The sequence below is a fragment of the Lactuca virosa genome, chromosome 1 (assembly GCF_052849685.1).
Source record: "Lactuca virosa cultivar CGN04683 chromosome 1, Lactuca_virosa_CGN04683_v6, whole genome shotgun sequence".
Lineage (NCBI taxonomy): Eukaryota > Viridiplantae > Streptophyta > Magnoliopsida > Asterales > Asteraceae > Lactuca > Lactuca virosa.
The window spans coordinates 188532287-188604375 of record NC_136426.1 but is presented as its reverse complement, the minus strand read 5'-3'; the positions used below and the strand labels follow the sequence as shown (position 1 = coordinate 188604375).

Genomic DNA, 72089 nt, shown 5'->3' with positions numbered 1-72089 from the left:
ACAAGAAACTATTAAACTCAATGGATACGCTAAAAGAGATATGAGACTTGCCTTTTGTGAGATCAATAATACCAAATTGGACCATTTTCTACAAAATAATTTTAGAACCGAAGAAAACCTGATTGCCCAAATATCTAATATCATTATTTAAGTCATAACCTGTTATATGCCGACAAAATTGAAAATTTCAGCCAAAACTCTGTTACATGCCATCAAAGTTGAAAAAAGATCCTTTAAAGCTAGATGAGGGTATTAATATAAAAAACCGTCTTTCACTTTTTGTTGGATGTTTTTTTTGATGACATGAACAATTATCAGTCAAAACATAATCCGTAAAAACCATCATAGCCAAATCATAGATTGCTTAATCAACAAAATAAAATACCACAGTCGTAGATTGCAATCCAGTTAGAACATCTTTTTCTTAAAGACCAAGAAATGGACAATTTATTAGAATCTTATCACGCTGATAAAAGTCATAACAAAGTGCAATAGATTGAATCGATAGTTTAAAATAAATATAAAAATAAAGCCTTATCAGAGATAGAAAAACTTGAGGACGAGACAAAAAAACACGTAACACTACAAAGTTGCAAACATCAAAAACATGATGCTAAAAATCAAGAAAAAAAATAAAAGAAAAATTTATACCTGGTTGTAAGATGAGCGTAGAGAACTCGTGTCAGATTCTTTGAAACATTTCGTCAAACACCTAAGGTGCCTGTTCTAATAACTCATCTTTTGAATGTAACATGACAAAAAATCCAATGTTACAGGAAAGTATAGGAAATGAACTAAACTAACATGTATTTAGATTATGCAAATCATTTTGAACAATCTTCCTTTAGAAATATACTTATTGTTGTTCCATACTTACATACAAAGTTTAATAAAAAATGTTAATTGTAATTATGCAATTTGATTCTACCATATAAATACAACCACATAGAAAATTTAAGAATCAAATAAAAACTTTGTTTATAATACCGTAAATCTGATATTCAAGGAAATAACATCATTCCTAATTTAGATTCTAACTTCTTAGCCTACTTTTGATATGGTTCATGTATTAATATTTAGAGAAACCGATAGGCAAGGATGTTGATACACTACTACAAAAGTGCTTAAAAAACCCAGTTAAATGCATCATATAACCCGGTTTTCAACCGGGTCTCATGTAGGGCGAGTCCTATGCGGAATTTTATAAAGAACCCGATTTGAAACCGGGTCTTATAAGGAAAAATAAAACACGGTTTGTATTAATAGAACCGAGTCGTATTACATTTAAACAATAAGCTGAAATACTTTTATGGACGAATAGAGCCTGGTTTCTAGATAAGGAACCGGGTCTTTTTTTATTTTTTTTTTATTTTTTAATATTATTTTATTATCTAATAGCTTACAATTGTTGTTAATTTCAAATTTAAGCCGCATACAGAGATCCTCAGTTCCTCATTCTAACATCTAACATAGCATATCAAACTTCATGAGTATTTGTTGCAAGTAACCAAAACTACTGCTCAAAATAGTGACCTCCTGTTACCCAACTATGATAATGCTTCAGCTCACTATCACTGCTGCTTTTCTTCTTTTTGGCTTATGCTAGCCAAACTTTGTTCTGTCCAACTTGTCCAAAAAAAAGGACCTGAGAACAACTTTTTAATATTAAGGCTAAAGACATAGACCTGTTAATTATCAACAATGTCCACAAATTCTTAATCGAATTCATAATCAAGTGGCTATGCTCAAAAGTTGGACCCAACATGTAAGTATGATGTTTAATTTGAATTATAAAAATAATTGAGAGAAGGAACTACCGTAAAATGATATCGAGACCTTTAGCTTTCATTTTGACATGTTCTTTGAATGTATCAAACTTTTATTGGCCACACTTGGCTGTTAAAAAGAAAGAAAGAATTTCATGAGAACCGCGTTAATATTTCATCCAATCAACTCCCAAGTCCTACAAAAATAATATTGATTTATAATCTTTTTGAAATAAGATTATGTGTAAAATACATAAGAGTTGATGATAACACTCATTCATTATTATGTCAGGACCCGGATCAACCAAAGAAACGTAGGGTTGAATCAAATCCCTCAAACATAACAAGGTATCTAATCCTACAACAGTGGCTCAAGGACATGATCCAAAAATGACCTAACTCAAGATATAAATGTTATCTTAACTAATACCATTATGGATCAAAGGTAGGAATTAACACTTTCCATGAAAGAGAATTTGTGGATTCCAGTGATTCCTGCATAACAAGAAAACCAAACATATAAAACACAAACTCATGATAAAAACGAAAAAATAAATTTACAAAAAATGAAAAAAAATACTATTTTTTTGGCCTGCTATTGCTTATACAAGGAAATCAAAAGTGCATTTAAGTTGCCATCAAGCTTTTAATTGAACATTTTCTCACCCCTCATGGAATGAAGATATCAACTCACCAATGAAGTTTAATGCTAAGAAAATGCATTTGTATCATACTACGTCAACTTACATAATTAAGTCATTGTTGAGATGTGACAGTGTTAAGATGACAAGATAATGCATATAGTCTTTGTCAATTCCATACGAAGCATATTCATTCTCGATCTGCAATCATAATTTTCACCTTAGAGCACATGAGCTCAAATAAGATAGAGCTACATCCTACATCACGAGGTTGTAAACACAACACATTATTTTCTATTGAAAAGTATAATCAACATATAAAACTTCACTCATCAAATAAGAAGAGCTTCCAAAATATCAATTCACAAAGTTCTATTGGCAAAGCTAAACAAAATCTTACCAAAAATCAATACCACTTTATAAATATAGAGAATCAATATACTGCAATTTCACATTTATCACACTGTCCAACTATGAAAATAACAAATTAAAATTCATGGTACATAAAAAAAACTATAGATCACCATCTCAATTCAATTTCCAGGATCACAATTATACAATCTAAATACAAATATCTTTGATTGAAGGATACTAAGCGGACTAATCCAAAATTTGTAACATTCAAATTTGGGAAATCAATTTTTAAGCTAAAAATGAACATACATCAGCAATAAAAGAATAGTAACTAAACCTTTCTGGAAGATTAGATGTTAAGTTGCAAGGTATCCTTTTCGGTGATCCTCGGAAGAGTTTGATCGTTCATAATTATAGACCAAAGTGGAAGGGAAAGCAGTGACGAATGTAGTGGTCCAGCAGCAAAGAGGTAGTGAAAATGGAAAAGATTCGGTACATCTTTTAAGGAAACATCTCCTTTTCCAAGTGACTAGAAACAAATCAACGCAAAACATGTTAACATCAAGCTAAAAAAAATACCCACCAAGAACAAATTACACCTAATATCTGTAAATCCAAAAATAAGCAGTGTACAAAGAGACATTAGAACATGTAATAAGTGTTACCGTGGGCCGGCCATTGTCATATATTGGAACTCTTCAAATCGGAATCAGCCATCAACGTAAATAGATCTGAATCCAAATTCCAAACACACCCAAAACGAAGTTTAGAAAGTATAAGAAACAGAGAAAGAGCACAAACCTGAATGAAAATGTTGAAAACGATGACAGTGTAGACGGAGGCGGACGAAGACTCCGCTGTGTAAACTCAACCTAGAGATAGGGTATCATTTTGGGGAAAGTTAAGTATTTAATTTATTTACAAATTTCGAATGTAAATTTGTAGTTCGTGAATGACAGAGGAGCGGGAAATTTTGGGAGAATGGAGGGAAATAAAAATTTAAGAAATGAAATGGGCGGAAAGTGAAAACATTTGACCTTGCTTTTTCAAGTAGAATAAAATAAATCCTAAAAAGATCTTTACATAAATCCCGGTTTCTTTCGGATAAACGGGTCATATATTTTTTTATATTAGAAAGCCCGGTTTCTACAAGATATAACCCGGTTTGTTTTACAACCGGGTCCTATAATATGGGTCCTATGTGCCGTTTTGTAATAGTGATATTAAGTGTGGTATATTGTTGTTACCGATAAAAAAACTAAGTTGTAGTTTACATTAAAGTTCTTTTTTCATGGTAAATATGTTGCTATAATTTGTAAAAAAAAATCACATAGCTATTTCAGTTTATAGAGGTTGTTGAGGATCGAGTCCAAGTTAATAGGTTAAGAATTTAATATGAAAAGTTGTACATTGTTGTTTTGTTTGACTTAATCTAGACTGAATGATGTAATGTGTTAAGCCAAAAAAACCTTATGTAATGTTTTTTGAGATTTCAAAAATAGAAACATAATTTTGTTAGTCATAGAAAACAATCTTCAAAAGGTTGTATTTACTGTACAGAAACATATATAAATTAGAATAGTTATAGTTTAACCCTTTATGGATTAAATTGTTTATAAAATTCATCCCATTAATAGTGAATAAAAGATAAATTAAAAGACATTTACAACACAAAAAAATCACAACATGTTGCTGTTAAAAATGGTATAACAATGTACTTTAAACATACATTCCTAAAAATAGTATAATATGAAGTCATTATATTCGACAATAAAGTCAGAAACAATAGCCAAGTTGAGAATCATGCTAAAAGAATCATTTAGCCTTCGGATAAAAATGTAAGTATCATGCTAAAAGAATCATTTTAGTATAAGTGTCATCTCAATATCTATTGTTGAGTTGCTTTTCCATCCCAATGCTTTTATAGTTTCCTAAGTCGAATTACCCTTTTTCCCTTACGTTTCCTTACTTAAAGGTTTCCTGCATCTAATTTGCTATCAAATTAAAATAAATCACATAAATTTAGGAGTTTATTGATACCTTCAAAAGGTAAATTCGAATCTTCCTTCTTTATTCTATCACAAATAAAATTACCTTTCTGCCCCTAAACCTTCAAATCATACTTAACATTAAAAAAAATCCTTCCAACAATATCAATGATCTTTAGTTATGATTTCAATTTAAAGTTAGAAATGTTGTAATTCAACCATCATATTAGGATATTAATTTACATTCAAACACTAAAAAAAATATATCTTTATTAATTAAACGAAAGAAGATACTGACCTTCTAGTGCACAACAACGAAGGTTTGAAGCAGATAATGATGATGGAAGTTATAAACAATAAGAATGATGTTGTAGGAGAAGGTTTGAAGCAAAGCAACGATTGAGAATAAGTGTGAGCCGCAGATTCAAGGATGAATCGTATATGTATGTCATAATTTGAATCTGATTTTTAGTATTAATGTTTCATAATAAAAATGGATTTTATATTAATGGTTTACTAATATAAATAAATTTATATTAATGGTTGATATTTAATGCCTTAATTCAAAATGTTTTTTGTAATATGTTTTTAATGTTGACCATTTTAAAACCTTTATAACCGGAATATCAAGATTTAATATATAGGAAATTTTTATTAGAACTAAATACATTCCATTTCAATGGATTTAAGTTAATTTTGTTTGACAATTAGAAAGCTTTTATTGGAATTAAATACATTTCATTTGGAGAAGATGATGTCATCAATTTGATCTAAGGGTGGAAAACATAGGATTGAAATACAATCAATGGCCCAGATTATTTTAATATATATTAAAGATAACAAAATTATTGATATGTTTATTTAATGAGTTTTTTAAAAAAGAAAAAACTGAACAAGTTTGAATTTTGAAGCCAAAAACTATAAATAAGGGAGTTAAAAACTGAACAGGTTTGAATTTTGAAGTCAAAAGATGGAGATGCTTTCTTCAGTTTGTAGAGATTTGTCTGAAGCCAAAACACAGGTGTGATAATTGGAGATGCAAGGAAGAGGCAATACGCAAATTCTAAGAATACATGAGCAAAAAGGAACCAACTTATGGTGCTACATTCTATTATGAACACACAAAGCATCAATTGAAGCACAACCATTGAGATGAGGACGAAGAGGATTAGGGAATTATGGTTTAAGTGAAAAAAATAGAGGAGAAAGATGGGGCGGCTATTCATGTTTTTGACAAGATTTATGGAGAAACTGATACCTAATATATAAATAGAATGATATGCTTCAATTGATAACATAATTGTTGATTTTAAAGATTCTATAATTAAATGTAATTGTGCTCGAATTGTGAAATATATTTTAGAAAGTATGATAGATTCTATAATTAAAGATTTTATAATTAAATGTAATTGTTATTGAAATGTAATTGCTAAATTTAAAGATTCTATAATTAAATGTTTGAATTCTATTTGGAGAAGATGATGTCAGCAATTTGATCTAAAGGTGGAAATCATATGATTGAAATACAATCAAGGGCCATGATTGCTTCATTGGTGAATTAAGGGTTCTCTTTTAATAATATTTAGAGATACTATTAGCTACATTGTTTGTAGAGACAAAACTTAACTTACATTTTGTATATATTTATAATGAGGAGAGAACCTAAGGGTACTGGTAATGAGGGTGGGGATGAGGTATTTTTTCAATTTATTTCTGATGAGATTTAATTTTCATTAATAGAATTCCTAATTTAATTTATTTTATTTTTTGTGAGATTTAATTGTCATTAATAAAATTCCTAATTTATTTAATTTTACTTTTGTTCATATTTAATCTTCAGGAATAAGTATGGGTGCCCGTGAACCAGATCCCAAGCTGTTAGCAATAGAAACAGAGTTCATGTTGGAGTAATTAGCAGAAGACATTTTTTTGTTTTGAAAGGATTTTTGAACAAGTGATATTAAAATGAAATTTTTAAAGAAAAACTTATGGAAGGTTTATAAACGCTAACCAAAAGTTTTCGACAAAAATTTCAAAGTAAATCACACAAGCTCTGAATTTTTTTGTTTAAGAATTTTTTTTTTTTAATTTTTTAATTTTTTTTTTAAGGATTTTGAACAAGTGATATTAAAATGAAATTTTTTAAAGAAAAGCTTATGGAAGGTTTATAAACGCTAACCAAAAGTTTTCGACAAAAATTTCAAGGTAAATCACACAAACTCTGATACCAATTGTTGAAAATACACGATCTGATTACCACGAATAAAGGCTCGGATACCAATTACTGGGTGACAGATATATATATTTAAGGTATTTAAGATGCAGAAAAAAATAAGAAGTGCGGAATAAATATAAACTGGAAAGCTATAAATGACTGAAAGCTATAAATGAAATAAATGACAGTATTTAAATGACGTAAAGCTGTAATAAAATATATAAATATATAAATATATATAAAGTCCGTTCGTCAATAAATTGACTGAACTGGTTTAAAATTGGACTGGATCTTAATAGACTGTGTCTCTATTTGTTCAAAGTTCAATCCGGTAAGTAACAATAAGTTCTTTTTATGTAACAATGAATTGTTTACAAAACGATACAAAATACACGGGTAATGTTTTTTGTATGTGGGTATGGGGTTTTTTAAGGTGATTTGATGAGGTTGAAGTGGGTATTTGGAGGGTGGTAGAAGGTGGAATAAGGTTGTAGTTTTGGTGGTATAATGTAACAAAGAGGGTGATGTTGAAAGAGCTTTGGGTGGTTATGAATATAGATTTTCGTAGTAAATCTCTCTGGATAGCCAATTCTCTCTCGCGTCTCTCTGGGCTTTGCAGTGGTCAAAAAAATCGAGGAAAATTCCTGGATGTAGGTAAGGTCCTGAATAATTTGCGTTGCGAATCTCTCCTGTATTATCTTGTTGAGTTGTGCTCGGTGAATTATTTCTTAACTTGCAAATTCTGAAGTCGAAAATCAGCAAGGTGATGATGGTTGTGGTAATTTGAAAGGGTTTTTTTGGAGGAGGTTTAAGGAGGGTATTTGGAGGGTGTTTGGAGAGTATTTTGAGGTTGGCTATGTGTTTATTCTTCTGGATATGAGAGAGTAACAGGAGATATATTACAAGGAAACACAAAACACACTTACACTTCCACTCTCCCTCAAAACTCACATATACATACATATATATATATATATGCAAAAATGAATCAAACAACTCTTCCACTTGTGTTTGTTTATGAAAAAGAAATAGCTTGGTGGATGTAATAGTTGGTAGCACACATGGTGTTGGGTTCTTTTTGCTTTGTTCATTTCTTTCCATTATATATATATATATATATATATATATATATATATATATATATATATGTATATTATATATATATATATATATATATATATATATATATATATATATATACATACATATATATATTGTTGAAACTGTTTAGTCGCACAGCTAAATTTTCTCGTCTATGCGTTTTCTGTCATTCACGTGTTTTCGTATATTCCGTTTGATCACGCATTAATGCAACCTGAAATAACTGATAATATTTGTTAGATAACATAAAAAACAGTTCGTCTTATTTCAGTGATGATCACATACAAAAACATTTTTCAACAATTTCCCCCTATGTGATCATTGATGAAATAAGGATAGATATAATCACATTAACAGTTTTAATCTTGAAGATTTGGGATAAAAGTTTTGTCAATGAGAAGATATATATAAAACCATTGTAATCGTTTTGAAAGTTTGTGACTTGGTTTAACATATCTTATGTAAAAGATTTTCATAAATTTGTTTTCGAATTAAAGTCTCGGGTTCGGTTATCAAAGGGTAGTCATATATGTATCTAAAGAAATTTCCTTAGATTTTATAGCATTATTAATGACGACAAGTGGTCTAACAGGTCGATTCAGATGAACGCTCATAGGTATAGCTTACACTTCACTTGGGTGTTTGGTTGTTCTGGCAGCAGAACAAGTTAATGATCACTAAAAATGAGTGATATCTCTCTCTGACGACTCACACTCATATCGGAGGTGTTCAGCTATGCTTTTCCTGTAAAGTCACTTAGTCGCATTATTAGATAATCAATCACATAAGACTGGTTTCGGCATTACTCAGCGGGTTTCTTCATTCATGCCATTAAAGTTCACTCTCTCTCCGTCGGGAAATACATGTAGAGGGGTTTAGCAATTTTCATAGTGCAGTTTGCAACTAAGATTCTTCAGTGATGAAGGCTACAGTATCCCGGGAAATCCATTGTTGTTGCAGCTTCTTCTTTGATAGTATCCTGTTTGTTGATCAATATCGATTTATTGTAAAAAGATATTTTGTTTTAGCATTGAGAATTTGGTACATTTGAGACCTTTTTAAGAGTATTTGACTTGAGTGATTGAGATATCTTCTTTTGTGAAAAATGGTTAAAACAAATCACGGAAGTTTATGATTTTTGTTTTGAAATAACCATTTGGTTGAAAGTTTGTTTGAAAATACCAAATATAGAATATATTTTTTTTTGTTTTGTTTGGTATATCTTTATTGAATCCATTTGTTTTCTTGTTGATTTGTTTTTGAGGATTAGATGTTGATAGATATTTGTTTCTCCTTTGGTTTTCTTGTAAGGATATGTCGTTGTTTACTTGATGGATCATGGGATCGCAAGTCTTCATTTTTGGTTGGCTTTTATCTAGGTAGGGATAGGTGGCATAAAAGACAGTTTGTCTAGTATGTAAGAAATGAATGTATCGTCCCTGGTCATTTTGATATCTAAGCAAAAATGAGACCGTGACAAAGTATAATTGGGTATACCTTATAAGCAATAGTGACACACCTAAGCTCACAAGAAATGATTTCCACAATGATTTAGATCGACGAGGCAAAAATTCTCACATGGGTTTTTGTTTTCATCTGAACCTCGTAACCTTATGTCCCTTGATTGTTTAAAATCGTCAATAATGAAATAAAATCGAAGGAAATAAAGTTATATACATTATGAAAAGTAGGATATTTGAACCTTCACTCCAATTGAGAATCAATATGACTTAAAATCTACATCGAGCATAAGCATCTGAAAATTAAGTCAAGAGAAGATTAATCACAAGGTTCTATAAAAGCTTATTATGGCAAGTCTTTTATTAATTTTTTTGAAGATTTGTTTTTCTGAATGTTTTTTGGAAATATTGGTTATTTGAATGTTTTTGGTAATTTTTAAAAGGAAAGCAATTTTCAATTGTTTTTGAATTTTCCTTTTGAATGAAAGTAAACACACTTTTGTACAAACAAAAAGTAAAAGTTTAAGGATAGATGTTATCTGGATTTAACATTCCTAGACGGCCTAGGAAGTATTGAAACTTTGTTTCATCGAGAGCCTTAGTGAAGACATTGGCAATTTGATCTTCGATGTTGATGAAGTGCAATTCGATATGACCCTTTTGAATGTTGTCTTTGATGAAATGATATCGAATGTCGATATGCTTTGTCATGGAATGGTGAACGGGATTGTGAGAAATGGCAATTGCACTGGTTGAGTCACAAAATATGGGAATTTGTGAAATTCTGAAGCCATAGTCTCGCAGTTGAGTTTGCATCCATATGACTTGCGAACAACAGCTGGCGGCAGCGACGTATTCAGCTTCTGCTGTTGATGTGGATACACAAGTCTGTTTCTTTGAAGTCCAACTCACTAGTCTACCTCCTAGGAATTGACAGCTACCAGATGTACTCTTTCTATCTAACTTGCATCCTCCATAGTCTGAGTCGGTGAAAGCGTTCAACTGAAAATCGGATTTAGCTGGATACCAAAGGCCAAGTTTGGGAGTGCCTTTTAGGTATTTGAAGATGCGTTTCACAGCAACTACATGGGATTCCATAGGATTTGCTTGGTATCTGGCACAGACACATGTAGAAAACATGATGTCAGGTCTGCTGGCAGTGAGGTATAAGAGTGATCCGATCATTCCACGATATCTTTTCTGATCAACAGGTTTGCCATTTAAGTCTGCATCGATTTTGTATCCAAAAGCCATTGGGGTTTTTGCGGTATTGGATTTGTCCATTGAAAAGCGAGTGAGTAGGTTTTTGACATAATTCTCTTGGTTGATGAAAATGCCATCAGTTGACTGTTTGATTTGAAGTCCGAGAAAAGTAGTCATCTCCCCAATCATGCTCATTTCAAATTTGCTCTTTATTAGATCTGCAAACTTAATACTCAAAGATTCATCAGTAGAACCGAAAATAATGTCATCAACATATATTTGTACGATTAAAAGATGTTTATTATAGATATTACGAAAGAGGGTTTGATCGATTGAACCTCTTTTAAAACCTGATTCTTCGAGAAAGGTTGTCAATGTGGCATACCAGGCTCGGGGTGCTTGTTTCAAGCCATAGACAGCTTTCTGCAATTTGAAGCTGTGATCAGGAAATTTGGGATCTTCGAAACCTGGTGGTTGTTGGATGTATACATCGCGATCTAACTCTCCATGTAGGAATGCACATTTAACATCCATTTGGAATACTTTGAAGTTCTTATGTGCAGCATATGCAAGAAAGATGCGAATTGCTTCAATTCTGGCAACTGGAGCATATGTTTCATCGTAGTCGATTCCTTCTTGTTGTGAATATCCTTTGACTACGAGACGTGCCTTGTTTCGACAAACGATTCCTTGATCGTCATTTTTGTTTCTGAATACCCATCTTGAACCTATAACAGAAACATCGGGTGGGGTAGGGACAAGATTCCATACGTCATTTCTTTCAAATTCTTCTAGCTCTTCTTGCATAGCTTTTACCCAGTCTGGATCTTTGAGAGCAGAATGTATGGTTTTGGGTTCAGTCATGGATAAGAAGGCTCCAAATAAACAATCATTAGAAGTTGCGGATCTAGTTTGGATGCCTGAGTTTGGATCTCCGATGATTTGGTCAGTTGGGTGGTTTCTGGTCCATTTTATTAAGCGATTCTCTTCCGCTATAATAATTGGAATTTCAGTATCCCATTGTTCTTCTCCGGGAGTTTCATCTTGGAATAGGTTTGAAGGTTCCCCCATAAATGATGCATCGGGATTGTTTTTGATATTTGGGGATGTGGTATTTAAAGGAGGATTTGGTGTTTGTTCCAATGAAGAAGTATGTGTAGGTGGTTCCCCCTCGAATTGATCTGCATCATTTCGGTTTGTTTGTGGAGTTCCTTCAGTGGTTGTTCCTGTAGAATCAATAGAAGTAGTTAGAAGTTCAGAATTGTAAGCGGTTTTGGGTTGTTCAAAAAGTAAATCAAGATCGATTTCAATATCTCTGTCAGGAGAAGGTGTTTGTTGAATTGGATTTTGAAAAATATTATCGATCATTTTTGAACCAAAATGTTCACGATCCAATTTCCTGACATAAAATTCATCGAAATGAACATCGGTACTTTCTTCAATTACTCTGGTACGTTTGTTCAGTACTCGATAAGCAGCTGAAGAAAATGAGTAACCAAGGAAAATTCCTTCGTCCGACCTTGATTCAAATTTTGAGAGGTGGTCTTTATTGTTCTTTATGAAGCATCGACAACCAAAAATATGGAAAAATTTGATGTTTGGTTTTCGGTTGTTAATGACTTCATATAGTGTTTTATGAAGATGTTTATGGATTAAGGAACGATTTTGAGTGTAGCAAGCTGTGGCTATTGCTTCTGACCAGAAGTATTGTGGCAGATCAGCGAAGATAAGCATTGATCTTGCAGCTTCACATAGAGTTCTGTTCCTTCTTTCGACAACTCCGTTCTGTTGTGGAGTGTATGGGGCTGAGAAGTTATGTTCAATTCCTTTGTCTTTAAGAAATGAATCTAGAGTCTTGTGTTTGAACTCTAAACCATTATCACTTCGGATTCTTCGAACAGGTCGTTTGAGCTTCAGTTCGATTTGTTTTATGAAGTTGATCATCTCTTCAGGTGCTTCTGATTTTAGTCTTAAGAAGAAGCAAGTAAAGCGCGAGAAGCCATCAACGACAACAAGAATGTACTTCTTCCCTTGTATGGTTTGGGTTTTGGCAGGGCCACAAAGGTCTATGTGCAGCAATTCTAGTGGTTCGGATACACTAGATTCTGAGATGCTTTAGTGAGTGGATTTGGAAAGTTTTCCCTTTTCACATGCAGCACACAGAGTCTCATTATCAAGCTTCAGAAGTGGCAGTCCTCTAACAAGATCATCGCCGATCAGTTTGTTGATGTACCCAAAGTTTAGATGGGAAAGGCGGCGGTGCCATAACCAACTGATATCTGCTGGGTCTTTTGATAGCAGACATATATCGGGTTTACCATAGATAAGATCCATGTCAAGTGGATACATATTTCCGGCACGGTAAGAATCAACAATGATTTCTTTCGTTTTGGCGTCCATGATCAAGCTTCTTTGTTTGGTGAATATGACTTCAAGATTGTTATCACACAGTTGAGAAACACTGATGAGGTTGTGTTTCAGGTCATCGACATAGGCAACTTTCTTTATGGTGAAGTTACCATTTGTTATGTTTCCATAACCCTTGATTTTTGCCGTCATGTTGTTGCCGAAGGTAACGTCTTGATTGGTTTGGGTGGGTTTGAAGTCACGAAGGTAGTTTCGGTTTCCTGTCATATGCTTGGAGCAGCCACTATCAATATACCATGTATCATCCTTGGGTTCTCCAGCATTAGATACCTGCAATTTAGACAGAAGATTTAGGTACCCAAATCTGAATGGGTCATGGTTTGTTAGTTGTTTTTATTTTGGGTTTTTTGTTTACTGAACTTCTTGTAGCATTTGACTTCATATTGCTATAAGAGTTTGGTTTATAAGGATGGAATGGTTGAGGTTTGATTTTATTTATCAAATTTTCCCAAAAAGTGATTTGTTTCTGAAAATTCGTTGGTTGATAAAATCTGTGATTTGGTGAATGATATCCTAGATGTGAATTTTTTTTTGAAAAGTTCTCTTCATATCTGGGATGTGATTGGCGGTTATGAAAGGCTTTTTGAAGATGATGCTTTGAAACTTTCTGATTTGGTCGTTTTTGAAAGTTCCTTGAATTTTTAAAGGTGATCTCTTGAAAGCGGTTTTCAAAAGGTTTTTGAAAAGGTTTTGGTTTTTGTTTGGAAACCTGTTTTTGAGGTATGACGTATGGTTTAACAGGTTTCTTTGGTTTGTTTTCAAAAGCCTTTGGTTTGTTAAGTGGGGTTATGGTTGCTTCATTGGTATGTTTGATTTGGTTTGTTGAAGAACTAGCAGAGTTTGTTTCAGATTTTACAACTCTTTTGATAGACTTTTTGGAAACAGTGAAAGCAGTGTCATCTGGGCTACAATTGATAACTGTTTCGTCATCTGAATCTTCCTCATTAGTAGATGTGAAAAGATCTGGAAGAGTGGATTCAGAGTTTTCACAAATTGTCATGTTTTCTTGTTTAGCTAGTTCATTTTCAAAGGATTCTCTTCCAATTCCTGGTCTGTAATTCGTATCAATTTTGCCAGTTCCTAAGGTGTTTGCTTTGGTGAAAACATCATCACTTAGTTTTCTAGCAATTTTGATAGAATTCATATTCCATATCAATCTTTTGTTTTCAGATTCAAGAAAATTGGTTTGGTTTAAAGAATCAGTCAGTTTTTCATTTAAAGTTTTGTATTCTTCAGTTGATTCTTGAAAGTTTTGTTTCAACTGAAGGATTTCCGTTTCTAAAACATCTTTTGTTTCAGAGGAAATGACTGACTGATTTTTTTGTTCCAAATCCTTTTTCTGAATTAGGGTTTGATTTAATTGTTCCAAGACGTGATTATAATCTTCTGATTTTCTTTCAACGTCTCTTTCCAATTTGTTCTTTATCCTTGTTGATTCTCCAAATTTGAGTTGCAAGGTTTGTAACTCAGATTTGCAGATATCGGAATTGATCATTGTGTCATGATATTTTTTGAGATCAGCTTCTAGACTTTTCTCAATCTTGGTTATATGGGACTCAAAAATTGATTTCGAAAGACCAAGTTCAGAGATCATAGACCATACCTGTTCTATGACATTTGGAGCTCTTGAAGGTCTATCAACACCAACTACGAAACAGAAGTCTGATTGTGTTGGTTCATTGTCAGCTTCGTCTTCAGAAGTTGGCCAGTATTCCACGTTTCGTTCATGGATTGCCATCAATGCTCTTTGCTTATCTTGATTTTCCTGTTTCTTTAATTCATCGGCTTTTTGAGCGTAGTATGCTGAGTCTTTGACTTTGGTTTTGTTTTTGGCTCGGCATTCTCTAGCATAGTGATTAGTTCCTTTGCAGTTGTGACAAATGATCACTTCTTCATCACTGTCATCCTTTTGACTTTTAATCGGAAGTCTTTCAGGAGCTTGAGTTTGGATTTGTTGGGAAGATTGGGAAGGGTTCTGTTGGAATCCAAAATTTTGGTTGTTTTGAAAGCCATTGTTTTGATTAGTGTAACCTTGATTTTGGAATCCTCTGTTTTGGTTTTGAAAACTGTTGTTTTGGTTATTGTTATGATGACTTGAGTTGGGATTGTTTTGAAATCCCTGGTTTTGAAAACCTTGGTTTGAATTGTTTTGGAAGGAAGGTCTTTGAAAATTTTGTCCAAAATAAGGTCTTGGTTGAAAACCTGAGTTGTTTTGAACAGGTTGAGGTCTTGGTTGAAATCCAGAATTATTTTGTCCAAATGATGGTCGGTTTTGAAAATTTGGTTTGAAGTTCGATTGACCGTGATTTGGAATAAATCTCTGGAGGTTTGTGTTTGCTACCAAAGCACACAGTTGTTGGTAGTCTGCTTCATCATTTAAATCAGATTGATCAAAAGAATTGTTCAAAAAGGGTTGGTTTTGAAAAGATGTCTGATCAAAATGATTGAAGTTTTGTTCATTAAAAGTTGTTTGGTTTTGAGAAGATGTGGAAACGAGAGCAAGTGGTCCTCCAAAAGCTGTAGTGGTTGGTGGGTCAATCGAGGATTCATACGATTGAAGTTCTCCATACAAATTGTATAAAGTTTCAGTATGAATGGCTGGATTTACCTGAATGATGAGTTTAACCATCTTCCAGCTTTCGTAAAGATTGTTTAGAAACTTGAGATTTATCTCGTGTTGTGTCTTTTTGATGCCCAAATTGTTCATTTTTACCATGATAAAATTGAACCTGTCATGAGCATCATGGATGGTTTCTGATGAAAGCATCTTCAAATTATCAAATTCATTTAAAACAGATGTTATTTTGTTTCCAATAATTCTTTGATTTCCACAAAAACGATTTTTTAAATTTTCCCAGATTTGATTTGCAGTCAACAGTATTATGTCATCCATTTGATACTGTGGGGAATTCCAGACACAAGTTCCTTTTTGGCTTGGAGGTGCAGCCTTTTTTCGGTTTCAGCAAGAGTTGCTTGATTTGTAGCAAGAGTAGCCATATTTTCTGGAGTAACATATGTTCCTTCTACACAATTCCAGACATCTTCACTTATGGTGTAAAGATGAAGATTCATACGGCCAACCCACGAATTATACTCTTCAGGAATAAGTATGGGTGCCCGTGAACCAGATCCCAAGCTGTTAGCAATAGAAACAGAGTTCATGTTGGAGTAATTAGCAGAAGACATTTTGTTTTGAAAGGATTTTTGAACAATTGATATTAAAATGAAATTTTTAAAGAAAAACTTATGGAAGGTTTATAAACGCTAACCAAAAGTTTTCGACAAAAATTTCAAAGTAAATCACACAAGCTCTGAATTTTTTTGTTTAAGATTTTATAATTTTTTTTAAGGATTTTGAACAAGTGATATTAAAATGAAATTTTTAAAGAAAAGCTTATGGAAGGTTTATAAACACTAACCAAAAGTTTTCGACAAAAATTTCAAGGTAAATCACACAAGCTCTGATACCAATTGTTGAAAATACACGATCTGATTACCACGAATAAAGGCTCGGATACCAGTTACTGGGTGACAGATATATATATTTAAGGTATTTAAGATGCAAAAAAGAAATAAGAAGTGCGGAATAAATATAAACTGGAAAGCTATAAATGACTGAAAACTATAAATGAAATAAATGACAGTATTTAAATGACGTAAAGCTGTAATAAAATATATAAATATATAAATATATATAAAGTCCGTTCGTCAATAAATTGACTGAGCTGGTTTAGAATTGGACTGGATCTTAATAGACTGTGTCTCTATTTGTTCAAAGTTCAATCCGGTAAGTAACAATAAGTTCTTTTTATGTAACAATGAATTGTTTACAAAACGATACAAAATACACGGGTAATGTTTTTTGTATGTGGGTATGGGGTTTTTTAAGGTGATTTGATGAGGTTGAAGTGGGTATTTGGAGGGTGGTAGAAGGTGGAATAAGGTTGTAGTTTTGGTGGTATAATGTAACAAAGAGGGTGATGTTGAAAGAGCTTTGGGTGGTTATGAATATAGATTTTCGTAGTAAATCTCTCTGGATAGCCAATTCTCTCTCGCGTCTCTCTGGGGTTTGCAGTGGTCAAAAAAATCGAGGAAAATTCCTGGATGTAGGTAAGGTCCTGAATAATTTGCGTTGCGAATCTCTCCCGTATTATCTTGTTGAGTTGTGCTCGGTGAATTATTTCTTAACTTGCAAATTCTAAAGTCGAAAATCAGCAAGGTGATGATGGTTGTGGTAATTTGAAAGGGTTTTTTGGAGGAGGTTTAAGGAGGGTATTTGGAGGGTGTTTGGAGAGTATTTTGAGGTTGGCTATGTGTTTTTTTTTTCTGGATATGAGAGAGTAATAGGAGATATATTACAAGGAAACACAAAACACACTTACACTTCCACTCTCCCTCAAAACTCACGTATACATACATATATATATGCAAAAATGAATCAAACAACTCTTCAACTTGTGTTTGTTTATGAAAAAGAAATAGCTTGGTGGATGTAATAGTTGGTAGCACACATGGTGTTGGGTTCTTTTTGCTTTGTTCATTTCTTTCCATTATATATATATATATATATATATATATATATATATATATATATATATATATATATATATATTATATGTATATATACATATAATATATATATATATATATATATACACATGTATATACATGTATATATATATATATATATATGTATATATATATACATATATATATACATGTATATACATGTGTATATATATATATATATATATATATATATATATATATATATATGTGTATATACATATATATATATATATATATATATATATATATATATATATATACATGTGTATACATGTGTATATATATATATATGTGTATATACATATATATATAATATATATATATATATATATATATATATATATATATATATATATATATATATATATATATATATATATATATATATATATATATATATATATATATATATATATATATATATATATATATACACATGTATATACATATGTATATATATATATATATATATATATATATATATATATATATATAATATACATACATATATATATTGTTGAAACTGTTTAGTCGCACAGCTAAATTTTCTCGTCTATGTGTTTTCTGTCATTCACGTGTTTTCGTATATTCCGTTTGATCACGCATTAATGCAACCTGAAATAACTGATAATATTTGTTAGATAACATAAAAAACAGTTCGTCTTATTTCAGTGATGATCACATACAAAAACAGTTTTCAACAAATGTAATGTACGTGTTATAAATTTAGTGGACAAAAATAAAAAGGGTTGACAAAGATGATATCAACAAATCATCCAATGGGTGGAAACTATAGGATTGAAATGCAATCAATGGTTTTGATTTCTTCAGTTTTGAATTAAGGGTTCTCTTTTAATAATATTTAGATATTTATCTTTTATAGAAAAATACATTTTGCTATACCTAATTTGCATATGTTTCAGGGAGTTATTCGCGAAGTATGTAGTTGGCGCATAAGTTAAGGCGTTGGCATTTGAAAAAAAGAGCACATGTTCTAAACCTGCTAACAACTCTGTTGTTTGTCATTTCGTTCCATCTTTTTTTAATAAAATTGATGAAAACTCCATGCATTCCAAGTCAACTAAGAACAACACATATGAATGTCAACTCAAGGACAACCACAACCTTTTGTTCCTTCTTTTTTTAATAGGAACGCTGTAAACTCCACATATGTCGTGCCACATCAGCCATTGAGTAGCATACATGCCAAGTAGCTAAGAACACCACATATACATGCCAACTCAAGGACAACCACCACCTTTTGTTCCTTCTTTTTATTTAATAGAAACGCTGAAAACTCCACGTATGTAGTGCAATATCAGCCATTGAGTCCCAACATACATGCCAAGTTAACTAAGAACATCAAATGTTAGGGGTGTGTATGAGAAGGTTTGGTTCGGTCGAGAACCATAATCATTACAATCGGTTAATGTATTTTGGTAGCCATTGGGTATCATTATTAAGTTAATAATGGTTTCGGTTACCAGTTTTTCTGTAAAGTCAGTTGTGGTCATTGGTTAATATTGATTAGCCATAAAAGTTGGAATTTACATAAAAATAAACACAAGTTGAAAACCATGTCTCCTTTTTTACAACTAAAATTTAATCACCAAGTGCAATTTTTAGCCTGTTTTACCACTAAAATCCAACCCTAAAAATAAATAGTGTTGAAGTGTATTAATGTGTATTGTGCTTTGGCGATGATACTGCATTGTTTTTTTTTTCAGTGTTTCCAAAATTAATAAACCATTTATAACATTTAATTAGTTTTAGTGCCAACCTTTACATTTTGTCATATTAATCAATTCAAGTTATAATTAATAATTTTTATATTATATATATTATTTATCTTATAGTCGATGCGGTTAATATAGGATCGGTATTCCTACAAAACTGAAACCAAACCACTAGATAAGTCCAAATTGGGGTGTATTTCTTGACAATAACATGATTGTTACTTTTGAAAAGTTGATGTTTAAGATGTCTTTTAAAATTGAACTATTAGGTGAACCCGGGCTTCGCCCAAGACGTTTTTTTAAGAACAAAACCAAAAATCGATGTTTTCTTTAAAAATCTGCATAATATATAGATCATTTATCTAACTTATGGCAAAGGTGCAAGATAGCAAACTAAATAAATACGAATGTATAATAGAAAAACCGGACCAAAAGTGTCAAGCTCAGCAAAATCTTAGGACCAATCATGTAAGGAAACCATAAAATGTATAACACTCAGGGACCAAAACGGACAATGAGATAAACATTTGTGGTCAAAACGTGAAGAAACAAACGTCACTATTCATATGACATCGTAATTTAAATATGTATATAAATAGCAAATCACTAAAAAGGAATATATTGAGATAAATTAGAAAATGGGGTGTATACTTTTGGATTTTTGTAGCATTACTTTCCAGGAATTTTCGTTGTCATATATATATCTAGTCGAAAAGGGAAAAAAGAAAAAGAAGCAACACCTGAGGCGGCAAAAGAAAACCATCACATCCTCGTCTCCTCTCTAGTCGTCTCCCTTCCTTCGTCGTTATTTCGCCGTTGCCCGGCCGACTTAATGCCGTTCGGTCAGTGGTTTTCAGTCATCATCTTTCTCAGCCTCTTCACTGCTGATTCATCCTCTATCATCCATCGCTGCTTCAGATCTCCTTGTTGTCCTGCAGGTAGGTAATTATGAGGGTGCAGTCTTACAACTTAGTTTCACATGTTCTTTGACAATTTCATCTTATAAATCACATCATAAACACCTGTTTATTTCATTAACATGTGCTATAGAATAGCCTTGAACACAAAAATCAATATCTTTAAACACACATATACACATTATGCAGTATATAGCTCCAAAACCAACTCAAAACTGGGAGGTGCATATGTATTGTATTTTAATCACTTGAAGTTTTATTTTGAAGAATTAAAAGCTATTGTTATTATTGAGGTGTAAATTATTTGATGAGATTTAAGTTGCATTTTTTGAATATTAAAAATTTGGATTTTATGTACAGGTATTATGTACTGATCCTGACATTGAACCACTTAAGAGTTTCAGAGCTTACCGAGATACACAAAATCCTTGGATCTTCATCTTCTTCTTCACCAACCCATAACTCATAATGGTTGTTCTCTCTGAACTCCTCTCAGAAGGATCTTCAACTTCTTCATCAACCCAGGTTCATAGTTCTTCAACTCATGATCAAAGATACGATGTATTTTTAAGTATTAAAGGTGTTGACACTCGTCATAGTTTCACTAATCACCTTCATAAGGCCCTCATTGATGCTGGTGTCAATACCTTCTTGGATGATGAAGAGATTGAAACATGGGAAGATCTTAAACCGGAACTGGAGAGTGCAATTAAGGCATCTCAGGCTTCTATTATCGTGTTGTCTAAAAATTATGCTTCTTCAACATGGTGCCTCGATGAATTGGTGTTGATCCTTGAGCAACGTATGACATCCAACCATATTGTCATCCCAATCTTTTATCATGTGTAGCCCACCCATGTCAGGAAGCAACAAAGTAGCTTTGGAGATGCAATGGCTAAGCATAAACAGAAAATGGATGAAGAGATAGATGAAAATAAAAAAATTCAATGGACTCAAAAGATAGACCGCTGGAATAAAGCACTTATAGAAGTTTCTAATTTAAAAGGGAAAGGACGTCAATGGAAGGTAATCACTTTCTTACCCATATTTCCATAAGCCTTCAATTTTGTTTGATTAAGGCATAAAATGTCAATATCGTCTTCTCCCTTTGCATTTCAATAAGTTTTCTCAGTATCATCAAATAGTTATTCATTTCATTTATTAGGACAAGAAGATGCAAAAAATTGAATCTAAGTTTCCTGTTATGTGATCTCATAATCAATTCATATCAAATAGATTAACCTTTATGATAAGTTGAAATAAACTTGTTGAATAAGGAATTGTATTCTGAAAATCATACGTAAGTAAGGATTACAAGAATATATATAGTAAATACATTTACATTAATACCCCCTCTAGAATATATATATATATATATATATATATATATATATATATATATATATATATATATATATTCTAGAGGGGGTATTAATGTAAATGTATTTACTATATATATTGTCTAATATTCCCTCGCAAGCTAAGGTCGGGGAGCAACCTTTAGCTTGGACCGTAAGAACTGAAAACGCTGCGACGGTAAATGTTTGGTAAACACATCCGCTATCTGGTCATCCATGGAAATAAATCGAACCAAGAGTTGCTTTTGAGCAACGGTTTCTCGAACAAAGTGGAAGTCCACCTCAACATGTTTGGTGCGAGCATGAAAGACAGGATTAGCAGATAAGTATGTTGCGCCAAGATTATCACACCACAAAATAGGAACAGAGTGAGACGAGACTTGAAGTTCATGTAGAAGAGCCTGGAGCCATGTGAGTTCAGCAACTGTATTGTCTAAGGCTTTGTACTCGGATTCTGTTGATGACCGCGAGACGGTTTTCTGTTTTTTAGTAGACCAAGAAACAAGGTTAGAGCCAAGATATATGACATATCCCCCGGTGGATCGGCGGTCATCTGGGCAACTAGCCCAATCTGAATCAGAGAAGGCAGTCAAGGAGTTAAACGTGGAATCTGTGTAAGCATGGAGAACGGTGTCGGAGTTTTGTTGAAACAGAAGACCACATGTTACTGTGCCGCGTACATACCTTAAGATTCTTTTAACCGCAGACCAATGGTTTTGAGTCGGAGAGTGCATATACTGACAGACTTTGTTCACTGCAAAAGTAATGTCCGGGCGTGAAAGAGTGACATATTGTAAAGTGCCAACGATTTGATGATATTTAATCGGATCTTCAAATGGTGGATTGTCGCCCAGAGCAAGATTGGCAGTGGTAGTAATTTGCGATGGCACAGGTGGACGTCAAGTATAAATTTCTTTTGAGACAAAATAATGTCAGATCCACATTTAACAATCTCAACCCCCAAAAAATAAGACAGATCTCCTAAGTCTTGTAGAGCAAATGTTTGACTGAGATTTGCAACAACACGGTCAACAGCAGTGGTGTTGTTCCCTGTTAAGATAATGTTGTCAACATAAACAAGCATATACAAAAGAACACTGTTATTAGTGTAGATAAAAAGCGACGGATCTGTTTTTGAGCCTCAAAAGCCGATAGCATGAAGAGCAGTAGACAACCGTTGGAGCAGTAGACAACCGTTGGAACCAAGCTCGGGGGGCTTGCTTAAGTCCATACAGAGACTTATGAAGAAGACAAACGTGATTGGGTTTCGTTGGATCAACAAAACTCGGTGGTTGTTGTAAATAGACCGTCTCAGTGAGATTTCCATGTAAAAATTCATTCTGAACATCAAGTTGTGGTAAAGGTCAATTATGTCTTATCGCCAAAGATAGAACAACCCAAATAGTAGTCGATTTTACAACTGGACTGAAAGTGTCATGATAGTCAAGACCATGTTGTTGACGAAAACCTTTAGCAACCAAACGTGCTTTGTAGCGCACAATAGCCCCGGTATGATCGCACTTGAGTTTGTAAACCCATTTACATTCAACGAGATTCATAACTGGGACACGAGAAACTAAGGACCAAGTATTGTTCCGCAGAAGAGCAGAATACTCTTCTGCCATGGCCTGACGCCATTGAGGCAATTTGTTAGCAATAGTAAAGGTGGCGGGTTCAATGTAAGGAGAGGAAGTATGAGTGTGATAGGAGGTGGGATCATATGGTTTGTTAGGCTTAGGATTAGGACAAAGGCTGGAGGGTCGAACGTGGTTGAGATTGGGTAGCTTTTGGTTGGGGAATGGCAGTTTGATGGAGAGAGGTGACAAGTTGAGATGTGGTGGTTCGCGGGCGTAGGTGATAAGTATGAAGGAGAGGGGGACATTGTGGAGATTGGGGGAAGGAGGAGATGTAGGCAGAGTAGTAGGTAATATGGGTGATGGTGTAATGGGTATATTTGAGGGATCAGGAATAGGATAGGACGATGTATATGGGTTAGACGAAGAAGGTTCGGGTGGAATTGGGGGGTTGATGTTGTATGGAAAGGATTGTTTATGAAACCGAGCATGACGTACTATATAAACTCGTTCAGAGAGAGGATCAAAGCATCGGTAACCATGATGGGATGTGCTATATCCAAGAAACACACATGGGAGAGAGCGAAAATCCATTTTATGCTTGTTGTACGGACAAAGGTGTGAAAAGCATTGACAACCGAACACCCTAAGAACTGAATATGGGCCAATCAATTTTACTTATATATAGGCTTAGGTTATTCTATTCAAAGTAATTATTGTGTTATTGCATGCATAAATATGAGCCAATCAATTTTACTTATTTTAAGAAAGTGATTAATATATATTATTGAATTAAATATAATTGAAAAATATCATCTTAATTAATTACAATGGTAATTTAGTCAAATAATATAGATTTACTAAAGGTAAATTGCATTTTTTAAGGGATCATAGATTCTATTAATTTTAAAAATCCGATTTTACGAATTATAATTCTTTTAATTCGGACATTTTGACAGAATATGTTTATGAGTATATTCAAAAATAAAAATATTCTTGAACCATATCTTGAACCTATTTCTTGATCATGAATTTAAAAACTTCTTGTAGAATAACAAATTCTTGAACAATCAATTGAAGAATAAAAACAAAAAATACATTATTTCTTATAGAATACGGGTAGCAATGGTTAAGAATTACATTTATTGTTAAAGAATAAAACTAAAAATACTTTCAAAACGGGAAAGAAAACATCAAAATCTAACAACAACTAATACATTCTAAAAGAATAATGTGGTCCGTTTCAATTTTTTGGTCCGTTCTTCAAGCATCAACTATTGTGATTCCAACAGAATTGGAATTCGTGATTGCATTCCAACATAATTGGAATTCATGATTCCATTCCAATAGAATTGGAATCTCAACAATATTATCCATTGAATCATCTACATAAACATACTTGATACGTTTTCATAATTCAACCTTGTCAAGATCCTGCACTATCCATATAAATGAATTGTTAAATCAGAAAGAAAAAAAACATAAATTGAAATATGAATCAATTCATAAAATGCAGCCAAAAAGCTGCTCATTCTGATATGTATATTAGTCCCAAATAAAATTAAACCACTAAACGATGTCATCTGTGAATTAGAAATAAAAAAATCAAGTCCCTAGCTTTCAACAATTAAACCAAAACCAAAGCTATACATAAAAAACTTATACCCAATCACACACAAAGGAAATATTAAAACCACACACAAAAAGAAAAAAAATCGAATCACTTCTGTGTTTCCTCTTCTTCTTCTACGCTTTCTATCAAACGATCAAACCAAACACAAATTCTTCCCTTTGATTTCTATCAAACATTCAAACAAAAACAAAAAGGGAAAAGAACCTGTTAACGAACGGAAGCAACACCTCATCCTTCCTTCTCATCGGTTTCCCAGCAAGCCAAACACACCACCTGTTACTGACTTTGTTCACCCCTCATTCCTATCAAAAAATTAAATCTAAACACCCCCTACAGTTTCTTCTTCCTTTTTCGTGTGGGATTGTCGAACGGGTCAGAAAAAGAAGAAACAAGGAGGAGTCACCGGAGCAACCCCTCGCGTCCACCGCTGTTGACAGTAGCCACCACTGATCACTACATTGCTGCCTGCTTCTGTTCGTCTTTCCTTACTGATCAGATGAAGACGAAGATGAAGACAAAGGATCGATGATCCTTTTCCCCCATTTAACGTGGCACCGACTTTGGTTACAGAACTGGAGAAACGAATTGGGATGCAACTCGAATCCTAATGGGGGTTTTTCAAAGTGACGTCGGTGGTAATTAAAAGGGGATAAATTAGGTTAAAATCAACTAGCATAATTATAGGAAAGTATTTGGGGAAGTTGTTTATAAAATTACCTAATGTAACGTCCCAAATTTCAAGTCCAAAAATTTCTTTTAAAAACATTACTAATTCATAGCGTTAAGTGATTCAAACATACAAAAAAGGTTTATACGACAAATCATAGTTTCATTTCCAAAACACTTGTTTAATTATCAGAGTAAACATCCCAAGCTTACTTGCCATGGTGTGTGCACTGCAACCCTCCCTAGCTCCTCTTCTGAAAACTGAATACCTGAAACCAAAACTGAAAACCGTAAGCACGAAGCTTAGTGAGTTCCCCAACCTACCGCATACCATACATATCTACTGATCCATACATGCAATACATAATACTGAGCACATAACCACATACTGGGCTCCCGCCCGCTGCATTGGGACTCGCCCGCTATCAGACCCCGTCCTCCACCAGGCCCCGCCTGGCTTCGAGCCCCGCTCGGTGTACAAATCTGTTTTCCTTAGGCCCCGCCTGTCTCCGGGCCCCGCCCGCTAACATATACTAGCATACAATCATATCACAACACATAACTAACATACTCTACTGGATTACTGTACTAAGGCCTCGCCTATCTTGGGCCTCGCCCCTGTCCTACTACTGATGAATCATGGAACCCAGTCCATGCTCCTACTGATAGTGAGATACGGGCCCAGCCCACACTCACTCTTTTTCTACTTAGGCCTCGCCCCTGCTCTACTGCTAATGAGGTATGGAACACCGTCCACACTATGCTATTGGTGAGATACGGGACCTCGCCCACACTCACCTCCCTACCAGGCACATACATGTATCACACAAACAACAAGTATAACTATCATACGAACCATTCCTTGGGCACCCGCCCGCTAACATTGGACCTTAGTCCCGAATGTCATACTAGCATACTGTGCCTAGGGCTAACCCCCGGGTCTTCCTACTCATAACTACATGGCCGGCATTGTGGCCGTAGACCCATTCACACAAAGGGAAACTCACCTGTACTGCTGAACTTTACTGATAACCCTATGGCTGCTGTCCGACAACTCTCCGAGCTACTAATATCAATATAACACTGAGCTCCAATATCAATATAACACTTAGCTCCCCGAGCTAGTAATATCAATATAACACTTAGCTCCAAACTGAACTCTAGAAGTCAAACTAAGTCAACTCTGGTCAAAGTCAAAGTCCTGGTCAAAGTCAACCTTCCAGTTGACTCGACTCGCCGAGTCAACTTATAGACTCATCGAGTTCTTAAACTCAGAAACTCTCAAAATACGACTCAACTCGCCGAGTCACCCCAAGACTCGTCGAGTTCAACGATCTCTGAGTCCCGTCCTGACCAACTCGCTGAGTCACCACTCAACTCACTGATCTGCGTCTTAACCAGAAAAGGTTGAGGTTCTGCGACCAGACTCGTCGAGTCCAAGAACAGACTCACCGAGTCTAAGGCAATCTTCAACAAACTCGCCGAGTTGTTCTTCCAACTCGCTGAGTCCATGCTCATGTTTATAAAACTCGCCGAGTACACCCATGTGACTCGTCGAGTCTCTTCAGCTCTCAATCCATACAGTGGCTTTTCGAGCCATGCAGGGGCTCCAATCCATAGATCCACTCTTCTACAGTCTATCCCTCACGTAAAGTGACAAACTTTACGTGAAACCAAGGAGCTATAGGCCCAAAACACTCTAGGGATAGGGTTTATGACAATGGGGCTTCGCCAACAACTTATTGACATAAGCTTTATGACCTTCTGGACCATCACAAGTCTAGATCTGAGGTAGCAACCTCAGATCTAGGCCTCTAACTCGACATAGATCTCAATCATGCCCAAAATGCCCCAAATCTCAAACATAAGATAGATCTAATTGCAATAAAGCCAAATCAACATCTTATTACCTCAAGGATGACCTTCCCACTGAAGAATAATCCAAATCTCTGCAAAGCCCCTTGCTCCAAGCTTCTTGACCTTCAATATCTCTTCACAAAACCCCCTTATCTAGGTCCCAATTTGCTTCCAAGGGCTCTCACTCACGATTTAGGGTTTATGGATCTCAAAAGGGGAGTAAAGAGGCTGGGGAAGGGATGTAATGTTCTTTAAATATGGCACAACCCCCGAGATTAGGGTTTTTCTCGTCCAGACCAGACTCGCCGAGTCCACTAGCCGACTCGCCGAGTCGGTCACTTACTCAATGCCTCGGATCCCGCTCCGACTCGTCAAGCTCCTCCCTGGACTCGACGAGTTGACTCTTGACTTAGAGCTTTTCCTTTCTTTTCTTGGTCTTTCTGATTCTGGGTGTTACACCTAATTACCCTTATTTATTTATTTATATTTTAAATTTTGATTGATCCATATTTATTCATACAATAACACAATAATTACTTTAAATACCTGAACCTATATATATATATATATATATATATATATATATATATATATATATATATATATATATATATATATATATATATATATATATATATATATATATACACACACACACATTTACATTAACACCCCCTCTAAAATAAAAACTATATATATTTATCCTCTATAACTATCGTCTAACAAGTTGACATGTGCGTTAGGACAAAGAAAATGGCCAATTTATACCTTGGTTAATTTTGTATTGATTTTTGCGTTTCTTATATATATATATATATATATATATATATATATATATATATATATATATATATATATATATATATATATATATATATATATATATATATATATTTATTATTATTATTAAATATGGTTATTATTGTGGGCCCCACCCTCCCCACCGTCCACTGTTTTCATGTAATCCTCCACCTCAACCACATCAACCACCAACGTGGAACGAAAATAAAAAGCTAAATCCCTAAACTAAAACAAAAACCAAAATCTAATACAATAACCCATCAATGAAGATTCACAAACAATGAACCAAATCAATAAATTTGAAGATTCAGAAATTTTTTTTTTTGAAGACTTACAAACAGTAAACCGAATCAATAATTTGAAGAATATGTTATAAAATTGAAGACTCACAAACAATAAACCAAATAAAATTTTTGAATATCCTGTAAATAATTTGAAGAGTCACAAACAATAATTCACCACTATTCTATGACTTGAACTAAAGTTTAAGAATAAATAATTGTCATTTGTACAACAACCTTCCTTGTTTCGTTGTAAATCCCGCTAATAGTTTTTTGTTTGTATTTAAGATATGATATTCTAAATAAATAGATCAACTATAGTTTCTTTGTAAATTGCTTACAAGGAAACTCTAATTATCGACAGAATAGCTCCCAATTATAGTTTTCATCGGTCAATATTTGGGGTTGCCACTTTGTTTGAAGCTCCCGTTTTGTACTAGATCTCAAAGTTAAAACTTATGAGTTTGCACAAACACTTTTCGTCTACCTGGATAATTGGTCGAAATATGTAATTGCATGTGAGTTTTTCATCCGCACCACCCCAACTCTAAAACTGGAGGTGTCAGTTTCCAAAATAAGCATTTGAGCTAAATTAGGCATTGCTAGTATAGATATTGTGGTCATATTTCTCAAATGCTGCTAGTCTTTCTTATCTGAATTTCTGTTCTTGCCCATTCTAGCATACGAATATTGGGGTGGTGCTTAGCACATTAATCCGCAAACGAAATTAGTGGATGATTCAATAACAATAAACCAAATCAAAATTTGAAGATCTAGACTAGGAAAATGAAGATGATCTAACAAAATTGTGTTTTGTTTCACCTACAAAAATCTGTCTTCTTCTCCACCTCTATGATTTCTTTTTCCCATCACACCAGAAATCCAAAAAAAAACTCTTCTCTCATCTCACCTGCAACGTCTCCATCTCCAAATCCTCAAAAAGCCATGTCCTGAGGATGAAAAAAGTTGTAGGTGGATGAATGGGGAGGAATCATTGGTAGGGTTATCGTGATGAAGATGGTGGGGGTTAAACGGGGAGGAGAGACACTTTTCTAGGCGAAAGGTGGGGATAAGGTCTTTTTTGGTTCGACGGCGACGGCGGCGACGACGACGACGACGGGTCAAAGTAGTCATTTCAAAGGGATTGATCGAAATAACAGTCATGGTATGAAAGTGAGGGACCAAAACCACAACGGACACCTGGCAAAGGATGTTTGTTGCAAAAATTGAAACCTTTTGGACCTAATCCAAAGAAATAAACATAACAGAGGGGGACTTTTGCAATCTTCTCTAATAAAAACAATAACTTCTTATACGTGTAAGTAGTAGAGGATAACATAGATTTATATCCATACACATGCAAAACCACATTGATTGTTAAGTTTGATGGTCTTGTAGAAACATAGTGAAGTTAGGTGGCCAATTTGTGAAATATTGTAACACATTGGTAGCTTTGGTCTTATCATACATAACTATTATGACCTTACACATTAGATGCCTTTATTGTTAGAAGTGCAAATACGATATGGTTTTGATGTGAACAACATAATTACTAACAATAGTATGGTATAATTTTTATTTGATCTTTTGATAAATTAAATCTCCAAATTTGGTTTGTTAGGTTGTAGATTGTGTATTGAAGTTCTTATTAAATCAAGTTTCAGGCTAGAGACAGAGTTCATTGAAGAAATCGTGAAGGGCATCCAACGTAGATTACATATACACTTAAGGAGTGCCCAACCGCTATTTATTGGGATGGACTATCATATTAATTTCCTCACTTCATGGTTGAAAGATGGATCTTCACATACGGCAGACATACTTACTATTTATGGTATAGGAGGGATCGGGAAGACATCTTTGGCCAAACATGTGTATGGGCTATATTCTCGTGAATTCCACACAAGCAGCTTTATTGAAGATATCACAAGGAAGTGTGATGGGAAGTTTAATGGGTTGCTTAATTTACAAGAACAACTGTGCAATGACATTTCAAAAACAAGCTCAATTAGATTTCATGATGTGTCAATATACACCACAAAGATAGAGAATGCACTAGCCCGTAAAAGGTTCTTTCTAGTCCTTGATGATATCACCACTCTTGATCAGTTGGATGCATTACTTGGAAACAAAGGTTTTCATCCTTGAAGCAAAGTTATAATAACAACGAAGGACTCATGGTTGACGGAGAGTTGTGCACTTTTCAAAACAAACATTAAACCCAAGCATGCAATGGATTTCGTTAAAGGCTTAGATGAGATTAAATCCCAACATCTTTTGTGTTTTCATGCATTCATGTGCAACTATCCCAAGGCAGGTTATGAGGATGTGTGAGATAAGCTTGTGAAGTATTGTCAAGGACATCCATTAGATATTAAAGTTTTGGGTAAGTCTCTACATAATCGAGATGTAGCTTACTGGCAAGGGTGCATAGAAGGTCTGACGAAAGAAATAGAAGAAACAAATGCTCGCATAAATAATGTCTTGAGAATGAGCTTTGATTCTTTGCCATCTAACAATGATAAGGAGTTGTTTAAGCACATTTCTTGTTTTTTTGTTGGAATAGATAAAGATGTTAGTGAAACAATATTAAACGCATGTGATATAAACACAAGATCTAGGATCACGGATCTCATTGACAAATGCCTCCTTAGCATAGGATTGAATAACGAATTGAAGATGCATCAGTTGATTCAAGAGATGGGAAGATGGGGAGTACGACAAGAATCACTTGAGAAGCCATGGAAGCGAAGTCGGTTATGGTGTCATGAGGAGTCATATAGAGTGTTAAAACGAAAAAAGGTAAGAGGCCATGTATGCTTGTTAGTATTGTGCATGTCCAAAGTATTTTGTATTGTCTGACTTTTTTGTTTGCAATGCATTTCTTCTTACTTCTTAGGGAAAGGAAAATGTTCTAGGACTTGCCCTTGACATGCTCATGCTTGAGAAAGAGAAGGGTGCATCATTTCAGCTGAAAACAGATGCATTTAGTAACATGGATAATTTGATGTTACTACAACTCAATTATGTGCACATGAATGGGTCTTATGAGAACTTTCCCAAGGAATTAAGAGGCTTGTGTATGCAGGGTTTCCTTTAAAGTCTATATCTTTAGACTTACCGATGATGAATTTGGTTGCTCTTGACATGTCATATAGCAATATTGAATCATTTGTCGGTTGTGATAGTAATCCACAACAGCGTGAGAAGAGGCAAAAAGTAACTTATCTTCATTCCTTATTCTTCCATGTTCAGTTGATGAAATTCACTACTATTCTAACTTATTTCCATTTTTTTTTGCAGTTGGATGGATCGTGCTTAAAAGACAAAAAGCTGCTTGGATCATTGAAGATTCTTAATTTAAGTTTCTGTAAACAACTTCGTAGTCTTGGTGAATTTGACCAACTTCCTGCACTTGAGAGATTAATAGTTAGAAATTGCATTGATTTGGTTGAGGTTTGTGAATCAATTGAGAAATGTGTTGACCTTGTTTTCATCGATCTCAGCTACTGCAGGAAGATTGAAAAACTTCCAAGAAACATAAGCATGTTGAAGAGTCTTAAAACAATGTTGCTATATGGTTGTAGTCTTGGTGAATCTCGAATCCAGATTAGGGATATGGATTCACTGGAAATGTGCACAGTTAACAACATTGGCATAAACAGAAGAACCTCTTTCTCTGCCTTTGTGGGTGCTATACCACATGATTTGAAGTCCTTTGCAATTTCTTTACCGGTGTCTTTAGTAAGGTTGTCACTTGCAAAGAACAAGTTGTCCAATGAATCCTTTCCCATGGACTTCAGCTGCCTTATCATGTTAAAGGAATTATATTTAGATGGAAATCCTATCAATTCCATGCCCAGTTGTGTGAGAACCCTTCCTAGACTTGAGATAATTAGTATGGAGAATTGTACAAAATTGAAGTCAGTTGAGTATCCTCCACGTACTCTAAAAGCGTTGTTGTTCGATTCTGATGATCTGCTTAATGTAGAAAAAGTTGTATTTGATCTTGAAATGTCCCCACTCGAGCTACCATTTACCTTGATAACTGTTGAACTTTGGCTGTATGAAATTGAAGGAATTGTGAAAGTCCAACAAATAATGGGTGTTGAGGAAAAGGTATTACGTAGATTGGGCTGGACTAATTTAGACTTTCTTAACGAAAGGCATGTGGGAACTAATTCTTCATCAGAATCTGGAATCCAGGTTTTGTTCAGTTAATTGTCTGTCTTTCTATGAATATGCATAATATAATTGTTATGGTGATTAATTAAGGTGGTTGTATTTGGCAGAGGATGATTTATGAATTTGGAATATTCAGCATAATGTATGAGGCGGAGGAGATGCCAAGTTGGTTTAGGCATAGAAGCATGGGGCCATCATTATCGTTTATCATCCCATCATCATCATCATCATCATCATCATCATCATCATCGTCTCCAAACAACCTTACAGGACTTAACTTCTGTTCTCTTCACACAAAGAAACCTCCAGATGAAAGCTTTCCATTTGGATCTGGTGAGGTCCCTCTATGGCCAATGATGACACTTAATAATATAACCAAGAACCGCATGTGGATATACCAACGTCACTCGGACAGATTTGTGGGAGGTGGAAAGTGTACGTGGAAAGTGGTGTTAAGTCATTGGATGTTTGGGAGGAATGAGATGGAAGGTGGTGACCACATTACTGTTACTGTTACGGAGGGGTATTATGAAGTTAAAGGAGTGTGGGGTGAGTCTTGTGTATGATGACGGAGAAGAAGAAGAAGAAGATGCATTGGGATATTACAAGTCATGGAATCACATAATTGGTGGAGATCTCTCTCATTTTCAAACAACAACAGGACAATACATCCTAAACTACAATCATTTTTTTCTGCCTTACATTAAATTGTATCCCTATCACCGTAAATTCATTACGGACGGCCCGACTATCAAGGTAGATGTCATTTTTATTAAATATATTCTTATTGTCATGTCTCATGTATAATGATTTCATCCTTGACCCAACTTTTTTAATAGATGGATCATAACTTAAATCTTTTAAGCAAATGGAACTTATGACCCAAATATAAAAACCAAAGTTGTACTTTTAATTTTTAAATGAATGAAACCAGTATTGATCCGGTCTAAATGGGTCAATTTGTTATGTCAGTTGACTATGTCTTGATATGCTGGACCATATAAATATATTTATGGTCAATACTACTTGTGTTCAGAACGAAAGAAAAGGTCCTGGTTTAGAGCTTTATCTCAAAGGAATCCTGGCATAATTGGCAGCACACGTGAGGTATACTTTTTCACACCCAAACCTTTCTATCATCCCAGAATAAAAATGCACACACAACCAAATATGTTATCATCATATCTCTATATACTTATTTAACTTTTACTTTTCCTTTATTGATCATAGGGTAAGGGGGAATCTTCAAGGTATCATTCTTCACCTGAAACTGCTTGAGAAAGAGAGGCTGCATGCATGTAACTGAACTACTTTAAATCAATCAAGTGAAACCCAATGAGTTATATCCTAATTTTCCATAAGAATTAAGATGGTTTGCTGGTTGTCGCATTTGGTGACCATATGTAAAATGTTATGGGCTTCTGTTTTCATAGTCTTTTTTTTTATTTTTTTTTTCATTGATTGTGTAAGTGAAAACAATAGTTAATGTTAGTATATTAGTATTTAAATGTATGTTTGTATGTTATCTCTCGACCCTTTGTATATCCGGCCCATTCTTTGCAATTTGTATTATATATATGTGTATAATGAGAAGGGTAAAGAGACTGGAAGATAACTTGATTTCGGTTAATACACATGTGAGGAATATGATATAAGTCGCAGTGTTGTTTTGATTGCTTTATTTATTCAGTATTTTGTTGATTTGGTTTATGTGATTGAAGAAAAGACTAAAACATAATTGCAGAGTTGCCATGATTCTCATGATTTTTGCATTGCGGTAGGCATCTTTGTCATCCGCCATGAAATCCCACCTTCAATTACCGCCCAACCTCAGTGTTCAGTTGCCTTGAATATACAAGTCACCTTAAACTATATATATTTGAGTTCACAAGGTATTGATTTTGTTTGTGTTTCATCTTTAATTCAGTATGTGTTTGACTGCACGAGAAGGCAAAGATATTTAGTATCATAAAATTGTGGTATGGCTATTAAATTTATGCTCATATTGAGAACTTATTAATTTGCTTCTTAGATGCCCTTGGATGAGACGTTCAACAGTAATTGGATGTATATCTATGGTACATGAAGAACTTGAATATACTTTGTGGGTTGGTAACTGTTTGAAACTTTCAATATTGGCAACACGAAGTACCTTCATCTCATTTCTTTTCTGAATAATTAAACACAAAATTTGTAAAAACTATTTATTTGTATTCATAAAAGGGGATTTTCAAATGATCTAAGAATGAAAGTAACACTACTAGAAAAAGGAGGGATTTCCTACGAATATTTCCGAGGAAAAGGATTTTCTCGGTATTACCTACGAATTACTGAGGAAAATCTAAGGAATAACCATAAACGCGCTTTCCTCGGAAATCCCTCGAAGTTCCTACACTTTTCTTAGGATATTTATAAATATATAACTTTCCTCGGTGTTTCCTTAGTAATATTTTTTTTAACAATTTTTTTACTGCAACAAAAAAATCATATCAAGTTTATGTAGAGAACACACTCATTGTTCCTACACTTTTCCTATGGAGGTTGTACAAACTACACTTTCCTCGGTATTCCCTCGGTATTTCCTACACTTTTCCTAGTATCTTTATAAATACCCAACTTTCCTCGGTATTTCCTTGGTAATATTTTTTTTAACAATTTTTTTCTTGTAACAAAATAAATCATATCGAGTTTGAGTAGAGAATATAGTCATTGTTCCTACACTTTTCCTACGAATGTTATACTTACTATACTTTCCTCCATATTTCCGAGGAATTTCCTAGCTAGGAACAAGCTTATAAATGATCAATTTCCGAGGAATTTCCTAGCTAGGAACAAATTAAACCATCACTGTTACTACACTTCACTACTAGAAAGGATGTTTCCTCATTTTCCAAGGGATTTCCTAGGAACATTATCCATTTTTTTAAAATTGGAGATTGAAACGTCTATTTTTTCGTATGCATTTCCTAGAAATTTGTGACGAATAATGTATTTCCTAGGAAATCCATCGGAAGTTCTCACATTTTTCCTAGCGATTTCCTATGAACAAAATGAATTTTCAAATTTTAAAAGTTGAAACATATATTTTTTCGTTCAATATTTTGTACAACTTCATTATATATGAATTGTTTTTAATTTACCAAGTTATGCATGATATATACATACATAAATATGCACACCACCATAACACATTACTCAAAACATTTGTTTATCATTATATATTCTATGTAGTGTATGTGTACATATGTATATGGATAATACATATTTTGATAAGATAAAAGTATTTCATGTATAACAAAGTTGCACAAAGTATGGAATGAATAAAAAATAATAAGAATGAAAAAATGAGTTTGATTCCTAGGAAATCCCTTAGAACTTCCTATGTATTTCCCACAAATTTGTGACGATTAATGTATTTCCTCGGAAATCCATCAGAAGTTTCCACATATTTCCTAAGGATTTTCTAGGAACAGAATCCATTTTCTAATATTAAAATATGAAACATTAATTTTTTCGTTAAATATATTGTACAACTTCATTATACATGAATTGTTTTTTGTTTACCAAGTTATGCATGATATATACATACGTAAGTGTGCACACAACCATAACACATCACTCAAAACATTTGTTTATCACTATACATTCTATATAGTGCATGTGTATATACGTATGTGCATAATACAAATTTTGGTAAGATAAAAGTATTTCATGTATAATAAAGTTGCACAAAGTATGGAACGTATAAAAAGTAACGTTTGAACCTATAGGAATGTAAAAATGAGTTTGATTCCTAGGAAATCCCTTGGAACTTCCTATGCATTTACTATAAATTTGTGACGATTATTGTCTTTCCTCGGAAATCCATAGGAAGTTCCCACATATTTCCTAAGGATTTCCTAGGAACATAATCCATTTTCTAATATTAAAATATGAAACATTTATTTTTTTGTTCAATATTTTGGTACAACTTCATTATACATGAAATGTGTGTAGTTACCAAGTTATTCATGATATATGCATGCGTAAGTGTGCACACCACCATAACACATTACTCAAAACATTTCTTTATCATTATACATTCTATATAGTGCATGTGTATATATGTATGTGCATAATAAATATTTTGGTAAGATAAAAGTATTTCATGTATAACAAAGTTGCACAAAGTATGGAACGAATAAAAAATAACGTTTGAACCTATAAGAATGTAAAAATGAGTTTGATTCCTAGGAAATCCCTTGGAACTTCCTATGCATTTCCTATAAATTTGTGAAGATTATTGTATTTCCTCGGAAATCCATAGGAAGTTCCCACATATTTCCTAAGGATTTCTTAGGAACATAATCCATTTTCTAATATTAAAATATGAAACATTTATTTTTTCCTTCAATATTTTGTACAACTTCATTATACATGAATTGATTTAGTTTACCAAGTTATGCATGATATATACATACGTAACTGTACACACCACCATAACACATTACTCAAAACATTTTTTATCATTATACATTCTATATAGTGCATGTGTATATATGTATGTCCGTAATACATATTTTGGTAAGATAAAAGTATTTCATGTATAACCGTAACTTTTTTTAGTTTTTCGACCGGAGCTATACTCAACGCCTTTTAGTTAAACCTCTTCTTCCCCAAATCGTCTTTTGAAGGTAAAACCATAACTTTCTTTATTTTTTCGAAACCTTTAAATTTAAGTGGTTATACTTGAAAATTAGATTTAGGTTTGTGTTATTATGTGTTTAAGTGTTAGTTCTTAGATTTTAGGTTGAATTTTGCCCTGGATGGTGTGATTTCTTCGACTACAGTTGAAGCATATTAACCATATGTATCAGAAACGAAAGTGTAGTTGCAACACAAGATAAACACTTAAAATGTTAACAATTGCTTTATAAAAATGATAAAAGTAATTTATTATTGTTGACTACAATTGAAACAACTTGACCATATGTATCAGAAAACAAAACTATAGTTTCAACATTTCTTTTACTTTGATATCCATGTACAATTGTCCTTTCTAAAATTTGTCTTAATTAAAAGAGGCGAGGACTCATCCACAAAGAATAAGTCCATGTCCATCCTTTAACAAAGAAAGGTTTTGTTATAGTTATTAATTAATATAATATATTATATAAAGCAAATGGATGGTAGTGGCGGTCATTTGATCCCATCCATACGGTTGAGGTTTGTTAGTAAAATTGAGTTACTTTTAAATTAAAAGGGCTAAAAGGGTAATTCCATTTTAGGATGATCGTGTTCTCTTCTCTTTTATTTAGAAAAACTCATTAAAATTCCTTCTAAATTCATCAAAAATCCTCTAAAATTTTTCTACCCACTTTCCAGATTTGGTTTTGTAACATCTGTTTTTGTTTTTTGATTTGGTTCTGTTTCTGTTTGTTTGGTTTGGACAAATTTCCAGATTTGTTGTCCTGTGTAATCTGTCATAACTGTCATGTTTTAAGTTTTTTGTTGTTTAATTATTTAATTGATGCATTAGAGTTCATCTTTCTAGACCTGTAGTGACAAAAAACTGACATATATACCCTTGAGAACATGTAATTCTACTCAATTTTCTGTTTTTGGTTGTTGCTTGGTGTGCCAAAATCCCAAATCATCACCAAGGGCAAAATCGTCAAATTCATAAACAAAACAATTTTGCATCAGACCTGTACATACCAATAACCCATAAAAAAAACAATTATTTATTCTAATGTAATGGCAGCTGCGTTCGAACTCTAACCCATAAAAAAACATATACGCCATTCAATCACTACTAGAAACATTACCCTTCTCAAATGCTTCCCATGCATGAATGTTCAGTTGCTTGAACTCCAATGCTTGTCCACTTACTCTATTCTGGTTATCCCCCTGCAATTCAACAACATATAATAATATTAATTTTTGAGAAAATATTTATAAAAAATAAATAAATAAATAAAGATAAATCAATAAAGGTTATTACTCACAACATAGAACTTCTCATTTGGATCCATATCTGGAAGCGGATCCTCACGCATGGATCGAGTTTTCGGATCATAATGTGCAGAGTTTACATCAAGATTCAGAAGGTATTTTGCTGTATCTTCTCGAATTCGCAGATTCCTGAACATAGGGGTAAAAAAGGAATTACAAATGTAAAATCTTGGATGACAAAAAGTTTCTAAATTTTTTTATTGACTCACCTAACAGTACCCGTGCTACCACCACCTGTAGTCCTGACACGTTTTTCCACTTTGCAAAATCCATCTGCTTACTCTCATCAACTTTGGCTTCATCAACTTTTAATGCATCTTCATTATCTTCATCATCACTAACAGCTTCTTCCACATTTTGAGTGTTACCCTTTTCCTCTAACTTCTTAAGTTGTTGATCTTTCAAGAATTTCTTTCTAGCTTCATCACGAGCTTCATATCGTTCAATCACATGAGCATAAGATGCTGCATCATACCCATTCCACCTGTCTCTTTTCCATCATAATCAAGCTCAAAAGTCACTATTTTAGCTTACGTGGCTTCTCCATGCATGTCTTGGTTGTGTGTCTCATAGCTCCACAGCTTAAAACAATTAATAAATTTAGCAATCAAGTTATAAAAACTAGAAAAGTAAAATAAAATTTGCTTACTTTTCGCATGCACCCTTTCTGTACTTATCAGCTTGGTATATTTTTGCTCCTCTGTGATACCATGACTTTGTGTAATTGGGATCTGACTTCCATTTCTTTTGATGTTTTAAACTCTTCAGGACACAAAAAAGATGGTTTTACTTTTAGTTATATGGTGACCTGATTCATGAGAATGCAAGAAAAAGAAAATGGAAAAAGGCGTACAGGTCTCTCTGCATTGACATATACTGAGGAATATGTGGATTAATTTCTTTTCCATCTTCATCAACTTCTGCAGGAGTTTTTCGGGCTTCTTCAAGTTCCATCTGTTTCCTGTGGTCCTCCCTGGATTTGAAAGCCACTGCAATCAAAATGAAGATGGTGTGATTGGTGAGAAACTTATTTTCAAGTTAAAACTTATTTTCAAGTTAAAACAGACTCTTAATTTAGATTACATAATGGTAACTATTTTAGGAGTTTTACATGATGAAGTTCTGATTTTCTTGTGAACCAGTGAACATTAATCGTGTTCCCACTTCTATCCGAAGTGAATCCTACATGTAGCCGTTGTAACAGGGGCAATTTAGTCTTTTAACTTATTAGATAATAAAGTGAAATTGATTACTATCACATACCTGATGAATATCTCCCATGAAATGAGAAAGAAAGAGCAGCGCTTCTGTGAGATTATCTGCAAATATATAATAATGTTTTTCATCTTCAAAGTTGAAAAAATCTAGAAGCAAAGAATCAGATGAAGAAATTTGTGAAATTAATTACACTGAGATGTTTGTTTGCCATAGTCGAGTAGCTGAGTGGTGTAATTGTTAATTGCTCCGGCAACACATCTTCTGGCCACTCCATATATTCTTGTCATTTTGACATTATGCCCCTTGTCACATGCCTACACCCGGTACCAAATTCATATCATACAAATTCATCCTGTGAGATTATTAAATTGTAATAGGAAAAACAAAATGTACGTCAGCAACAAGAAAACCATAGGAAAACCAAAATTAAGGAGTTATGGAACGCAGAGCTGTTGAGTATGAATCCACAGAAATGTTGAGTGTGAATCCACAGAAAAGCTGGTCAAAAATGGCAGGAACAATGTGAAGTTGTGAAACCACAATTGTTGAATGAAGACCCAGTTGTGTTTTTTGACTACTTCTGATTTCCATCTCTATATAAGAGATTATTCTGTATTTGTAAAACTTGTATCTAGTGTAACACAGAAAGAGTGCAGATTAGCACCAAGAAATGTAAATTCCTAGTTACCGGTGGACGTAGGTCAGAGAAGGACCGAACCACGTTAAATCCCTCGTGTTCATCCTTGTGTTCTTGTTTTTCGTGAGCTGTGTGTGTGTTTAGAGTCGTGTGTTAAGTGTCTCGATCCTAACAAGTGGTATTAGAGCAAGGTTGTAGCTCCAGAAGGTGATTTTAAGTTTTTGGTCGAAATTTTTTTTCGTCAAAAACGATTTTGGTGTATACCGTTGGAAAGGTCTCGTTCCGAAGATTCCGAAAATATTTTTTTCTGAATTTTTTGACCACTGGAAGACGTCCAAATCGCCGGTCAAAGGTTTGCCGGAATAGTGACCGGAAAAACCAGTTCCGCCGGAGAAGACGACACTGTAGCACCAGACACTGTAGCAGTCCGCCGGAGAAGACGACACTGTAGCAGGACTGTAGCACGACGGCAGCAGTGATGTCAGCAGACACTGTAGCAGACACTGTAGCAACACTGTAGCAGATTTGAAAAATTGCAGTTTAGCCCCTGAACTTTCAGAAAATTGCAGTTTAGCCCCTGCACTTTCAGAAAATTGCAGTTTAGCCCCTAATCTTTCAGAAAATGGCAGAAAGCAGTAAGCTTCAGATTGAGAAGTTTGATGGGAAAGATTTTGGTTGGTGGAAGATGCAAATTGAAGATTTGCTCGTGCAGAAAGACTTGGACGCAGTTTTACGTGAAAAACTGGAGGCGATCACACAAGCAAACTGGGAGACTTTGGATAAGAAGGCCAAGGCATTTATTAGACTGACTTTGTCAAAGGATGTTGCCTTCAACATTTTGAAGGAGACCTCGGCAAAGGGAATCATGGAGGCATTGTCTAATATGTACGAGAAGCCGTCGGCAGCAAATAAAGTCTTCCTGATTCGGGAACTAGTCAACACGAGGATGAGGGAAGGAAGTTCAGTTACAGTACACATCAACAATTTGAACTCGATTTTATCCAGACATGGGTCAGTGGGAATAAAATTTGAGGACGAAGTTCAAGCTTTACTACTGTTATCATCATTACCTGACAGTTGGTCCGGAACAGTTACAGCCGTTACTAGTTCCGCAGGATCGAAAGAGCTCACTTTTGAGGGAATTCGGGATTTAATTCTAGGCGAAGACGTCAGACGAAGAAATTCCGGGGAATCATCAAGTGAACAATTGAATGCGGTCAGAGGTAGTGGGAGCGGGAACAGGAGAAGGAGTCAGTCGAGGACTCGAAATGATGTGACTTGTTGGAACTGTAAAGAGGTTGGACATTTCAGGAATCAATGTCCAAAAGACAAGAAAGAAGTTAACGTTGCAGTAGACCATTCAGATGATGATGTTTTGATCTGTAGTGTGGAGAGCAATGTGGATTCCTGGGTTATGGATTCGGGTGCTTCATTTCACGCTACCCACAGCCGTGAAGCACTGCGGAATCTGAAAGAAGGGGATTTGGGTAAGGTAAGACTGGCGAACGATGAGGTTCTTGATGTGACGAGCATAGGTGACTTAGATTTGAAGACTCCAGTTGGTCCATGGACTTTGAAGGATGTCCGGGTAATTCCAAGTCTGAAGAAACAGTTGATTTCTGTTGGGCAGTTGGATGAACAGGGACACGAGGTTAAGTTCAGGAATGGGCAGTGGAAGGTTGTCAAAGGAAATCTTGTAATAGCTCGTGGACATAAGAGGGGTTCATTATATATGGTCAGATTACCATCTGAGGGAGTAACCGTCCCAGTTCAGAAGAAAAACAAAATCCGGTTCATAGAGTCTCGTGGACAGAAGAAGGTTTGCTTTGTAGATGGCAAACCCAGAGTCACAGGTCAGATTCAGGTTGAACGTGTTTGGAACGGTTCAGAAAAACCAGTCAAGGGCATTCATAGCAGTGGGAGCAAGGGTTGTGCTTCAGCTAGAATACCCAGAACACAGTGGGTTAAGAGAACCAGTATTCCATCTGTAAAAGTCTCTCCATATTATCTGCTTCACATGGAGAGTGTCGTTTGTTCTCAGGATGTTCCAGGATCGGGCAGTTCATTTCAGTGGGAGCCGATGGAGACAGAGAACAGGTCAGTGGCAGACTTAGCCATGACTGATGTGTTGGAGCTAACGAAAGCTTCAACTGGCCTTCAGGTTAATTGAAGAGAAGGCCAGGGTAACTAGGAAGGAGTTAAGATCAAATACAGATGCACAGTTGAAGCACAGGTGAAGATTGTTCCGTGGCTTCAAGTGGGAGATTGTTGAGTATGAATCCACAGAAATGTTGAGTGTGAATCCACAGAAATGTTGAGTGTGAATCCACAGAAAAGCTGGTCAAAAATGGCAGGAACAATGTGAAGTTGTGAAACCACAATTGTTGAATGAAGACCCAGTTGTGTTTTTTGACTACTTTTGATTTCCATCTCTATATAAGAGATTATTCTGTATTTGTAAAACTTGTATCTAGTGTAACACAGAAAGAGTGCAGATTAGCACCAAGAAATGTAAATTCCTAGTTACTGGTGGACGTAGGTCAGAGAAGGACCGAACCACGTTAAATCCCTCGTGTTCATCCTTGTGTTCTTGTTTTTCGTGAGCTCTGTGTGTGTTTAGAGTCGTGTGTTAAGTGTCTCGATCCTAACAAGTGGTATCAGAGCAAGGTTGTAGCTCCAGAAGGTGATTTTAAGTTTTTGGTCGAAATTGTTTTTCGTCAAAAACGATTTTGGTGTATACCGTTGGAAAGGTCTCGTTCCGAAGATTCCGAAAATATTTTTTTCTGAATTTTTTGACCACTGGAAGACGTCCAAATCGCCGGTCAAAGGTTTGCCGGAATAGTGACCGGAAAAACCAATTCCGCCGGAGAAGACGACACTGTAGCACCAGACACTGTAGCAGTCCGCCGGAGAAGACGACACTGTAGCAGGACTGTAGCACGACGGCAGCAGTGATGTCAGCAGACACTGTAGCAGACACTGTAGCAACACTGTAGCAGATTTGAAAAATTGCAGTTTAGCCCCTGAACTTTCAGAAAATTGCAGTTTAGCCCCTGCACTTTCAGAAAATTACAGTTTAGCCCCTAATCTTTCAGAAAATGGCAGAAAGCAGTAAGCTTCAGATTGAGAAGTTTGATGGGAAAGATTTTGGTTGGTGGAAGATGCAAATTGAAGATTTGCTCGTGCAGAAAGACTTGGACGCAGTTTTACGTGAAAAACTGGAGGCGATCACACAAGCAAACTGGGAGACTTTGGATAAGAAGGCCAAGGCATTTATTAGACTGACTTTGTCAAAGGATGTTGCCTTCAACATTTTGAAGGAGACCTCGGCAAAGGGAATCATGGAGGCATTGTCTAATATGTACGAGAAGCCGTCGGCAGCAAATAAAGTCTTCCTGATTCGGGAACTAGTCAACACGAGGATGAGGGAAGGAAGTTCAGTTACAGTACACATCAACAATTTGAACTCGATTTTATCCAGACATGGGTCAGTGGGAATAAAATTTGAGGACGAAGTTCAAGCTTTACTACTGTTATCATCATTACCTGACAGTTGGTCCGGAACAGTTACAGCCGTTACTAGTTCCGCAGGATCGAAAGAGCTCACTTTTGAGGGAATTCGGGATTTAATTCTAGGCGAAGACGTCAGACGAAGAAATTCCGGGGAATCATCAAGTGAACAATTGAATGCGGTCAGAGGTAGTGGGAGCGGGAACAGGAGAAGGAGTCAGTCGAGGACTCGAAATGATGTGACTTGTTGGAACTGTAAAGAGGTTGGACATTTCAGGAATCAATGTCCAAAAGACAAGAAAGAAGTTAACGTTGCAGTAGACCATTCAGATGATGATGTTTTGATCTGTAGTGTGGAGAGCAATGTGGATTCCTGGGTTATGGATTCGGGTGCTTCATTTCACGCTACCCACAGCCGTGAAGCACTGCGGAATCTGAAAGAAGGGGATTTGGGTAAGGTAAGACTGGCGAACGATGAGGTTCTTGATGTGACGAGCATAGGTGACTTAGATTTGAAGACTCCAGTTGGTCCATGGACTTTGAAGGATGTCTGGGTAATTCCAAGTCTGAAGAAACAGTTGATTTCTGTTGGGCAGTTGGATGAACAGGGACACGAGGTTAAGTTCAGGAATGGGCAGTGGAAGGTTGTCAAAGGAAATCTTGTAATAGCTCGTGGACATAAGAGGGGTTCATTATATATGGTCAGATTACCATCTGAGGGAGTAACCGTCCCAGTTCAGAAGAAAAACAAAATCCGGTTCATAGAGTCTCGTGGACAGAAGAAGGTTTGCTTTGTAGATGGCAAACCCAGAGTCACAGGTCAGATTCAGGTTGAACGTGTTTGGAACGGTTCAGAAAAACCAGTCAAGGGCATTCATAGCAGTGGGAGCAAGGGTTGTGCTTCAGCTAGAATACCCAGAACACAGTGGGTTAAGAGAACCAGTATTCCATCTGTAAAAGTCTCTCCATATTATCTGCTTCACATGGAGAGTGTCGTTTGTTCTCAGGATGTTCCAGGATCGGGCAGTTCATTTCAGTGGGAGCCGATGGAGACAGAGAACAGGTCAGTGGCAGACTTAGCCATGACTGATGTGTTGGAGCTAACGAAAGCTTCAACTGGCCTTCAGGTTAATTGAAGAGAAGGCCAGGGTAACTAGGAAGGAGTTAAGATCAAATACATATGCACAGTTGAAGCACAGGTGAAGATTGTTCCGTGGCTTCAAGTGGGAGATTGTTGAGTATGAATCCACAGAAATGTTGAGTGTGAATCCACAGAAATGTTGAGTGTGAATCCACAGAAAAGCTGGTCAAAAATGGCAGGAACAATGTGAAGTTGTGAAACCACAATTGTTGAATGAAGACCCAGTTGTGTTTTTTGACTACTTTTGATTTCCATCTCTATATAAGAGATTATTCTGTATTTGTAAAACTTGTATCTAGTGTAACACAGAAAGAGTGCAGATTAGCACCAAGAAATGTAAATTCCTAGTTACCGGTGGACGTAGGTCAGAGAAGGACCGAACCACGTTAAATCCCTCGTGTTCATCCTTGTGTTCTTGTTTTTCGTGAGCTCTGTGTGTGTTTAGAGTCGTGTGTTAAGTGTCTCGATCCTAACAAGAGCTTAGAAAAACGAGTTATGATTTGATCTAAAATGAAAGAGAAGAAAGAGAGCTACATGAAAATAGAACTTATAGACAACCAGAAGCCAGACTAGGAAGGTGATGAAGGCTAGAGTTTACGATAAATGATGAACCAATAGACCAATTGTTGTTGCAGGGAAACGGCGAGTCAACGAGGAAAGCATATGGACCGAGAGGAAAGCAAGCGATGATGTGATTTATGAGGTTTTCCTATACTTTTCAAGTATACTTCAAAGAGAGAAGACGCAGGTGGACGGTGGTGGAGGTGATTTTCCGAGCGGAGGAGGAATTTGAGCGACAGAGGTCGATTACTCGCTTAGGGCTTTTGGAGAAAATTGTTTAGAGTTTGGGAATGAAAATAAAACGAGGGAAAGCAAAAAGAAAGAAAAGCGGGGAATGAAAAAAAAAGGAGTCCATTTCTGTAAGCGATTGGCGAGGGATGGGAAAAAAAGGCGTGTGATTTTTATTAGTCCGTCGTTGTTCCCTCACTAAAATGTTTTAATTTGCGACGGATCAGCGAGGGAGCGATTTTGTCGATAAATTCTTGCAATTCAGTTGTTGATCCCTCGGTAATACCTCTCTAAAAGTCTATAACTATTTTGCTCGAAATATTTGTGCGTTCCGTCGCTGATCCCTCGGTAATCCATCACTAATTAGCTACGGATAGAATCCGTAGCTAATTCCGTCGCTGAAGGTTATGTTTCTAGTAGTGAATACAAAGTTTTATATAAAAATAAAAAAATTTAAGCTTGCACAAGTTAAATGACAACTGCGTTTGGTGCTAGTGTGCGTGCAAAAAAAAGTGTTAGCTACATCTAATTTTCCTGGAATCTCAATTCAATAATGCAAAAAAAAAAGAAAAAAAGTTAAATGGAAGCTTTGTTTAAAGGCTGCCACGTTTGGTGCTGGTGTGTGTGCAATCAAATGGAACATTGTTTGTTGTTTTCCAGTTTAAATTATGTGAGATTTATCATATTGGTATGTTCACTTTAAATTATATAATATTTATCATATTAATATCTAAACGTTCTTGTTCAATCAAATGCACGATACACACATTATGTCAGGTAGTCGTGGAAGGCAACCTCGATCACATGACTCTGCTGCTCGTGGTCGTGACAATACTAGTAATCGACGGCATGACTCTGCTTGTGGTGGTGATAGTACTGGTGGTTGACCGCACGACTCTGCCTGTGGCCGTGACAGTACTGGTAGCCGGCCTCAAGACTCCAGTCCTAATTAGCAACAGTGACAGGGATGTACACGGCTTACACCGTTGAGTGTTCGTGATGCCGAGAACTTAGGCCGTGGATACGCTGGCAGTACTAGCGATGTTGTTATATATAATCAAATGGGTGATACACAAAGGATAGTTTAACGTCTTCGTGTACACGAGGCCCACAATTTTGGCATCGACCCTGACAATGATTCTAAAGAAGAAGAAGAAAAAGATGATGATACGCAGCGCGGCTCGAATGTCGTAGATACTCCTCATAGATATGGCGATAACATGCCATATCTTGAGAAGTTCGGGAAAAAGTATGTCATTTTAACAGTTAAATTTATGTTGTGGACTCATATTATAAAAATACTTATTTGGTTATATTTCACTGTTGTAGCTTTAGTTTCTTTTTTTTAATAGAAATAATATCGGTGGGATTCGCTAAATGAAGGCATGATCGAAAGTGGATTTAGAAGTGTGGTGCAAGTTCGTTATTCAGACATAATGAGTGAATATCGACATGAATCTACAAATAGAGCTCGAGCGGCAGGTCACAACATCCCGAACACATATAATGTCATTGCAATCATGCGTGATTTTAAGCCTATTAATTTCAATGAGGACGTATGGAAGGATTTGTGTAATATTATTGTTTTTTATTATTTTTTTCTTTTATATATTATCCTACATATTCTTTTTATAGTATTGGACACAGATACTCGGAGAAAGAGGTCGGCGGCCGGGAGGGTCAACCGTATGAGCGGTGACAACACCGGTACATTTTAGAGACATACAAGGGATCCAGGGGTTACTATAGTATCGACTGGAATTGGTAATTATGCGAATCAATATTCATATAATTTAGTAATTGGTTTTACTTAATCACAGATTATACTAATTATACTATGTGTTTTATGTAGCAAAAGGAATTGAAGTGTATCCCTACATTTCTGGAACTTGTTCTTATTACCCACCTTACTGCAGAGGCCAAGAAAAAATTCAAGGCTAAAGATTATAATATAATTCAAAAGTTGGAGTTTTGTACACCTACTGCCGGAGCAATATGTGTAATTTATGTTTTCCTTTTTAGATAAATAGTGCCTCAACTTCAAGTGGTACAATAATAACAGTCGTTTTGTTTTGATAAATTGTAGGAGAGATACAATGGGGATGATCTAACTCAACATCAGACTTGTGGGTGCAAGCACAAGAAGGGATAGGAAAATGCAGACGTATTTACGGGGTAGGATGTTCAAATCTACACTTCGTTGTCACGGGCACATCATCCAACGGGAACAAACCGACCTCTTCTGACTACAGTCACAACAACGGGTATTTGTCATTGACATATAAATAAAAAATGTAAAGTAGATAAAGTATGATGTTATTATAGATAAAAAATCAAGTTTATTGCTATTATGGATAAAATAAAGTTGTTGCTATTATTTAAAAAACATAGAAGTATACGGTCTTTGGTAATAAATAACAATTAAAGTACGTTGGTATTATGAAAAAAAGGTAAAATGCTATAATGGATAGAAAATAAAAGTATGGTGCTATTATATATAAAAAATGATAATGTTTTGCTATTGTAAATAAGAAAATTTAAGTTCATTCCATTTATTAGTGAAATGTATGTTGCTATAACAGATAAAAATGTTAATATATACTTTGTTTTTACTAATTTTTTTCATATTACTAACATATGTATGTTTCTTTTAACATTTTTTAGGTCCTGGAATTGGAACAAGCTCATGCCGAATTGGCCCGACAAAATGGTGAAATGGCCGAAAGACTAGCACAAATGGAAAAACAAATGGCGGAAATGCTCGAGTTCATGAGACGATATGACGTTAGATGTTGTGAACGTTTGTACGTTTTTAAGACTTCTATATTATGTTTTTGGTTTACACGATTGTTGAAACTTTTGTTCTAAAGTGTAAACGTTTGTATAACTTTTCTATATATGAAATGAACTTAATTTTTTTGTATTAGCTTTTTTTTTCTGCATTTTAGGCTGATTTTTTTTGTTTCTATTTTTTTTTCTTGTGTTTTTCTAGTTTTTTTTAATAGCTGCCGTGTTTCTCTGAAATTCCTAGAATTTCTGTCACGAAAAAGTGTCACGAAAAGCTATCAACAAACATGTTTCTCAGAAATAATCCTCGGAGATTTGTCGGAAATAAACTTCCTCGGAAATTCACCGGAAATAAACTTCCTCGGAAATAAAGTTTCCTCATAGATTCGTCGGAAATAAACATTCTAGGAGGTTCCTCGGAAATAAACATCCTACGAAAACCCTCGGTACTTCCAACATAACTATTTCCTAGGAAATTCGTTCGAAAGTTCCTCGGAAATCCCTTACAAAACATTTCCTAGGAGGGTTTTACCTACGCACAAGATTTTCTCGGCATTTCCTCGGAAACGCCGTTTTCCTAGGAATTTCCGAGGAAAGTGTCCCTCGGAAAAAGCGCTTTTTTAGTAGTGTAATATGCAAGTTTGGTTTCCATTGTTTGCTGATTTTTGCGGTTCCAGCGCTTGTGATTTCAAAATTACAAAAATTTCCCTTTTCATCTAGTTATGGATTTCGTCCCTCCTTTTAGCAGGTGTTAATGTACATATGTTAAAATGTTACTATTTTGCACTTTATTTTGGATTTTTATTTGTATATTTATTTTATTCAAATTATTAACCTAAAAAACCTTAACCCCTTTACCAAGCCCCATTATGTCTTTCCTATTCCATGTGTCCCCGACCCTTCTCTTTTTGGCAAGATGCAACTACCACCAATTTACTTCCCCGGCCACATAACTCGGCAAGATGCCACTACCACCAATTTCCTTCCTCGACCACATAACTCGTGGCCGACATGTTCAAACCCTAGCCATTTCTTTCATTTTTACACCCTACAAATCGTCGCCGTGTTCAAACTCTAGCCTCCATGTATTCACCGTCTCCGGCCACACTTGCTCAATCAACAACTCTGAAACCCTCATATTAGGAATGTGTTCTAACCTCCATCGTGATACATTTCTCTTATCGGAGAACCTCACAGCTATGTTACAAAGAAACTTACTGAAACTTACTCTAGTCACCACTATTACTAACTCCGACGAACCATTACTACCTGTGTTGCTATGTTTGATGCTACTTTATGTATACATGCTTTTATAGCTATAAATAAGTTTGGGTAGCCACAAAGATTTTATGGATACATGCTTGTATAGCTATAAACCAGTTTGCGGTTTCTGAACAATAATCACTAAACCATGAACTATTGTAGACAACGAGTGTAAACAACCAAAAATCCAAAACCCCGAAAAACCAATGGGCATTCTTTACATTTATGGAAATGTATATCTGCACAAATGGTTGGAAATAACATACGACTAGACTACATTTCGCTATATCAGGCTAATACTTATGTTATGTAATATAAACACAAGTATACCGCATCACATTTAGACCATATCGGGTAAAGGCTTACATCAGCCATCTCATGCCGATCCTTTACGTCAGTGCTTAAAGCAGCATACGGTAAAACTATCCCACGAGCATTATTATTCCTTTTCTCTAAAAGCAAAGATATCCATAGCATATTTTGTTGCCGATAACACATGAATAAAAGAGGGTAAATAACCTAAGTAAATGTTTATTGTATAATGATAACAACCAAACATAAACAACTTACATCACAACCTAACCACCCGTACTTAATGTCCCCATTTAAAAGCATCCAAATATTCATCACCACTCGATAGACGAGATAATGCTGAGCAAACAATATTGAAATTTTGCACTCAATATTTTCGTCCATGCAATAGTCCAAAAAGGATGGGTGTACGCAGGTACTTCCTTTATTTTACATCTATACACATGGAGACTTTAACCAAATCGAAATATGTGTCTATCATTACGTACACCTAAGTGGTAATGGTGGGTTTTGGTAATATGCCCAACAAAATCTTAACAATATTTTCATTATGTGAGGGTGCATCACTACATATACTATCTATTTGTTTGTATGGTATACATCTGAATCAGTACATAGTATGCAATGACCTTTTATCTTGTGGAATCGTCTATTGTATGTGAAACACCCCTCTTTTGGTTTTATTTTTAAAAACCATTAAAAATAAAATTTTAAACTATAAAACGTCGTTTTTTGCAAATTCAGTCCCAAAGTCTCGTTTTCATCAAAACGTCTTATGTTGAAAAATGTATGTGAGGAAGGTGACAATTACAATTGTAGGATCCCATGAAAATGACATTGAGAAGTTAAGAACAATCAACATGAATCAAATGGTAATCGTAAGAACAAAAAATGTAAATAATTATGTTAAGCTCATTTGATGTCTAGAAGGTAATATTAAGTGTACAAGTTTGGCAATGTATAAACTCGCTCTTACCAACACTCAAGATCATAGGACTATTTATAGTAGCGCCCTCAACAGACTCAAAATACATAGTGTGACTAAGGAATAAAGTTGTGACAACCGTCAAAATTCTTGTCGGTTCAAGAATTGATAAACTTAGTTGCACGTGTAGGCACGACACATACTAGACTTAGTAACTAGAAGCTAAGTTATAACCTAATAGAAACTGGGAAACAAGTAGAATTGAAGGATAGTGTACTTAGATTCCACATTGATACGTGACTTCTATAGTTACTTTAAGTGTAACAACTATTCAAATTTGGGTCATTCCTTGACTTGAACACCTTTTCATGAATCATATACACACATCATGAATTTGACCTAGTAGTAGAAATTAGGTCTGAGTCTCGTTGGAACTTAAGTCAAAGTTGAAAACTAAGACTAGTATACTTGATTCTTCAATTTTGCATGAATCTCGGAATCACTACATAGAATGCCAATAAACCAATAAAAATAAATTACAAACATTATTTCTAACTTGAATAAGAGTTAGGAAACACAAAAATAATTTGAAGTCTCAAAGATTCAATTTATTTTGATATCCATAGATGTATTAAACTCCAAAACCCTTAAAGCCATAAAACTCATATTTATAAACTTTAACCTTAAAAATCCTATAAAAATAATTAAGAACCTTATAATATTATCTATTCATAATAGTTATTATGAAATACAATCAAGGAAAATAAAAATTAAGTTATTAACATTTACCCTTGATTTATAAGTGAAAAATCAAGAGTTTTATGCATAAAACTAGGTTAACGTGCACATTTTATAAAAAGTTTGATATTTTTATAAAAGAAACAAGAGAGAGGAAGCCGCACACACCCAAGATTTCGTGCGCCCCTCTCCCAAGAAACTCCCTCTCTTCCTAACATACACATAATCATTTTTTCTTCTCTCTCACATTCCACCTTCTCATTCATTATCTCTCATTTCTCTCTACCTTCACCACTCCATTTCTCTCTTCTCCACCCTCTAAACCACGAAATTTACAGAAAATAGGACCCAAGAACACTCCTTAAACTCGAAATTTTCATCATCTTGTGGTGTTCTTGAAGGTAAAATCGATTTCTACTTCATTATTCCTTCAAAGTTTACTATTTTTCTTGGATTCTCTCCATCTTCTACTCCATTCTAATAAAAGATCATGAACACATAAACATACACACACACACACACTCATGGTTTTGATGATGATGGTGGTAGGATTTCACCCAAAAACAACATGCATGTTCTAGATGGTGAAGTTCCATGACCTAAACCTAAGTCAAAATCATGGAAATGCACTTTTCTACAAGTTTTGGTGGAAAATCACCAAATGCACCCTAAGTTTTCTTTCCAAAACGATTTTTGACCATTTCAAACTCATGAATGGCCTTCAAAACAACATGCATGTGATGATCTTCAAGCCTAGATGCTTGATGATCAAAGTTTGTTGTTAAAAGCTTTCAAATATGTTCATGAATTATTTATTTCCAAATAAATATCTAAAACTTCTTTTCTGATCAAATCCGATTTTTCCAAGAATTCCAGCAACAAAATGAGAAGTTCTACAAATTTCCAGAAAATAATTCATTTTTCTCGAATTATTATTATCATTGCAAGAAAATAGGGCAATAATTCATATAAAATACTTTATGAGGTCTATAAATCCTAGGTAAATTCGTGAATGACCCCTAAAGCAAATGATGACATCTCAGTAAGTTTCATCGATTTTGGTAACTGTTTAGTATGGTTTTGAATTTTCATTTTTATTTAATTAAAATAAATCATAAAACCATTTTAGGGAATGTGAAAAGGCTATATAATATTTTTCGCAGATCCTACCTCATGTGGAATACTTAGAAAAATATTTTCAGAATTTTTCATAATGCATACATATTTTTCCCCGATTTTTGTATTTATAATGGACTAATAATGGGAAATTAGTTCTACTAATCCAAAATTCATGAAATTTACTAGAAGACCTTATAATATATTAGAACTCTAGATAAAAATTTGGATAATTTTTCTATTCAGTATGTTATTTTTCTTCTATTTTCTAAGATTAAATACACTTGAATCCACAAAATTGGATTACAGTATATAAAAATCACCATTGGTATTTTTCCCGGATTATGTACAATGTAAATGAAGTTTACAAAAATTTTGGTAATTTACCTTAACTGTTTGATAATTATTCACCAATTAATGATTATTCAAGAGAATAAAACAAAGAAAAATATCAAAACAAATTGAAAAATATCTTTTATTTTTTTCACAGCTTCTACATGTATAATAACAGTGTTACAAAAAGTTTGGGCAATTTTGGAAACCGTCTTCTATTTATTTCCATTTTTGTTAGAATAAATGCACAAAAATCATAAAATCAGGTTAAACTATTTAGAAACCCATTTTTATATTTTTCCTAGCTTAAGTATGTTTAATGGCAGTATTATAAAAAGTTTGAGAATTTTTATCATCTGGATACTATTTTTCATGAATTTATGTTGTTATGAAGGTTTAAAATATGGGAAAAATAATTAATCACATCAAAAATTCAAGAGAAAATTTATGGAAAACCTCTACTGTATCTGGAATGAAAATGTATTGAAATACCCTCAATTAATATTACAAAAATCTGGAAAATAATATCCAAAATTATGTTAATCACATGAGTTATAAAATTTCACCATTTCAGAAAATGTTTGAAACTTAACAATATTAAATTTTGACTCAATATTGGCATAATTCTATTGTAGTAGCAAGTATACAAGTATTAGTTTTCTATTAGAGACTCATTAGTGTGTAACATCATGTAGGAATCGATAGTGGTACAAGTGGAATGTAGTTCAAGGCATCATATGCATCATCTCAAAGCATTGTGAGTATTCACGACTTCCCTTATTTTCGGTTTTAAATGTTTTGGGGTGGAAAAGCATGTCCAAAAAAATATGTTTATGTTCGTTGTATTTATTTTGACTCGTATAAACTTGGTTGCTATATTTTTCATGTATGTGTATGTTACTTTAATTCATGAGGACTGTATCACGGTTAAGTCCCTGGAATCATTCGACACAACTCATTAACTCTTTTGAGCCTATGGTTATTATGGATAGCGCAATCAGGAGGTAGACAACTCCTCACTCGCACGATTCGCTTGAGTGCATTTTATCATTTTATTCTCTATGTTTGTGATACACATAGTAGTCAATAGGGCACGATTCGGTCATTAGGCTTGGGTTGTGAACTCATGAATGGAAACTTGATGCACATACGAATCTTACATCACATTTTAGCGACGAAACTTGTATACTCATTTTAGCAACAAAATTTTTATACTCATTTTAGCAACGAAACTTGTATACTCATTTTAGCAACGAAACTTGTATGCTCATTTTAGCAACGAAATTTGTATACCCATTTTAGCGATGAAACTCGTATACTCATTTTAGCAACGAAACTTGTATACTCATTTTAGCGATGAAATGTGTATACTAATTTTATCAATGAAACTTGTATACTCATTTTAGCAACGGAACTTGTTTACTCGTTTTAGCAACGAACTTTATATCCCATGAGAATATGAACTTTGCATCTTATTTTGGCAACATACTTTATTTCTCATGATGACAACGAACTTTGTTTATGCAAACTTATTTACTCATTTGAACAATATACTTTTATTTATGGAAACTTTTATCAAAACTTTGATTTCGATTCATGAAATCAATATTTTTTTTATCTGTGAGTACTCACCAACTATTTTTATAGTTGACGCTCGTTTTACATGTTTTTTCAGGAATCATCGAGTAAGTGGCACTTAGGGATACATCACTTTTAGGAGCATTCGCATGTGTTGTATTTCAATTTACATTGTAATTTCTTTTAAAAGTTGTTCAAACCCATTGTAAATTTGTAATGATTTTCAATACTATGGTTGGTGTTGTCTTTTAACTTTTGTTATGGAACCCTGAGAAAGGAGCACCGGCCGAGCGCCCTGAATGAATAATAAATTTACAGCGGCACCCTCTTCAGAGGTGCCCGAGGGGCACGGTCTCTGTCTTTGAATTTAGTTGCTTCCCCCCTTTTCTTTTCCCTCACCCCACCCTTTCATTTCCGCTTAAGCTTCCCCGGTTATACTGCCACGTCTCATGTTTCCTCTTTAGCGGGGTGTGATAGAAATGGTATCAGAGTTGAAGTTTATAGAGAATACCGGTTTTCCTTTGGAGAACCACAACTATAGCCAAAAAATTTCAAAACATTTTTAAAATATTGAACATACTACTGGTATAACTAATTCGAGTACACATTATTGGAGTTTAATTAAGTATAGTCTGGCCAACTATGCTTAATTAAGGAAAGTTAATGTGAGGCTGGAAACGGTTAGAGTAGAATTATGTTCAAAACAATTTTCAACTTAAACTTTTGAAAAACAAATTTTTTCGGTGTGCGTACGGGCATTGCATATTATAGGAATTCATCTAGATACACTTAGAAACTAAGTACACTTTTATAACAATGCCTTTATTTAGAAATATTCTTATCCCTTATCAAGTGCTAGGTTAACCACTTAGGTTATATCACTAGCCACTCTAGGAGCAATGCATTTAGTACTGAGAATGAGTATTCATTGGTAGATATTGACTTTAGATGTAAGGTTAGTAGCTAGATATACATTAGTAATAATCTTAAGTCGAAACCTATACCAATTATTCCTCAATACCTCTTCATCGTCTTTGTATAAGAGTTACAACTAGGAAAGCGTTCTGATACTGACATATATGAGAATTGTAGCATCGTTTTAGAAGGTAGATGAGTCGCCACGAGTAGTCACTTGGATACCATTGGAGAACATTCCCAATTCGACACATGAGGAGACATGGAGGTTTAACCCATTGCTACTAATACACGAGGCTTCTCTTCTATTCTACGATTTAGCTCTAGGTTGTTTCCACCTTGAGCTTAAAACTTAACATAGGATATCCCTTTGACCTCTATAAAAGGTAGTAAACTGCATTGACACCATTAAACGTTTTACAAGCAATTTTTCTTGTCCTTTATTTTGGGAAAAGACACCGGTACTCGCCTTGTACTCTCCTTAGTATTTAGGTATGATCAGCTACACCAATATACTTATTCCTTACTTCTTAATATTCCATCGAAAAGTTATTTCGCTTCATCGGCTTTACTTATCATCGATAAAATATTTTATAACCACTTCATACTACTTACTAGACCTTTCCTAACAATGTAAGCCATATTCTCGCTAAAATCTTTTGACAACTTGCTTTAACTTAACACTTTTCTTCAAAACTCAATTTAAACAATGTTAGTATTAACCTTGCAATTTCAATTTCATTTCAAATCCATTTCAATGGATACATGTGCTTTTAAGGGCATATAAACCATTTTAAACCTTGCTTACCATTTTGACACGTTTTCGAAAAACTTAGAAACATTTTCTTTTATAAAAGTGCTTAAACTCTATGCTATAAAACTTAAACATATGACACTGAAGTTCATAATATGTGAAAAAGTTTCATCGGATCTTTCAAACTAGTTTTGTTTTGACTTTTTGACCACTTTCTCATTTAGGCATTGTACTTTACTTAAATGTGTTTTCTTGAAATCCAATATGATATTTCTGCAACTTTCTACTTCACACATGCTTCTAAGATATCTATAATTCCTAAATTTATTTGTTTATTTTAATTTCAAATTAGTTTTATAATCTATAAAGTTTCTAAAATTTATAGTATTGCAAAACTTAGTGTTCACTTTTAAATTTCCAGTGACACACTTTCAACAATGTACAATTATTCTTCTAAATAAGTTGAGCCTTTACGTTATCCATTTTACCATTCTTGGAATCCAGTCTAAAAGGTCAAAACTGTCAAATTTTCAATTACCAATTTTAGTGTTTCTTCTTTTTCACAAATGGAGTTTAACTTAATAGATAACTCATGATTTTTAGCAAACACTTAAAAACTTCCAAATATCTATTTAATCATCAACATACATCAAAGATTGAAGTTCAAATTACATCTCATCCTATTTTTAAATCTACATAAAATTATTGATCTTAAAATTTTAACAATAGCAATCATTGCTGCTACCTTCCGAACTTGATTTCTTTCTCTCCTTCTGATTTGAGATCTTGCACACTCCTAATAATAACACAATACATGGTCTAACTTTGTTTTTGTTTATTTTTGCTTCTCTTGGTACCATGGTCCCACACATATATACAGACTATAAGTCTACCCTTATCAATCTGAGCGATTAATATGTGTATAGTCTTGAGGCATAATTTTTATTTAGTCAACTTTGATATATTCAGATGCGCCTTTTATCATATACATTTTGTTTTTATTTGAAAATCTACTGTAAACAAGTAATTCTTATTTACATTTGCTCTTTCGTTCTATATTCGGAAACTTGATTTAAAATGCAATTTTTATTGTACTTTTCCTTATAATTAATACACAAGATGAATACCCTTATGCTTATCATTTTTCTATATCCGGAAAATATATATGAAGGATATGTTTCCTTATGTTTCTTATTTTCTTTAAATACATCAAAAATTTTGAATTTTACGATTATCTATTCTCTAAATGATTGTTTTTGTAGAAACACTAAATTAAGAATGCACTGTTTTCGATGATCGACATTTTTACACCTTTCTTAAATAACATTCTACTTTGCAATTTTCAATGAGTTCCTAAACTCTTAACCTTGTTTTCATAAATATTCTGACTCATAAACTTGAATTTGTCCTGACTTAAACATTTAACCTTAATTAATCTTTATATTATTTTACTACTTCGTTTGATCACCACACATGTATCTTCATTTTCTTGAAATTATTACACATTTTGATAATAGTGAGATTACTTATCGTTTCTAAACACTCAAATGCTATCTACACAATGTGATATAACTAATCATAAACTTTCATCGCCCCCATTTGCAATAATGACTTTCTAAATATATTTATTCTTCGAATAAGGTTTTATTGTAGCAAGAGTAATAGTAGTAGTAAATATAGCTTCAGAAATCTTTGGCAATTTTGTAATTTCTTTGGTAGACGGGACTTAAATAGCCTTTACATTTGAGATGTACCAAAACTTCGTTGCCTACCTTTAGTACGTATCTTTAGGAACTTATCCTTGATCGCTTCCCTTTCATTCATGCTACCCCTTCTTATTTCGGAATATATCTTTTCCATATTTAATAGCCACCCCGGAAGTGAACAAATTGTTCCTAATCTCTTCTTTATGAGGCGACAAATTCACACTAGTGTTGATTCAGGACGCGACCTAAAGATCAATGCGGACTTAACGCTCAATGCAGTTGGTGCTTCAGCAAAGACTTATAAATCTCTTTTAAGTTAGACAATATCTAACTGGATAATCTTTTTGGACGAGGTCGCCATGGTTGGGTTATGATTTCCATGATCCTATTTTCCCACAATCTAGACTGTAGAACTCGAATTAGGGAAACATTAATTTGATTATAGATAAAGAATTGGGCTCTTCCCTTGAGGAATTCACCCAAAATAATCAAAGAGCTTTTCAAGTCACCACCTCTCCAACTATAAAATTGTATTCGGCTGAGTTCTAATAGAATACATCACGGATTGAATTTTGGGGCGAAATTCTTTCAACCGGAGGAGACTGTGACAACCGTCAAAATTTGTGTCGGTTCAAGAATTCATAAACTTAGTTACACGTGTAGGCACGACACATACTAGACTTAGTAACTAGAAGCTAAGTTATAACCTACTAGAAACTGGGAAACAAGTAGAATTGAAGGACAATGTACTTAGATTCCACATTGATACGTGACTTGTATAGTTACTTTAACTGTAACAACTATTTAAATTCGGGTCATTTCTTGACTTGAACACCTTTTAATGAATCATATACACACATCATGAATTTGACCTAGTAGTAGAAATTAGGTCCGAGTCTCGTTGGAACTTAAGTCAAAGTTGAAAACTAAGACTAGTATACTTGATTCTTCAATTTCGCGTGAATCTCGGAATCACTACATAGAATGCCAATAAACCAATAAAAATAAATTACAAACATCATCTCTAACTTGAATAAGAGTTAGGAAACACAAAAATAATTTGAAGTCTCAAATATTCAATTTATTTTGATATCCAAAGATGTATTAAACTCCAAAACCCTAAAAGCCATAAAAACTCATATTTATAAACTTTAACCTTAAAAATCCTATAAAAATAATTAAGAACCTTATAATATTAACTTAGCATAATAACTATTATGAAATACAATCAAGGAAAATAAAAATTAAGTTATTAACATCTACCCTTGATTTATAAGTCAAAAATCAAGAGTTTTATGCATAAAACTAGGTTAAGGTGCACATTTCATAAAAATATGGATATTTTTATAAAAGATTTGAATTTTTATAAAATAAACAAGAGAGAGGAAGCCTCACCCACCCAAGATTTCGTCCTCCCCTGTCCCAAGACACTCCCTCTCTTCCCAACATACACATAATCATTTTTTCTTCTCTCTCACACTCCACCTTCTCCTTCATTCTCTCTCATTTCTCTCTACCTTCACCACTCCATTTCTCTCTTCTCCAACCTCTAAACCACGAAATTTCCAGAAAATTGGACCTAAGAACACTCTTTAAACTCGAAATCTTCATCATATTATGGTGTTCTAGAAGGTAAAAGATCATGAACACATAAACATACACACACACTCATGGTTTTGATGATGATGGTGGTGATAAAGTTGTCATAGGATTATAATAAAGAGAAAATACAAGGGTTCTCAATGAAAAGCATAAAGACAAAAAAGAAGAAAGTGGATATAAATACTAGCTAGACAAAACCCAAATGCGCTAAAGACTAAATGGCCCATAAGCAAGTTGGCTAATAATATATAGGCTAACATCCCCCCTCAAACTCACAATGCCGCAACAATAAGCATTGAGAGTTTGTCATATAAGAACCGAAACCGAGAAGCCGATAGAGCCTTCGTAAAAATATTCGCAATCTACAAAGTTGATGAAACAAACGGAAGCGATATGGTCCCGAGCTGCAGGTAATGACGGGTAAAATGACAATTAATCTCCATGTGTTTCGTCCTCTCATGAAAAACAGAATTCTTTGTAATTTGTATCGCAATTTTGTTATCACAATGCAAGGGAGTAGATGAAGAAATATGAACTCCCATATCTGCAAGAAGCCACCGTAACCAGATAATCTCACACGTTGTTACAGCCATAGCACGATATTCAGCCTCCGTGGAAGATCTAGAGACAACGTCCTATTTCTCGCTCTTCCACGAAATGAGAGATTCTCCACTAAAATACGCAAAATCCAGTGGTGGACTTACGATCATGGCGATCACCATCCCAATCAGCATCACTATATGCACGTAACTCAAGAGAAGACGTCGAGGGAAACAGGAGGGTCTGAAACTGAGTGCCACGAAGATATCTCAGAATACGGAGAACAGCTCCCCAATGAACAGAGGTAGGGGCAGTAACAAACTGACTCACAACATGAACAACATGGGCAATATCTAGACGAGTAACTGTGAGATAGACCAAACTTCCCACAACAATGCGATAAAGGTTCGGATCGGATAAAGGAACACCATCAGTAGGAGAGTAGCGTGCATTGGTTTCAAGGGGAGTATCAACAGTCCGGTTGTCAAAGAGGCCCGTCCGTGTAAACAAGTCAGATATATATTTAGTCTGAGAAAGAAGATACCCTTTCTTAGACTGAGCTACCTCAATACCCAAGAAATAACGCAGCAAGCCCAAATCTGATAGGTCATAGATTTGTGGTTTGGGCTAGGCAATCTTTTGTATAAGTCTTGGTAGGGTCTTGGTCATGTTGTTGGTGTTTTGTAGCTTGTTGATGTGTGTTTACGGCCGAGTTGGTGTTCACGGCCGTAAACAGGTTTACGACTGTGAACTTGTTTACGGCCAGTCAGTTCATATAAATAGTATGTGTCAGAGTCTGTCAGTAGTGACATAACCTTAGTGTTTATGGTCAGTGTTTGTGTATCTTCAAGGTGTATCGGACGTTCTTCCTTAATAGATGTGTGCATTGCTTGATAATTCTCTTCTTCTACTCATTTCTGTTATTGTTTGCTTTGATCACTAGTTTGATTCACTAAATCGAGACCTTATAATTGGTATCAAAGCAAATCTGGTGTCAAAACAAACTTTGTTAGTGTTTACGGTCAGTGTGTGTGTGTGTGTGTATCTTCAAGGTGTACCAGACGTTCTTCCTTAATAGACGTGTGCATTGATTAATAATTCTCTTATTCTACTCATTTCTGTTATTGTTTGTTTTGATCACTAGGAGTTTACGGTTATTGGTGTTGAAGGGAGTACGACCGTAAATAGTTTATACAGCTATAATCCAGTGATATTCAAAGGCCGTAAATAGCTAATCTTCTAAAGCAGTAAACAGTTAATCTTCAAGGACCGGAAACTCTTGCTTGACCGTAATCTATCGAACCGTATTCGAGTATACGACCGTAAACAGCTTTCGGCCATAAACTAGTGTGAATTGATTACAACTGTAAACCAGTTCTAGTATTATAATTGTTGTTTTCAAGTATCTTTTCATTTAATCAAGAAATATTAAAAAAAACAACAAAAACAAAATCAAAAAAATGGATTCACAAAATTCTCACCATGAACTTCATTCTGTTATGGGCACTACCACTCGCATTCCCCGTTTGTTATCGGGTGAGGGGTTCTCGGAATGGAAATATCGTATCGAGAAATATAGCAAGATGAAAGATTTCAAAATTTGGAGATGTATTTTGAAGGGACCTATCAGAATCACCACCACAGTTCCGGATAAAGCAATCGTTGACAAGGCTGTCAAAGAGTATACCAATGACAAATTCGATAAAGTTGAATAGCAAGAAAGAGCACTTTCTACACTTACTATGGCTTTGTTACCATAAATTGCTCAAGGTTTTCGTGAATACACGTCTGTGAAGGCACTTTGGGAGGCACTGATTGAAGTTTATAAAGGGAATGAGGATATGAAACAAAGCCGATAGGATATGCTGAGACAAAAGTTTAACGTCTTCAATCATATCTTGGGAGAATCTCTTGAGGCTCAACTACAGAGGTTCAGTGCTTTAACAACTGAGATGAGCTCTACAGGCAATATTGGTCACCAGGTTTGAAATAAATAAGAAGTTGATCAATTCTATGCCGAAGTCATGGGACATGAACGTGTCTGTGATTAAGAAGACGAAGGACCTTAACCGTCCGAGTCTGGCTGAAACCATGGCAATTATTAAAGCTCGTGATCTGGATGACAAGAAAAGGGAGATCAATCACGTCAATTCGTACTCCACTGCTAATCTTGGAATTCAATCCAATAATGCATTCTCATCCTTCACCACTCCTCAAGTTTAGTCGTTTGTTGCTCCTCAACCATCATCATATGCCAATCCATTCATGCAAAGTGTTTAGCCTCCAGTATCTTATCCACAAGTTGCTTCTTCCTCAAAAGCACCTGCTCCAGCTACTGCTCCCAAGGAAAGTGATGAAAATTTGGCTCTTGCTACTGGACTTGTCAACTGCTACAATGCTTTTGTGGCTGGTGAGCTATCTCTTCAACTATCTTTCGCTGATTTGGATCAAATTCATCCTGAAGATGTCGAGGAGATGGATATTACATGGCAAATCGCTATGGAAGTGTTCCGGGCAAAACAGTTCTCCGAGAAGACTGGCAAAAATAACTGGGGTATGAATGCCGAAAAGAAGGTGAGGTTCAACAAAGGCAAACTCCGATGCTTTAACTGCCATGAACCTGGCCATTTTGCCAGAGACTACCCAAAGCCTCACAGGAGAGAAAACAACAAAAGAATAATGGTTCCAGTGGGTAACAGCAGGGGAGCTACCACCAGCAACCAAACTGCAAACCTTGCTGTGGTAGCTCAGTCGTTTGATTGGGATGACCAAATTCAAGCCCTAAACATCTCGGGACCTGAAAATGCACATCTTGCTCAAATCAACGACATTGCAGAAGGAGAAGCTGAGGTGGATCTAGAGGAGGAGATGATGAATCTACAGTTTGCAATCATGGTTCAAACTATGCCAGAGCCTGAAAAGTTTGAGGTCAGTGAAATCACTTGCTCTCCATCTTGTATTAAAACTATCAATTTTTTTTCCGTGAACAGACTGATTTGATGCGTAAAGTAATAGAGGAACTAAAGTATGAAGGATACCGACTTAGGAAAAGCCAGAAACCATTGAAAGATCAATTAGAGGCCAAGACAAATGACTATAAGAAATTACAGGCAGACTATAGTGACAAGTGTGTTCATTATAGATATCTTAAAAAATGTTTTGATGCTGTAACTGTGGAACTTGACACATTGAAGACACGTTTTGAAAATGCTGATTTTAACTTCAAGAAACTCGATGTGTCTAGTGAAAGAGTTGCAACAATAATTGAAAAACAAATGAAATGGAATGATAAGAAGCAAGTAGGAATAGGTTATGAGAGTGTCCCTCCCCCTTTCAATCACACATATATTAACACTCCATTAACTCAAGATGAGATTGATTGTGAACCATTTATGGTTTATGGTAAACCAGCAGCTGAACAAACAAGTGTGTTCATTTATGGTTGAGTGATTAATCAGCTAGGCGGGGCTTAATCGGGGGTTTAAGCGTGAGATTAAGCGGGGACCCTAAATTGCTAATTAGTTGAATTTTAAAAAATTAAATATGAATAATATCGTAAAAAAGTTTGTAAATACCACTAATATCATAACAAGATATGTAAATATGCTTAATACAAACACTAATCATTCCCCAAATAGTTTTTATTGAAATATGACTTCTTCAAAGTGTTAAAATCTCATCGTTTTCCACTTTTTGGGTTATTTTCTAGGCATAGATTAATCATTAGGCGCCTTCTAGTTGCTCAGGTAGCGCTTAGGGACTAACCGATGATTTATCGAGACCTAGTTGAGATTTTTACAACACTGTCTAAATATCATTAATGTTGAAATCCGACATAATAAATATCTTTCTTAGAATTTGTTTAATAAAAGTGGGATGATGCTATAAAAGTGCCAAACTTTATGGTATGGTTTTTAATTTCCCATAATTTTATTTTTTGTTCTATAAAAGCAATCACTCTTGAGAGAACGTTTCAAATTTTACCGATTAGCCGATTAGCAACCGCTCATCTTATGTGTCATACTGACATGTCTATTTTTTCAGATGTGGCATGTTGATTGAATCGCTTGGTTAACATTATTAATAAAAAAAAAAGAGGAAGGCATTAGAAGGATTCAAACCGGTAACCTTCCTTGTCTTAAAGGAGACGCCTTTAGCCACCGAGTTAGTGCCTCGTTTCAATTATATCTCCCCAAAATGTACTCATAGTATGGAAGAAATTAAAACATAACAAAATAATTGATGGAAAAGATGAATAAAGAAGGGGTCAACATGTTTCAGACATCGGATGGACCTTCACTTGTTTACGGGTAATGCCGTAACCCGTAGGCCAAAGGCTTCATTTGTAAATAACCCCCCAAAATAAGTATATGATATATTTAAAAATGTAGTTTTACTAATGAATATGTTTTTTACAAAGATGAATAGAGGGTAAAAACATATTATATACATAACGTTTTTTTACTAATATACAAATATGTATTTTTTAAATAGTTAAATGCACAAAAAACATATCTTATGTAAAAATACATTCTTAATGTAAAATTATGCTTTTTAAAATAGAATTTCAATACAACTTTTTGTCTATACATTCATATTTTCTATATAAAATTTGATCTTTTAAAGAAAAATCCATTTTGCTATATGAAATTTAAATATGTTTTGAGGTCTTATTTGCAAAGTATGTAGTTGGCGCACCGGTTAAGACGTTAACATTTGAAAGGGATAGCATGTGTTCTAAACCCGGTATAACATCTCTGTCATTTTTTTCTTTTATTTAATAAAAATGCTGAAAACTCCATGTGTGAATCCTAGTATAAAGACTAAGTCAGCTAAGAACACTGCAAATGCATGTCAACTCAAGGACAACCACCACCTTTTGTTCCTTCTTTTTTTAATAGAAACACTGAACACTCCACGTATCCAGTGCCATATCAGCCATTAAATCCCGACATACATGCGAAGTCAGCTAAGAACACGACATACTAGGGGTGTGTATAAGACGGTTTGGTTCGGTTATTGGTCGAGAATCATAACCATTACAATTGGTTGATATATTTTGGTAGCCACTGGGTATCGGTTAATAATGTTTTCAGTTAACAGTTCTTTTTGGTAAAGTCGGTTGTGTTCGTTGGCTATTACTGATTAACCATAAAATTTGGAATAGGCAAGAAACTAGGTCTTTCTCTCAGGCTTTGAAAGCAGCTCTTTTCAAGGTGGTTGCTCATCCCGGGTCCGTTGAAGTGTAGGTTGCATTGTTAATTCTTTCTAGGTGTACTCTTCGGTTGTTCAAGCCCAAGAATAGGCAAGAAAGTAGGTCTGGCAACAGGAATTCTTTGCAACAACATCATATCCTGAGCGCATTAGCTACTTGAAGGATTGAAGACGGTATCGCTAAGCTAGTTAAAAACTTAGTTTACAATGCAAGACTGGAGAAGCAAGGCAAAAAAGATGAGTACATTCAGGGGGGAAGAACATTGTGCAACACTACTGTCAGACAATGTTTTTGTAAGGTTGTCGATGAAAATTTTACAACATCAGTGATAGTTTTATGTTCATCGGGGGTTGCTCCATTCGGGGGTGATACAACAAAGGCATTGGAGGATAATTATCCATGAAAGCCACCACCTTCCATGCTAAGCACCATTTTTTTAGAACCTTCCCTCATATTGGATGTTGATAATGTCCTTGGGGGCATTAAATCCTTCCTTAAAGGTACCCCTTATAGGAGAGACGGGTTGGGATCTTAACACATTTTGGATGCTCTTTTTGGAGAAGGTTCAGCTATAGTTAAAGACCTCCTTCGTGCTATTACAGTGGTGGTTAATTTTTGGCTAGGGGGAAGATGCCCGTCGAGTTTGACAAAATTTTGTTGCCTCTGCCCCTCTTATGCCGCTCTTAAAACCTGAAAAGGGAATACAACCTATTGCGGTAGGTACTATGTGGAGTTGTTTGGTTTTTAATGTAACATCCCCATTTTCACGGCCATAAAAGACCGATTTTTGTTTATGCTTTATAAAAATCAGAGTACTCCTTTTAATAAAAATGTTGCGGAATTTGTTCCCAGTAAAACATGATAAAGACGTTATCAAAGCATTTCCGAAGAAATGTATTTTTATTCATTTTAAAACATTTGGGATGTCATTGTCAATACAGAAACATGAGCATAAACAGAACTTACATTCATTATCACTAGTGATTTACATCTCCTTAATCTCTCAATGTAATGTAACTTCATATCGACACTTGTGATACAAATAAGCTGGAGTGGGTCAGGTTAGAAAACCTGGTGAGTACATAGGGTTTTCAACCCACACTAATATAATTATTATGTTTAAACATCAAACAATCAACCCAATTACCCATCCCCATTCTCTTCTTTACTCTTAAGGATCTACCCTAAGAATTAGCTATTCCTCGTTCATTCATTCCTAAGGATTATCCTAAGGACTCGGCATGAAATCCATCGTTGCTAGGGTTTACTCAACAGGCACTAAGTCGCATAGTCGCCAGGGTTTAGGCACTAAGTTTCATAGTCGCCAGGGTTTATACAACAATACAACAGGGTACATCTGGTGAATACGCAGTTCAAAATATCTGGTGAACATGCAGTTCAAAACATATGGTGAACACTTAGTTCAAAACATATCGTGAACACTTAGTTCAAAAATACCTAGTGAATATGTAGTTCAAAAACACCTACAAGTTACGAGCCTGCTAGTGTTCCACTGGACTGTCTAGAATAGTCCTTGATCGTCATCTATACTCTGCTAGATGGCTATATCATCTTAAACATTGAGGCCTCTCATCATTTTATCACACATCAACTATTTCATCTACCCATGTTTTACCCAACATTTTCGTAGATATAAAATACATATACAGTTTAAATAATTTAAAACGTGTATAAAATCATTCATCCAGCATAGACAACAAGTGTTCAGATAATATCCACACATAGCACGTAAGTTATATAAAATACTTTATATTTATGTGTAAGATGAAAGTAACTATGCACTCACCTGGTAAGGTGGTGACTCGGTACTCAGACAACACTCGTTATCTCAAAACAATTTTTTCCTTGACAAAACCTAGTATCAATACCACTAGAGTTTAGTCTGACGTTAATCGTGACTAATTAATAGTCTAGCTATTATTACTATTATATAAGCATTTAAACAATATTTCCCAACCACTATATACAGACAGGGCCAGACATAAAACACCGGAGGGCAGGACCATTTTGGCATATAGCACTTCTGAAATCCAACAACCATATGCGGCCCTTTAAACCAGATTCCCCGTACCGCGAGTAGTTAAAAGGATATTATAACGACACTTATATAACCCATAATAATAGCTCAAATAATTATTATAAGGTCCTAATAACGTTACTATAATTAATTAAAAGCTATATTAAAAATAGCGTAGGCGTAGCTCACTTACAACGGGTTTTCTCGAAAACCGGGCTTCGCTTGGAGCAGCGTTTCTGAGCCGAAAGGCTCTCTTTCTTGGGACTCCGGGAGCCTCGGGGCTTCCTTCGGGTGCTATTGGGTTTACCTAGGCTTAGGAGGGGGTTAGGGCTAGAGAAAGAACCTAGAGAGAGAAAGAAAAGGTTGGAATGGTGTGATCTTGTGGAAGCCCTCGCATGCCCTTTTATAGGGCGAAACCTCGGACTACGCTGGGCGTAGTCCTCGGCTACGCTGGGCGTAAGGTGACTTTGTACGAGACACGCGTCGGAAATGGGCTGGGGCGACGTGGCTTGCTCTGGTCCGCGGAGAGGGAGGGAGTTCGCTGGGCGTACCGAACTACGTACGCGAGGCGTACACGCTACGTTGAGCGTATTTCGGATACGCTGGGCATATGCGAAGACAGGTGTCGCCCATCCAGAGTGAGGCGTAGGCAACAAGCGACGGCTGGGATCGCGCCACGTCAGCGCATCTCGCATCAGCTTCGCAAATCGCATGCTCAACTTCTAAAATTCGTAACTTTCGCATACAAGCTCCGTTTTCGACGTTCTTTACATACACGTGTAGTTGGGATCGTACTCTACAACTTTCGTTTAGACTCCGTTGACTAATTTTGAACTTATTTTTAAAGTTATATTTTTAACAGGCCGGGACCGGATTGGTCCGTTAAAAATTCATAACTTCTTCATCCGACGTCCGTCTGTCTTTTAATCGTTACACTTCTATTAATGAGATCTTCGATTCTCGTGTAGGTTGTGTCGACTAAAAACCGCTCGATCTAATATTCGAACTTCGGGCTATACACTGCTAAGCCGAAACTTCGAAAAATCATAACTTCCTCATACGAAGTCAGATTTGGGCGTTCTTTTCATGCATGCTCTCGGTTTAACGTATTCTACGACTTCCGTTTAGATTGCTAAGGCTAAAAGTCACTCTATTGTAAATTCACTATTTACGTCTCCCGGTGCTGTGTCAGTTCTGTCGCGAAACTTCGACAGGTCACAACTTCTTCGTTATAACTCGGATTTTGACGTTCTTTATATATACGGAACCCTTGTAACATATACTATAACTTGGTTAAGATGACTCCTTCTAAATAATCTTCTATCAAAAAGTCATTTTTGACGCTTATTGTCTTTAAATTGACTAGCCCGAATATGCGGGCGTTACATCTAAGTTGGCTATGAAAGGTATTGGTAAAGAAATGGCCAAGTATCTCAATGATATTCAGATCGGGGTTGTGGTGACAGGTGGCGTAGAGGTCGTATTACATAGCACCGATAGGGTGTTGAGAAAGTGCCACGATGATGGGTCTCTCTCCATGCTTACCGTGGACTTCTCCAATGCCTTTAAACTTATCGACATATCTGCATTACTTCATGAGGTCAGATTGAGTTGCGCTTCTATATCCTTGTTGGTAGAATTTCTATATGCTGAAGCAGCAAGGTTGTATCTAGGAGACACTTATATTTGGTCTACTACTGGGATTCAGCAAGGAGACACCTTAGGACCACTTCTCTTTTCCCTTGTATTGCACCTGCTCTTGCATAATATTAGAGACAATTTCATGCTTCTTATTCATGCATGGTACCTTGATGATGGCAAACTTATTGGAGATTCGGAGGAGGTGTCCAAAATGTTGGACATCATTAAAGTGATTGGCCCAAAATTGGGCCTTCAGTTGAATATCAAGAAAACTGAGCTCTTTTGGCCCTCGTGCGATGGTAGAAAGCTTCATGATGGGCTTTTCCCGGTTGGCATCGGGAGGCCGCCATTGGGAGTGAAACTTCTTGGGGCGCTGTTAGTAGAAATGCTAGTTTCATTAGTAGCTTAGCCATAAAGGGAGCCGAAAACGCCGTGAATTTAATGCGCCTTCATCCACAATTGTATAACCCCCCGAGTGAACTCTTTCTGCTTCGGTATTGTATGGGTATTGCTAACCTTTTCTTTGGGTTGAGGACGTGTCACCCCGTTCACATAGATGAGGCGACGTTGTTCTTTGACAATGGGTTACGTGGGGCGATTGAGGACATTGTGGTTTGTGGTGGCCTTTTCTTTGGAGACATAAAGTGGCGACACGCTTCCTTAACCATTAGGTTTGGTTGTTTGGGTTTATACTCGGCAGTAGAGGCTACCTCATATGCTTTTGTTTCCTCAAGGGCGCAATCTTAGGTAATGCAAGACCATATCTTATGGGATAGCGGCATATATGGTATGGATTATGATTATGCTTGTGTCTTGGCTTTTCTTTGTAATAAGCTTTCGGACATTGACCTTAGCAGTTTTACTTCTAAGGATATCGCCCCTAAATCCCAAAATACACTGGCGAGTGCCCTTTTTACTAAAATTGTCCAAGATATGGAAGGGCATCTCGACATGATGGCTTGGAAGAAAATAATTTTCTAGTGTTTACGTGCACCACATGCTCAAGATTTTCTTCTAGCTATCCCTATAGATGGGCTTGGGCAACATATGTCTCATGTGGATTATCGTACTATCCTCAAATATCGACTTATGATCCCAATATTCCCAGCTGACGAGATATGTTTGGTGTGCCGCAAGGAATGTTTGGACTCTTTTGGAGACCATACAGTTCATTGTAAAGAACTCTCGGGGTTCAAATACAGGCACGATATGGTTAGGGATGTTTTATTTGACATATTTAAGCATGTTGGGGTTTCCGCTAATAAAGAGGCACCTATTAATTTCTTGACTGACCCGTTAGAAGGAAGGTCATCCTTTAGACCGGCTGACGTTTTGATTTTTGGATGGGTTTGAGGGAAACATGCATGTGTGGACCTTATAGAGGTATCCCCTCTGGTAGGCTTGAGGGCTGGGGGTTTCACGATGGGACAGACTGCTTTAAAAGTTGTTGCACGCAAGGTTACCAAACATGACAAATCGTGCATGAAAAGTCAACACGTGTTCATACCATTTTCATTTAATACGTTTGGTTTCTTCACACCGGATGCGGTGGAGCTTCTTAATAGAGTACAAAGGATCATGCATAGCAATGTTACATCCCCTAGATCTATGAATATAGTCTTCAAAAGAATTAGCTTTACCATACAAAAAGGCTTGGCGATGCATCTTGTTGCCTGTTTACCATCTCACTCGTTGTACGATGATAACTAAGATTTTTAAATATCATTTGTCCAGACAACAAAATACTACAAATTGAAAACTATGTCTCCTTTTTTACATCTAAAATTTAAACAGCAAATGCAATTTTAGACCGTTTTACTACTAAATATCCAACCCTAAAAATAAAAAGTGTTGAAGTATGCTAATATGTATTGTTTTTTGGCGATGATACAACGTTGTTTTTTTCAATGTTTCTGAAGTTAATAAACCATTTATACCATTGAACTAGTTTTAGTGCCAACCTTTACATTTTGTCATATTAATCAATTCAAGTTATAATTTATATATATATATATATATATATATATATATATATGTCTTGTACTATATTATAAAGCATATTAGTCATATCTTGAATTTGAAGAGTTATAAGTTACAAAACTTTTTGTACAAATCAATTATGCATAAACTATTCATTAATACTTGCCAAAAGTTTGAAGACTTGAATTAAGGAAAGTAATTAGGAAATTCAATTTGGAGCTAAATGAAAATTTTAAAATATTAAATTCATATATATAAATTAATTTACATTTCTTACACTAAACACCAATATTAATGTCACAACTAGCCTTTTTGGCTAAGAAATTTCGTCCTCAAGTAAGCAAGGACTATTGTGAGACTTGTGCTAACACACCTAAGTGTTCAATATGAGTTTCTAAGGAGCCATATAGTGTTAGAATGAAAATCTCTCCAAGAATAGTGAATCTCTCCCAAATCTGTCCAAGTATGTGAAATCACTCCCAAATCTCTCTAAGTATGCTAAATCTCTCCAAGAATAGTGAATCTCTCCCAAATCTCTCTAAGTATGCAAAATCTCTCCAAGAATAGTGAATCTCTCCCAAATCTCTCCAAGTATGCTAAATCTCTCCAAGAATAGTGAATCTCT

The 72089-nt window shown here is 35.1% G+C and overlaps 2 protein-coding genes and 1 pseudogene across 2 annotated transcripts; 2 read left to right on the top strand and 1 right to left on the bottom strand.

Moving 5' to 3' along the window:
- The first annotated feature begins 20845 nt into the window (after positions 1–20845).
- Positions 20846–21587, top strand: LOC145125537 (TMV resistance protein N-like). The gene is made up of 3 exons (XM_079060985.1): positions 20846–21144; positions 21241–21403; positions 21543–21587. Exons 1-3 carry the CDS (start codon positions 20846–20848, stop codon positions 21585–21587), a joined length of 507 nt encoding a protein of 168 aa, XP_078917111.1.
- Positions 21588–30302: 8715 nt separating this feature from the next.
- Positions 30303–34010, top strand: LOC145125516 (disease resistance-like protein DSC1). Its single transcript, XM_079060969.1, has 8 exons — positions 30303–30681; positions 31114–31349; positions 31447–31537; positions 31636–31766; positions 31851–32753; positions 32840–33281; positions 33769–33839; positions 33963–34010. Exons 1-8 carry the CDS (start codon positions 30303–30305, stop codon positions 34008–34010), a joined length of 2301 nt encoding a protein of 766 aa, XP_078917095.1.
- Positions 34011–38318: 4308 nt separating this feature from the next.
- Positions 38319–40231, bottom strand: LOC145125505 (pre-mRNA-splicing factor SLU7-A-like; annotated as a pseudogene).
- Between the last annotated feature and the right edge of the window lie 31858 nt (positions 40232–72089).

Coding starts and splice junctions, on each gene's coding strand:
- LOC145125537 (XM_079060985.1), top strand. CDS start 20,846: ATGGTTGTTCTCTCTGAACTCCTCTCAGAAGGATCTTCAACTTCTTCA. Junction 21,145..21,240: donor AATTATGCTTCTTCAACATG/GTGCCTCGATGA, acceptor CACCCATGTCAG/GAAGCAACAAAGTAGCTTTG. Junction 21,404..21,542: donor GGAAAGGACGTCAATGGAAG/GTAATCACTTTC, acceptor TTCATTTATTAG/GACAAGAAGATGCAAAAAAT.
- LOC145125516 (XM_079060969.1), top strand. CDS start 30,303: ATGGACTATCATATTAATTTCCTCACTTCATGGTTGAAAGATGGATCT. Junction 31,538..31,635: donor GCTGAAAACAGATGCATTTA/GTAACATGGATA, acceptor TTGTGTATGCAG/GGTTTCCTTTAAAGTCTATA. Junction 32,754..32,839: donor CATCAGAATCTGGAATCCAG/GTTTTGTTCAGT, acceptor TGTATTTGGCAG/AGGATGATTTATGAATTTGG.